The following is a 65,860-nucleotide window of genomic DNA, read 5'->3' on the forward strand; positions in this document are numbered from 1 at the left end:
CGAGCCCTGCCGTGCCGTGCCGTGCCGAGCCGAGCCGAGCCGTGCCGAGCCCTGCCGTGCCGTGCCGTGCCGAGCCGAGCCGGGCGGTGCCGGGCGGTGCCGTGCCGTGTGGCCGGGCCGTGCCGCGCGTTCCGCTCCGTGCCCCCCCCGGGACCCCAGACCCGGCTCGGCCCCGGCGCCGGGCGGGGCTCGGGGGCGGTGCCGCGCGGGCGGGGGCGGCGGTGACGTCAGGCGCTGTCCGCGGTGCTGAGGGAAGATGGCGGCGCGCTAGAGCCGGGCGGCGGCCAGGGCCCCCCGCGCCCCCCGCGCCCCCCGGCACCCGCACCGCCGCCATGTCGCTGCTCTGCGTCGGAGGTACCGGGGCGCGGGGCACGGGGCGCGGGCCGGGCGGGGGGCGCGTCCCGCGCGGGGACGGAGCGGAGCCCGGGGCGGAGAGGGGGGAGCGCGGGGCTGCGGGGCCGGCGGGGCTGAGGGGAGTGCGGGCGGGAGGGGGCGGTGAGGCGGGGGGGCCGTGGGAACGGCTCCATTCACGAGCGCCCGGCGCGTGGATTTATGAATGAACCGGCGGGGGCGCGCGCGCGGCGCGGGAGCCAGGAGCGGGGGTGGGGGAGGGGCGGGGGTGTGGGCGCGCCCTGCCCGCGCAGGGATCCCCGGAACCCCCCGGGATCCCCGGAACCCGCCGGGATCCCCCCGAACGCTGGTCCTGACCCCAAACCCCCGCCGGGAGGGACGGGGCTCCCTCCGCGCCTCCCGCCGCCCCATGGGGACGGCAGGGGAGGGACGGGGCTCCCCCCGGAACCCTCCCGGGCTCCCCTCCCGCTGTGGGAAGGGGCTCCCCCCGGAACTCCCGGGTTTCCTTCATATCCTCCCAGCGCCATGGGGCGGGAAGCTGCCCCCATAACTTCCCACTGCCGGGGAGGGAGGGGGCTCCCCTATAAACCCCCCCGGGCTCCCTCCGTGGCCCTCCCCCGCCGTGGGGAGGGGGCTCCCCTCTCGCCGCCCACGCCAGCCTCTCCAGATTGCCGCCCCCTCGGAGCCCCCTTCTTCCCATCCTGCCCCCTTCGTGTCTCTTCCCACACCCCCCTCAAGCGCAGACCTCACCGTGCTCACCCCCCCAGACACCCCTGCCCATACACCCACCCCCCCACCATCGCATCTCTCCCCATATACCCCCCTGCCCCAACCCCCCAGGACCCCACCCCTCACGCCTATCCTCAGGCACCCCCATCCTGCAGATGCAGCCCTCTGCATTCCCAACCACCCCCTCATCAAAAACATCCCATCTGTGCCCCCAACACCCCACATCCATCCCCACCCCCCCGCCAATTACACCCTGAAGCATCCCCGACCCCCAAAATCCCTCCACTCCCAAAATCATCCACCCTCATCTATGTATCTCTACATTCTCTCAATCCCCCTAAAATCATCCATACCCATCTATGTATTTCTACATTCTCACCCCCCGAAACAGACCCCATGCACCCCAAATCCCACGCCCTCCCCACTTCCCTCTGTGCACCCCTAAATACCCCCCTCAGATTACAGCCTGAGCCCCAGAGCCCCCTGTGCCCCTGCAGGTGTTGCTCAGCCTGGCATGGGGATGCTGGTGGGAGTCGGGGCAGCTGGGGGGGTCAGGGTAGGAGCCTGGGGGCCTGGTGCTGTGTGCCCAGTTAGGGGATCTGATGCTGGTCACCCCATACTGGGATGTACTGGGGGACTGCCCAGGTAGGGGATCCCTGCACTGAACACACTGAGCCCTGCCCACCCCAGTGCACAAATGAGTCCTGCAGGCTTGGCCTCAGCCTCGCTGGTTAGTCTGGATTGAATGCTCAGTGAGGGGGGACAGAAGTCGGGGGGGGTCCCTTTACCCCCTTGTCAAGGCCCTATGACATCCTGGTGGGGACGGGGTAGCACTTGTGTGTCTTGGGGTCAGAGGATGGAGGTGGCAGAGTGACAGCTGGGACAAGGGTGGGGGCATAGAGTGTCTGGGATTCGCCCACCCCAGGAGAAATCTGGAGGAAATGGGGCTCTCCTGGTGCTGCCTGAGTTCATCAGGATGGGGGCTGTGCCCCTTCCAGCCCCTGACGTGTCCTTGTCCCTGAGGTGCTGTCACAGCCCCCTCTCTGGTGGCAGTGCCACAGCTGGCGTGCCCCTGTGTGCCCCCCCGCCATCCCCAGATTTCGAGGACTCTCCTCTGGCAGGGGAGGTGCCTCTTTACTGCCACTTAAAGGACTGTCACATGTGGTGACACCCTCGGTGGCGCTGGGGGTGGCTGCTCAGAAGCAGCTCCGAGTGGGCTGGGGCTTCCCCCAGTGCCCTGTCACCACTCGCTGCTCACGCTTCCCGTGCTATTTTGGGGGTCCCGGGGGCGGGGGTGCCACCCCAGAGCCTCCCCCCGGCTTTCCCTGCCCCTCCTGGGGGGCTTCGTGCCAGGGGCTGTCCCTGTGTGACAGGCACTGGAGTGACCTGGGAGTGTGGGGTGAGTGGGGACAGGAGGGGGTGTCTGGAGTGGCGGGAGGCAGACGGACAGATGGACAGGCGGGCGGACGGGCAGCTGGAGAGACAGATGGAGAGACGGAGGGACAGATGGATGAAGGGGATGGGAGACGTGATCACGGAGGCTGAGGGGTGGGTGGGTGGAGGGACAGAGGAAGAGGAAGGACAGAGGGGTGGATGGAAGGACAGAGGGGTGGGTGGACGGATGGAAGGATGGATGGAGGGGTGCATGGAGGGTTGGACAGAGGGTTGGATGATGGACAGACAGATGTATGGGGGGACAGACATAGGGAGGGTGTGTGGAGAGACCGGTGAGTGGACAGAGAGTGGGGTGGACAGGCAGAGGCATGGGTGGGTGAACAGAGAGGGACAGAGGGATGGACACACAGGAGATGGACAAATGGTGGGTGGTTGGAGTGGGTGGACAGACATGCAAATGGATGGATAGGCAGAAGGATGGGTGAGTGGAGAGACAGGAAAATGGACAGAGGGGTGGGTGGATGGACAGAAGGATTGGTGAGTGGAGAGACAGGAAGGACAGAGGCGTGGGTGGATGGATAGAGGGGTGGGAGGATGATGGACAGCAAGATGGATGGCAGATGGGTGGGTGGATGGCTGGAGGGATGGGTGGGTGGAGAGACTGGTAATGGACAGGCAGCAGGATGGATGTGTGGACAGGCAGAGGGGTGGACAGACAGACAGACAGGCCTGTTGGGGCATGCCAATAGCCCAGCCCAGCTTTCATGCCATTCCCAGTCCAATCTCTGCCAGCTGCCTCCTGCCTCAATTTCCCCAACTATTCAACACCCCCTGAGAGGAGTGAGATCACCCCAGCCTGGGGAGACCCCAGCTTGTTGATGTCACATAAGTGTCACACTGTCCTCAGCTCCTTGCCTGGAGACTCAGGTTGAATTTAGCCCCAGGGTGGCACCCCAGGTCTCACCACCCCTGTGCCAGCTTTGGGGACCCTTTGATGGGTGGGAGGGCAGCACATCCTGCAGATGGTGACAGCAGGACTTCTCCCTGGCAGGAGATGACAGCCAGGAAAGCCACGTGTCCCCTGGGTAATTGTTTGTTCCTGTCAGCTCGGGTATTTTTGGAGCTTTTCCTTCCTCTGCTCTCCCGTTCCTTTTTGGAAGCAGCAGCTGGTGAAGAATAGTGGGTGCCCCTGGGCCCGGGGGAAGGGGGATCCCTGTCAGCCACAGGCAGGTTCTGGCTCCAAATGCTCTGTTAGAATAGAATGATATCAATTTATAATATGTATAATATAATGTATAAATACATTCTATTTCATTTACATAATCATTACACACAGTGGTGCCAGCCATCCCCACACAGCCCCCAGGCTCCCAGCCTTGTGTCACTCGAGGATCTTTGGATCCCGGAGCTTTGTGCCAAGCCCCCAAGTGTGAATTCCCCATCTCTGTGATTCCCTGGGAACATGGCTGCCACTGACGTCGCTGCTGACCTTCCTTGAGGCAGAAAGCCACGCAGGGTGTCACCCTTTCAGTGGCACAGGGCAGGCAGCTGAGTTAGAGGGTCCCCAGTTGTTTTCCGAGGTGATGCTTTCCCTTGCCTCAGTTTCCCCGAGGTGTCTGGTGCCTCCTCCCAGCCCTGCCAGGCACGTGGCGCTGGCGGCAGCCCCGCGTCCCCTCCAGCGCTGGTGGCGGCTGATAAGCGGCTGGCGAGTGGCACGTCTCCGAAATCAAATTACCTTTGATGTCGCCAGGGCTATTTTCATCCCTGCTCGGTCACGTTGGTCCTGCACCCGCTGGCACCCGCGTCATTTACGCGTTCTCCGGGTGCTGTGTCATTCCCTCCCCGCCCGGTCCCCTCCCGACAGCTCCGAGGACACTCCCGGGCCCCGCCGCCCCCCCGGCATTGGCGGCGCCGGTACCGGCCCTGCTCGGTTCCCTTTGCCCCCCCACTGCAGCCACAGGCTGGGGACCGACCCCCACCCAACAGGGGAACAGCTGGGGGTGTCAGCCAGAGCTGGGGGGGTTCCCGTGGAACTGAGCAGGATCAGAGGGCTCCCTGCACCCCCCAATGGACGCGATGGGAACCAGCCCCACAGTGCCCCCACGGGAGAGGCAGGGCTGGGATGCAGTGTGGGAGGTGTTTTGGGGCTGTATAGGATTTTGGGGGGGCATCTCCTCTACCCCTGGGGCTGTTTTGGGTCAGGGAGGGTTACAAGCCCTGACCCACCCGGTTTCCTGCGGGAAATGTGGGTCAGTTGTTTGGGAGAGCCTTAACCCTGGTTCTGCTGGGCTGCTGCCACCCAGATGGGACTCGAGTGGGGAACAGCGTCCCCCATGTCACCGGTTTTCCTCTGGATATGGATGGTAACATCATCTGTTTCTCCAAATAAATCCCAAGTCAAAAGTGTGGGGTGAGGGGGGGTAACACCCCCTCAATAGAGGAAGGCTGGTCATTTGGGGTTGCAAGCTGTCCCAGAGTAGCGTTTTTTTGGGGGAGCATTTTCTCCCCTCCATCTCATATCTGATCCCTCACCTCACTTGGCATGGGGGATCCCAGCACTTTTCTCACCTGGCAGCTGGGGGGGCCGTGGGGGTCAACCAGGACTGGGGTCCTCCCACCCCTTTGACACCCTGGTGGGGATCCCCAGCCTTTCCCCAGGGTCTCAGCCTGATTTTCTTCCTTCCCTTTGTCCCCACAGTTAAAAAGGCCAAGTATGATGGGCCCCAAGGTGAGTGAGACCCCACCTCAGGGGAGAGAGTGGGGGGCTCTTGGGTTGGTTGGGTGTGGCAGGATCAGAGGAGGGGCTGGGGAAGGGGGTCAAGGGGACCCTTAGCTCTGGAGGCATCATTTGGCAAGTTGGGGACACACACACACAAATGGGGATACCCTGGATGGAGTGGGGGGCTCACATCCTCCCAGCCCTGGCAGATGCAGGATCTCTCCTGGGACTGGGGTGCTGAGGGAAGTGTGTGGGGGTGGCAGGGGGCAGTGTTGGGGAGTGGGGACACACTGGGGGTCACTTCACCCTCTGCTCGTTCCCACAGAGAAGTTTAACACCTACGTGACCCTGAAGGTGCAAAATGTCAAGAGCACGACCATCGCAGTGCGGGGCAACCTGCCCTCCTGGGAGCAGGACTTCATGTTGTGAGTGTCCAGGGCTGTGCAGGACTTCATGTTGTGAGTGTCCAGGGGTCCCCCGAGCTCCCCCATCCCTGCTGCTCCCCCTTGCCCCCATAAACAACACGGGCAGTCCCCCACTGCCCTGAGCCCAGATCTGAGGGGCTCACCTGAGTCCTGGCAGTCCCTGAGAGGACAGGTAGAAGCTGGGGTGGTCCCAGGAGGCTGCTGAGACCCGAGGGGGGGTTAACTTCATGGGGGTAACCTGATACCTTTCCTGTCCCCAGTGAGATCAATCGGCTGGACTTGGGCCTGACTGTGGAGGTGTGGAACAAGGGGCTCATCTGGGACACCATGGTGGGCACGGTGTGGATACCCCTCCGGACCATCAGGCAGTCCAATGAGGTAGGAGGCAGGCACAGGCATCTCCCTGCTGAACCCCAAGGGACATGTGCCACCCCCAGCTGTCCTTTGGGCCAGGCAGAGCCTTCCCCATCCTGCCTGGGGTCACACCCTGTGTGCTGGGCTTGTGGGGAAACAAAAGGAGGGTCTGGGAGCTCTCCTCACCCCATTTCTACCTGACAGGAGGGACCTGGGGAATGGCTCACACTCGACTCCCAGGTCATCATGACTGACAACGAGATTTCGGGCACCAAGGATCCGACTTTCCACCGCATCCTCCTTGACACACGCTTTGAGCTGCCGCTGGGTGGGTGCCCCATCCCCAGGCCCAGGCTGCCCTTCCTTGCCCTCAGCCCCAGGGGTGCTCATGAGCTTTGGAGCTGAGGCTGAGGGTCCAAAAGCTTGAGGGCTGTTTTTGGGAGGTCTGTGCACCAGCTGGGGTCTTTGCCCTCGCAGATATCCCTGAGGAGGAGGCCAGGTACTGGGCCAAGAAACTGGAGCAGCTCAATGCGATGCGGGACCAGGATGATGTGAGTGCTGCCAGGCCTGGGGTGAGGGGGCAGGGGCAGTGCTGCCAGCAGGAGCCCTCACCAGCCCCTCTCTCCCCAGTATGCCTTCCAGGAGGAGCAGGAAAAGCCTCTGCCTGTGCATGGCTCACAGTGCTGTAAGTGCTGCCCTGTCCCTGCCCCGCTGTGGGACACCCACACCCTCCTTTCCCACACTGAGGAATTTTAAGGGATGGGCTCCACATCTGCTTTGGGGCATTGGACCCCAGCCCAAGTGGGGTTCAACTCCACCCCATACCCAGTCCCCATCCCCACTCCTGTTGTCCTTCCTGTGTTTGCCAGTGTTTCTCTGCTGTCTCCCAGCTCCACAGTGGCTGAGCCTTCCTGTGGGTGGAGGGGAGCAATAGGAGCAATGGGGCTGATGAGGACAGTTCCACTGGGGCAAGGGGCAGCAGGCTGGTGTTGGGGGCTGCTGGATGGGGGCCCTGTGGAGGCATTTGGGGTGGCAGCTCAGTTTGTCCCAACACATGCCTCAGTTCCCCCTTCTATAACCACCCCAGGGGCATGCATGGTTCAGTGCTCCTGTGCCCACCCCCAGGCCCCGTCCCCTGTCAGTGCCACCATGCCTGGCCATAGCATTGTCCCCAGCCTGGGTCGGTGGCACCATGCCCACCTCGGGCACTGTCTCCAGTCCAGCTTGGTGTCATCATGTTCAGGCCCAGGCAGTGTCCCAGTGCCAGTGTGCCCCATGCTGGATGCTGTCCCCAGGGCAGTGTCCCCAACCCAGGGTGCCCCCTGGGGCAATGCTGGTTCCTCCCAACCAGCTGCCTCCATCTTTATTGTCTCTGCCCCTTTCTTTGTAGGCAACTGGAATTATTTTGGCTGGGGAGAACAGCAGAGTAAGTATCCTGCCCACTCCTCTCTTCCCAGCCTGGGGGTCCCCAGCACATCCCTCTTTGCCTGGCCCCAGGGCTCAGAGGACCTGGAGCTTGGGTCTAGCCTGTGGCCTTGTGCCTTGACTCTGTACTGGGTGAGGACAGTGTCACCAAGTGCCCTGTCCTGGGCAGGGCTGTCCCCATGGGCTGGTGGGGATATGGCACCATGGGGCTCTGTGCCCTTGGGGTGTCCCAGTGGCAATGAGCAGCTCAGGCTTTGCCTCTGTGGTGGAGCATTGGTGGGGCAGAGGGAGGGTCCCTGCCCCCATCCTCTTCCCCCTTCTGTATGTCCCAAATTCCCCCTCCACCTTCCCCTCATCCCCCCAGACCCTTCCTGTGCTGACAACGTCAGCTCGCCCCTCATCCTGCCCTGGGCCCACCTCCCCAGCACAGTCTCACAGCGGTGGGGATACAGTGGTGGCACTAAAGGGTCTGTGCAGGGTGGGGGGCAGATTTGGGCCATCCCCTGCCCTGCTCACTGTGGCCCCTTGCAGACGATGACCCTGACAGTACCGTGGACGACCGGGACAGTGACTACCGCAGCGAGACCAGCAACAGCATCCCCCCACCCTACTACACCACGTCCCAGCCCAACGCCTCCGTGCACCAGTACCCCATGAGGCACCAGCAGCAGAGCTCCCGCGACTCCTACACTGACTCCATGCAGAGCTACGAGATGGACTACTCGGACCAGGCTCCCATCAGGTACAGTGGCCACAGCCAGCTCACCCTGGCACCAGCTCTCTCAACCTCCCCCACAGGTGACAGAGGCCAGCGGGTCCCCAGGGGGACGCCAGGGATGGCGCTCCCAGTGCGGTGGGTGACAGAGGGAAGGATGAGGTGAGGAAGAGCAGGGTGGTGCTGGCCCCATCCAAACCTTTCCTTCTCACTGGGAAGTTTTCAAACTCTTTTGGGTCACTGCCCTCCTCTGTCCTCACTGGGCTTGGGGCCCCCCACCCCTGGCTGTCCCTGCTGGGAGCTGGGCAGCTGAGCGTGGGGTGGCTGGGGACACAGACGTGGCAGGGCCCAACCCAAAGTGCCAGCCCCATCCAGGTGGACAGAGCCTCCCTGCCAGTGTCCCCACGGCAGCAGGGGGTGGCGGGTGGCGGTGGGACCTCGCTGACCATGTTCCTCTCCTCCCCTGGCAGACGCTATGGTAGCGTAGACTCTGCCGCAAACGGACGCAGCGACGCTGAGTCCGGTTCTGAGTCGAGCAGGCGGACCAGCCGCCAGCCTTCCCTTGAGAGCAGGCGGTCCCTAGACCTATCGGATAGGTGGGTCCCTACCTGTGCGTGTGCCGTGTGCCGTCGCAGAGTGCTGTGCTCGGTCCTTGCAGCCATGGTGAGGCCAACACCAGTCCTGGCAAGGGCGGCCTTGTGCCACCCTCCCCGCCCCGAATCAGCCTCCTACAGGGACAGCTTTGGGGTGCTCAGGTGTCCTCCCCAGCTCCTCTTGCTGCTGCACCCCAGTTCATGGGGTGACGTCCCGGCATCCTGGTCCCGCTTGCTGGCACTGCCACTGTCTGGCAGCACCGCTGCCTGTTCCTTGTCGTGTCAGCGGGTGTGGGACTGGGCCCTTGGGGACTCAAATGCCACTCCCTGTTCCTGGTCACCTGCCACGGTGTGCCTGTCTGGGCAAAAGCTTCATGCAGTGATTTGGGATCCTGCGATGCGCCAAGAGTGCCTCTCCCAGCTCTGGCCAGGATCAGGATGGGGAGGTGTGGGGTTTCCAGGTGTGAGCTGTGTCTCCTGCATCCCTGTGCCCCAAGTGCTCCTTCCCAAGGTACCTGGATGGCGCCAGTACCCCTCCCAGCTGGGATCAGCCTGAGCCATCCCCCAGCACTCCCTTCTCTGCGGTGTCCCCTGGCTTCCCACAGCCTGGCTCAGCCACTCTGGGCTCTGCCCAGCCCAGCCCCTCACCTTTGTCCCCTCACGCACCCCCTGAGCCCTGGCTGCCAGTGCTGGAGATGTGGTGTCGGCCTCTTCCTTGGCATGTCCCTGTCCTGTCTGCATGTCTGCTTCTGTCAGCCTGTCCCCACGGAGCCATGGGGCTGCCCTGTCCCTGGCAGCCTCCCGGGCCACAGGGCCCCTGTGGGCCTCCCAGTGCAGGCACCTGTGAGAGAGGAGGGGGCTGGGGGGACACATGGGGTGGGGGAAGGAGTCTGGCCTGGCAGCAAGAGCAGAGAGGAGCCCCCCAGGTAGGGATGGTGTTAAGAGGAGTGAGGGGGTTAAGGGGGTGTCCTGGGGTGGGGGTGCCTGGGAGGGCTGTGCAGAGCACGGGTGACAGATCTGTGTGTCAGGGGCAGGACAGGGTGAATGGCAGCAGCAGGAGGCAGGATCTGGCTGGGGGTGCTGCTGTCCCCACCCCTGGCTGGGGTGAGCCCAGGAGACAGACACTGTCAGCCAATCCCCACTGTCAGCCCAGGCACAGGCAGGCAGCTCAGAGTGCCCCTCTTGGGGGGCTGGTTCCAGCCGATGGAGTTTCCTGGTTCTGTGCCTTCGGCTCCCGATGGGAGCTGCACATCCTCCCGGCCCTGGTGCAGGGCCTGGGGCTCTGCCTGGGGTGCCACGGACCCACGGGAGCCCTGTCCTTGTGTCCCCTCGCCCCTCAGCCCCACAGGGAGCAGCCGCTACGCCTCGTCGGCCGAGCTGAGCCAGGGCAGCTCCCAGCTGAGCGAGGACTTCGAGAACGAGAGCCTGAGGGACTCGGAGCTGGACGAGAGGGACGGGGACTCCTACCACTCCTGCCACAGCTCCGTCAGCTACCGCAAGGACTCCCCCCGCTGGGAGGAGGAGGATGATGATGATCTCTACCTGGAGGAGGAGGAGGAAGAGTTCATTGAGGACTACAGTGAGACTGAGGAAGGCTACCCCAAGGAAGAGGAGTTGGAAGAGGAGGAGGAGGAGGAGCTGCGGGAGCAGGACACCTATGAACCCCCTGAGCATGAAACGTACCCACCACCACAGAAACCCCTGCCACAGCAGCCACAGCAGCAGCAGCAACAGCAACAGGTCCTGCAGCAGCAGCAACAGCAGCAGCAACAGCAACAGCAGCAGCAACCCCAGCTGGTCCCACAGCAGAAGCCTCAGCAGCAGGAAAGGAAGGAGGAGAGGAAGGAGGAGAGGAAAGAGGAGAGGAAGGAGGAGAGGGACACCTCTGCTCCCCAGGAAGCCCCTGAGGCCCTCCAGGCCCAGCGGGCAGAGGAGGAAGTTCCCCTGCAAGAGGCAGCCCCGGAGACTGAGCCCCCAAAACCAGCGGAGAGGTAGGAGGGGAAGCTGACCTGTGGTGTCCCTGGGATGGCACTGTGCCTGCAGGCACTGAGGATGCTCTGGAGGTGGGTCAGGGATGGTGCTGGTGCTTGGCACAGGACCAGGGACCTTCTGCTGTGTCTGGAGCTTTTCCAGGTGCCTGAGCCATCGAGGTGGGGCAAGCCCACCTTGTGCCACCCAGGCAAGAGCCAGCACCCTGGGCACATGGCCTGGGCCCCTGGGCCCAGCCACCCCCTGTGCTAAGCATGGCTCAAGGTGTTCAGGAACCTGCTGGGGCTGCAGGGCTGCAGGTTTATAACCTGGGACAAACATGGGGCTGGGGGAATGGGATCTCAGGGCTGTGATTCCTCTCCTCTGGCACAGGCTCTTGGCACCCTGGGTGGAGCTTGGTCAGAAGAGGAGATTTCCTTTACAGAAGTCAGTCCTCTCCCCAGGCCTGGTAGAAGCTCATCCATGGCCTCCTGTGCTGTACAAGTGAATTAATTGGTGGTCAGGTTCCTGGTGCAGCATGTGAATAATTCATGTCTTGGGGACAGATTATTCAAATATCATTATTGATCATTTCCATTTTCAGTGAGTGTCACTGCTCCGTGCAGAGGTGAACCGCTGTGATGGGCTTTTTCAGCCTTTTATTTAGTTTAAATTACACAGCAGGAATGGAGAATCTCAAATTTAAACCAATGTGTAATGAGCTGTTAAAAAAAAAAAAGGATATTTAGGCCCAAGACCTAGCAGGAACCTGAGGGCCTCAGGTCATGTCTGCCTCAGTACCCACTGGGCAGGGGACTTAGGAGTCCTGTGCTAGGATTTGGGGACTGTGGATTAGTGCTGGGGACCATGGATTGTGCTGAGAACCCCAGATTGTGTTGAGACACCCAGATTAGTGCTGAGGGCCTCAAGTTAGCACTGATGACCCCAAATTAGCTTTTGGGACCCCAGAGTAGCACTGGGGACTGTGGATTACTGCTGGGAACCACAGGTTAATGCTGATTAGCACAGACAGAGCCCCCAGGTCTGAGCAGGTTCATCTCCTGAGTGCCCCATGGCCTCTTCCCAGAGCAGTTCTGGGTTCCTCTCTCCATGTTGCATCACACCAGCCTCTCCAGGAGACTGGTGTGTTTGAAGCATTTCTTTGTTTTTCCTCTCTGTCTTGATTTTGTAGGAGAGGAGAAAAAAACCCACAACACCCAGCACGTCCAGGCAGACACTTTTCACTGGGCTTGGAACCACTGGGGTGTTGGGTGCTCTTTACCCAGGGAAGTGGCCAGAGGACATTGTGCTGGGGAGATGGGGGGCAGAGGATGTTTAATTCACATGCTGGTGTCACCAGCTGTGCCCTCTGTGCCACTTGGGTGCCTAGGGCAGGGTTTCCTGAGGATGGGGGAGCTTCTGGCTTCTCCCCAGTGCTCTGCCCTGATTGTGGCTGCCCTTTGCAGTGGCACCTGCTGCCTTTTCAGTCCTTCCTGGTTCCAAGGGGCAGTTTTGCCATGTCTGCACTGTCTCAAGGCACATCAGGATCCCCCAGTTGCAGCCTCAGACCTGCTGGGGCTGTGGGGGCTGCTCCCCCCTCCCTGGTGCTGTGCTGGGAGGTGACAGGGGGTGTGTGTGCTTGCAGGGAGCCGGCAGAAGAGGAGGTGCAGGACCCCAAAGCACGAGCCAAAGCCAACTGGCTGAGAGCCTTCAACAAGGTCTGCATGCAGCTGCAGGAGGTGAGGACCCCCTGGCCACGGCTCAGGGCTGGGGGCACAGCCCCTTTCCACACCTGGGCAGCTTCCAGAGACATCCACAGACTCTGTGGTGCCAACAGTGGTGCCCACAACCCCACTGGCACCAAGTGGGATGCCCCAGAGGGGCCGGGAGTGCTGAGGATCCCCCGTGTGTGCTGCATGCGTGTGCTGGTGCGAGACCCCCGCCCTCTCCCCTCTGTTGAGTTGACAATATTTTGTTTTGTTTTTAGACTCCATCCTCCATCTTTTCTTTTTGTTTTGGCTCTGGATTCGCTCCCCGGGGTCTCGGTCCCCCTCCCCACCGCTTCTCTTTTCAGTTGTCCACCACCATGGCCCTTGCATCCGCGTCTCCCCTTCCTGCAGGGAAGGGGTGTAGCCTGCCTGCAGGTAAGCATGTCCACCTGGAACCTCCCAGCCACGTGTGTGCCTTCCCTGTGTGTGTGTGTGTGCTCAGGGATTGCCCATGAAGGAGGGGTAATGGTCTCTCTCTGCCCTTTTCCTCCAAAATAATCCCCTGCCTGCCGGGGTAGCTGGCACTGCTGGATGATCCCTGCACACACACCCTCTTCCATGTGCTCTGGCTTTTCCCTGCTCTTTTTTCCAACTGCTGTGGGTCCCTGAGGACCTGCTGAGCTTTTGTGATGCTTCTTCACTCCCCCAAGCCCTGAATTTTCACACAGTATAGCCATGCCCCCTGCTTTACCAGCCTCATTCCCTTTGCTGAAGCCCACCCACTTGCTCACCCAGCTCAGCCTCCTGAAGAGATTTATTCCCAGTGCTGGCTCTTTGCTGGGAAGAGCCCCCTTGGTTTTGGAGCACACCTTTCTCTGCCCACCCTGCTCATCCTTCCATGCTCCTGCAGTGCTGTGAGCGTTCACTGCCCTGGGGGCGCTGTCCCCATGCTGGTGGCTCTTGCTGTGCCCTGACACTTGTCCTTTGTTTTCCAGGCCCGCGGGGAAGGTGATGGAGAAAAATCCCTGTGGTTCAAAGGCGGGTGAGTACAAGGGGAAGCTGGGCACACTCTGCCCCCTGGGATCTCAGCCCCTCTCCTCATTAGGATGTGATTAATGAGCTCAGCATCAATGGGCTTGTGTGGGGAAGGGTTGCCAGGCTGTGGGCATTCAGGGAGGCCAGTCTTTTGGAGCTGAATTTTGGGGCTGGTCAGTGCTTTTGGAGCAGCCAGCAGACATGACATTGCTCTGTGACCCCAAGAGCTGCTGCTGAGGGGGAGAGCGAGGAGGTGAGTTGAGATGGGGATCAGGAGGGGTGGCAATTCCTGCTTCCCCCATGGAGTGGTGTCATGAGGAATCCAGAGCCTCTCACCTGGACAGGCTGGAGCTCTCAGTCCTGTCTTGCCCTCGCAGACAGCCCTGCCATGGACCTGGGCAGAACCTGGTAGGTTGCCTGAGAACCCTCAGATCACTCCAGGGGTTTCTTTCCAGCAGGGCTGTGAAGTTCCACTCCTGCCTTGGGTTCCCTTGCAGCAAAACTTGAGGCTCACCTGCACAGTGCTCCCCTTTGGGGGTCCCAGAGGGAACCCCAGCTCTCCAGCCTCACACTGCAAAGCCAAAGCTGACTAAGCCAAATGGGCAGTTTTTCTCCTGGGTTTCATTTCATGGTTAAGCTCCATGTGGGGAAAAATCACAGTTTTTTACCAAAATCCCTTTCCCCTTAGTTTTTAGTTCAGTGATCCCTACCCTGGCTGGAGTGGTGGTGGGAATGGGGATCCCATGGGTGGGTCCCTGGCCACTCAGGGGTTGCTTTGCAGTCATATTCTCCAAGTCCTAGATATTAAGAAGAAATCCTTTCCTGTGAGAGTGGTGAAGCCCTGGCACAGATTGTTCAGAGCAGCTGTGGCTGCCCCACCCCTGGAAGTATCCGAGGCCAGGTTGGCAACCTGATCTAGTGGAAGGTGTCCCTGCCCTTAGCAGGGCATGGAACGAGATGTGCTTTAAGGTCCCTTCCAACCCAAACCATTCCGTGGTTCTCTGAAGTGCTGAGTGACCGTGGGGCAACAGCAGGGGGCCCCTTCCTGCCTCAGTTTCCCCTTGCCCGCTGACTCTCCTCTCTCTTGCAGGCCTGGTGGTGGGCTGATCATTATAGACAGCATGCCGGACATTCGCAAGCGAAAACCCATCCCCCTAGTTAGCGATTTGGTGAGGTTCCTCCCAAGGCACGCCCCCACAGCTGCCAGCTTTGCTCCTGCTGCCCCACCGGACTGCGCCGCCCGTGCCCCGCTCCCCAGCTGCCTCTAACATGGCTTGTGTTCTCTGTTTTCTTTCCTGTGGCCTGGCTGGGCCTTCCCTGCGGCAGGGGGGCGGCTGTAAGGTTTCTGCGCTGCATTAACAGCATGCCCGACATTAAGCCTGGACGCAAATCTCTCCCTCTAGTCAGCGATCTGGTGAGCGCGGTGCGAGGGGTTAAAGAGACAGCGCCCTGGGGCTGCCGGCCAGCCCCCTGCCCCCAGCCCTGCCGAGGGGGGCGTCCCACACTGCCCGGGGGGCTCCTGGCCCTCCCTGCAGTGGGGAGCTGGGCTCTCCCTACCCGAGGGTGCTTCTCTTTAACGGAGCTCTGGTCCCTACCCCAAGCATCAGCCTAAGGTTTCCCAGGGCTGTATCTGGTTTCCCATTTTTTACTGGTGCTGTATTCCTGCCCCTTCGTGTCCCAGCTGCCGTGCCAAGCTGTCCCTGCAGCTTGGACCACACTGGTGCTGGACAGACAGACAGACTCCCGTACCAGGGGAGGGCTGGCAATGGCTTTTCCAAGTTGCCCAGACCCTGTGCTCCTGTCCCCACTGTCCCAGTGTGTGGGGCTGGAGACCCCCGATGTGTGGGCCCCCCATGATGGGGTCCCCTCCAGTCCCTGGGCTCAATTGCACAGGGTCACTCTGCTGGTCCCCTCCCGCTCCTGATGACAAGAAACAGCAATTTTGGAAACAAAGATACCCTTGTCCCCCAGAATTAGGTGCCCTTCTCCTCCTTCCCCCTCTCTTTACACCTTGTCAGCTCCACTGTGTGCCCTCCCTGGGGTGCCACCCTCCTGTTCCCAACCTGTCTCCCCACATTCCCCCACCCCCTTGCCGTCCCCAACTTGGTGCCCCACCCCAGCCCTCTTGGGCAGCTGCTGATGCTTCTGCACTGTGCTGTGTTGGTGTTTTGGGGGTGGGGGGTGATGGGGTGGGCAATGTGTGGGGTTTGGGGGTCTGCTGCCTTTCCCTGCTGGGATTTGCAGGCTGCAACCAGTGCTGTGGCTTGGGGACACAGTGCCCCCACCACAGACTGCTCAGTGCTGGATGAGGGGGTGTTCCCCCAACTCCCACTGGTTCTGGCAGGGAAGGGGCTCTCCTGGGAAGTGTTTGCACTAATGGCTTTTTATTCCCCCCTCGCTGGCCCTGGCTGCCCACAGGCCATGGTAAGTGCCCCCTTCAGGAGTCTCAGACACATGGTGAGAGGCTCTGCCCCACTGGAGCTGAACTGGGAATGTCATAGGCTGCTGAACTGGGAATGTCATAGGCTGCTGCCCTGGTTCCAGTCCCACTGCACAGCAGTGCTGGCAGTAATGGGAGCTGGGCTGTCCCCGCTGCTCTCCATGCAGCCAGGGTCCTTCCCTGTCTGGGTTTGGGGTCTGTCCTGGGTGTTTCACAGCCTCTGGGGCTGTAGGAGGGAGCTCTCGTGGTCTGCTGGATCTGACCCTCTTTCTTTCCCACAGTCCCTGGTCCAGTCCAGGAAAGCAGGAATCACATCTGCGCTGGCCTCAAGCACCTTGAACAATGAGGAGCTGGTAGGTGCTGGGGTGGGCTGGGTTGGGGATGGTGGGAGGGGGAAACTGAGCCTGGGGGGCTGGGCCAGCAGTGGAGATGCAGAGTCTGTACCCCACCAGCACCCTCTGGTGATGCCTGAGCATCTGGGATGCTCATGGCAGCACCTGGGGATAGAATCATGGGATCATTAGGGTTGGAAAGGACCTATAAGATCATCAAGTCTGATTGTCAACCCAGCACCACCACCATTAAATCAACGTCCCCAAGTGCATCCTCTGCCCTGATTCAGCGTTTCTCCCCCTCTCTCCCCTGTCCCTGCACAGAAAAACCATGTTTACAAGAAGACCCTGCAAGCCTTAGTGTACCCCATCTCCTGCACAACGCCCCACAACTTCGAGGTGTGGACGGCCACCACCCCCACGTACTGCTACGAGTGTGAGGGGCTGCTGTGGGGCATTGCCCGCCAGGGCATGCGCTGCGCCGAGTGCGGCGTCAAGTGCCACGAGAAGTGCCAGGACCTGCTCAACGCTGACTGCCTGCAGAGTAAGGACCTGGGGCCCACAGCCTTGTCCCTTCTCACCTTGCAGAGGAAGGAGGGAGCAGCTCCAGGGAGCTCCGCTCCTGACTTGGGCATGGGAGAAGTGATGGGCAGAGCAGACTCATCCTGGGCAGGGGGTAGATCCCTCCAGGTTTGGATTAATTCATGCATGGAATCGTAGAATCGTGGAATTGTTAAGGCTGGAAAAGACCTTTAATATTATCAGGTGCAACCACCAGCTCAGCACCCTTGTGGCCACCACTAAACAGTGTCCTCAAGTGCCACAGCCACATGTTTTTTGCACACTTCCAGGCGTGACTCCACCACTGCCTGGGCAGCCTGGCCCAGGGCTGGACAACACTTTTGGGGAAGAAGTTTCCCCTGATGAACCTTCCCTGGTGCAACTTGAGGCCATTTCCTCCTGTCCCTGTCCCCAAGCCCACCACGCCAACCTGTGAGATCTCTTGTCTCTCTCCTGGGCACCACCAGCCCCCCAGCCCATCTCACCCATGCCTGTCCTCTCCCAGGAGCAGCAGAGAAGAGCTCCAAGCATGGAGCAGAGGACCGGACCCAGAACATCATCATGGTGCTCAAGGACCGCATGAAGATCCGGGAGCGCAACAAACCAGAGATATTTGAGTTGATCCAGGAGGTGTTTGGGGTCAACAAGACCACGCACACACAGCAGATGAAGGCGGTCAAGCAGAGTGTCCTGGATGGCACCTCCAAATGGTCAGCCAAGATCAGCATCACAGGTAGGCAGCTGGTTAACCTTGGGGACCATGGGAATGTCCCCATTGCCCAACCCCTCATTCTGCCAGGCAGCTTCAGCCCCTGGGGAGACACAGGTTCCTGTTTTGGGGATTTTCATGTGGCTGTGGCACTGACTTCTCTCTGTCTGTTCTCTCTGCCATGCTGTGCTGTGCTGTGCTGTGCTGCAGTGGTGTGTGCCCAGGGCCTGCAAGCAAAGGATAAGACAGGTTCCAGTGATCCTTATGTCACTGTCCAGGTTGGAAAGACCAAAAAAAGGACTAAAACTATCTACGGCAATCTCAACCCAGTCTGGGAGGAGAATTTCCATTTGTAAGTTCACCCCTGGTCTCCCCATTCCCCTCTCTGGCCACTCGTGCTTGTGCCAGGCTGTGCTGGCTCTTGCCATGTCCCAGTAGGATGAGGGGAGCCAGCTGGGCTTCATCCTGCTCCCATTGAGGTGCTGGGGTCCCTTGGGGTTGTGTTTTATGCCATGAGGGTGTGACTCCAGGGGCTGATCCAGGCTGTGCTGGGGCTGCCTGGGTGTGGCACAGAGCCCGCTGGGAGGGGATCGGTGCCCCTGCATCTGCTCTCTTGCCCAGTTCCTGCTTTGTGCTAGTCCCTTTTGTTTAGGGAAGCAGTGATGGGGAGTAGCTGGAAGGGTTTCACTGCTCATGCTGGGGCTTTTGTCACCTCTCCAGCGAGTGCCACAACTCCTCTGACCGCATCAAGGTCCGTGTTTGGGACGAGGACGATGACATCAAGTCCCGCGTCAAGCAGCGCTTCAAGAGGGAATCTGACGACTTCCTGGGCCAGACCATCATCGAGGTCCGGACCCTGAGCGGGGAGATGGACGTCTGGTACAACCTCGGTGAGCAGCACAGCCTGGGACCCTGGCCCTGGGCTCAGGGGGTGCCACGTCCTGCTCAGCCTGGGACCCGCTGCCCTGGACTCCAAGGGGGAAGTGCTGCCAGCCATAGGCTGAAGGTTATTGCAGCAGGGTCTGCTCTTAGAAATATTTAATATCAAAAGCCATCAGGCTAAAGTGTTCTCCCAGTCATTTTGAGAACCCTCTACCCAGGAGGTTCTAGAACACCAGCCTCCTGTAGAAGGGAAACTGAGGCACAGAAAGGCCATGTCTCTAGCAGCTGGAAATGTGGCCAAATCCCACCCCAGCCTGGCTGCACACCCTTCTGGGTGTCCCTTCAGCCCTGGCCCTGTGCCAGAGGACTGTGCTCCTCTTTGGGGCTGGCAGTGAGCAGGGTTGCCCCAGGGAAGCCTCACACCTTGTCCCTCTCCCTGCACCCACAGACAAGCGCACAGACAAGTCTGCAGTGTCGGGAGCCATCCGGCTGCACATCAGTGTGGAGATCAAGGGTGAGGAGAAGGTGGCTCCCTACCATGTTCAGTACACCTGCCTGCATGAGGTGAGCAGCCCAGACAGGCACAGGGGGCACAGCCCCCTCCCCAGCAGTGCCACCCTGCCACCACCTGCCCTGGGGAGCTGATGGGACTCATTTGTACCTCCAGAACCTGTTCCACTTTGTGACGGATTTGCAAAACAACGGGGTGGTGAAGATCCCCGACGCCAAGGGGGACGATGCGTGGAAGGTTTACTTTGATGAGACAGCGCAGGAGATCGTGGATGAGTTTGCCATGCGCTATGGGGTGGAGTCCATCTACCAGGCCATGACGTGAGTCCTGTACCCCCATCTGGTTCAGAGGGGCTGCACCCACCCCCCAGGTGGAGGGTTACTGTCCCCATCTTCCTCTCCTGCTGCCATTGGCACTCACCTCCCTGCCTTGAGTGCAGACTGGCCCCAAACCTGTGCACCCATCCTTCCCCTTCTCAGCACGCTCTGGCACAGCCTCATCTCAAGTCCTGTGTCCAGTTTGGGCTCCAAAGATCAAAAGGATCCAAAGCTGTTGGAGAGTGGCCAAAGGAGGGACACGGAGCTGGGGAAGGGCTGAGGAGCAGCTGAGGGCACTTGGCTGGTTCAGCTGGAGCCCAGGAGACTGAGGGGAGGCTCCTGGGGGCTGCAGCTCCTGCCCAGGGCAGGCACAGGGGCAGGGGCTGAGCTCTGCTCTGGGACAGGGACAGGAGCCCAGCAAGGGCTGGAGCTGGGCCAGGCCTTGGCATGGAGCTCAGGGCAAGGTTCTTCCCCCCGAGGCTGCTGGGCACTGCCCAGGCTCCCCAGGGAATGGTGCCAAGGCTGCCAGAGCTCCAGGAGCTCCCAGGGCTGCTCAGGGTGGCTGTGCAGGCACAGGGGCTGCACTGATGATCCCTGTGGCTCCCTTCCAATTTGGGATGCTCTGGGATTCAGTGACTTATGCACCCCAAACCCTGCATCCCCTCCCATGGCCCTAAACCCTCCACTGCCACCTCTTTCCATAGGCATTTTGCCTGCCTCTCCTCCAAGTACATGTGCCCCGGGGTGCCGGCGGTGATGAGCACCCTGCTGGCCAACATCAACGCCTACTACGCTCACACCACGGCCTCCAGCAATGCCAACGCCTCCGACCGCTTCGCCGCCTCCAATTTCGGGGTAAGTCCCATGGTACGTAAACGCTCTTTTCTTCTTCTCTCCTTTCTTTGGGAGGGGGTGGGGGGCTCAGGAAGCAAAACGAGCTGTGCAAAACACCCCACTCCAAACTGCAGCCAGGCAGCAGTGGGGTCAGCCCCTGCTTGCCCCAAAAGTCATCCTGCTCCTGTACTTCAGGAAGGAAAAAAGCCACCACCTTCCCAGGAGAAGGGCTAAATTTGCTCCCCTATTTATTATGGGAGCCTGAGCAAATTGGGTGGCAGCATGCCAGGAGGAGGGGGCACCTTGGTGGCAAAATCAGAAGCATGTGGCCATGACCCACCCCTGCACTTCCTGGGGGGTCTTGCACAGCCTCGTGTGCTTTGGGGGACCCCAGCCTGCTGCAAACTCAGCCAGTTGTGCCAGCACCAGTGGGTGCCAAGTGGGGCGAGTTTGTGGCAGGGCTGGGTGCCCCTCGGGGACGTGGGCGAGGAGGGGCTGAGCCCTCACCTCGGCTCCCCCAGTGCCATCCCAGAAGCAGGAAATGGTGGCTCTGGGTGTGCATGGGGCGAGCCAGGGTCAGTGCCCAGCCCCGGGTGCAGCAAGGTGCTGGGTAGCCAGGGACACAGCCAGGGCCGAGCACAGCTCCGGATCACACAGCTTTGGCTCCCCACCCCGTTCCTGTTGCAGGGGTAGCCAGAGCTGAGAGAGCTGTGCCTCCGGATCACGCAGCAGGAGGAAACCAAAATCCAGCCTTTTCTCTAACATGGAGGATTTTAAAAACTTGTCTCTTTCTCTTTTTTAGAGAGCCTAAGGTTGGGTGCTAAAGTGCCCGGCCGTGTCGCTTTACCCCCGAGTAGCCGCCGTGTCCAGTGTTAGAGTGCTGCAGCTGCTCCCGGGTGTTGGGGACGCACGGCCCGGCCCAGGGCCCGCCTGGGCCATCCCCACCAGCGCCGGAGGTTTGCGGTGCCAGCACAGGCTGTGGCCATGGCTGAGCCGTGGACTCACTGCCCCTCCCACCCCTGTGCTCCTGTCCAGGACTCAGACGCTGCTCAGGACTCTGCAGAGCCCTGCGGGTCAGCCCTGACCCGTACAGCCAGTGCTGAGGGGGGAGCCCAGGGCTCTCATGGCAGGCACACATGGCTGTCCAAAGCCTCTCCACCAGCAGGAATGCAAAGGGAAATGCTCCCCAACAACGTTTTGGGGCCAATATTGGGAAGAAATTCTTCCCTGTGAGGGAGTGAGGACTGAGGTTGACCTGAGAGCAGCTGTGGCTGTCTCATCCCTGAAAGTGTTCAAGACTAGATTGGACAGGGCTTGGAGCAACCTGGGATAGTGGAAGGTGTCCTTGCCCATGGCAGAGAGTGGAACAAGGTGGTCCTTAAGGTCCCTTCCAACCCAAACCAGTCTGGGATTCTGTGATGAGTTGCTTTGCCATCAGCTGTGACCCCTGCTCCAATCCACAACCCAAGATGAGATTTGCATCCTTCTTCCCTGTGCTCCCTGGGTGGGAGCTGGGCTGAGCTGAACTACAGCTCCTCAGCCCCAGTGGAGACCCCCCATACGGGGTGTTCCCTGCCCATGTCCCTTGATGCAGCCCAGTGGGGTGAGTGAGGGGTCATGGAAATGTCCAACTCCTGGGGCCACCCTCAAGATGGGCAACCACTGCACATCTTTCCCCTGCCCTTTTTCCTGAGCTCTTGGAAAGCCCCAATCGAGGGGCTACTGATCCTGCAGCCCTTCTCTCAACTCTTGTCCTGAGCACAGACTCAGAGGTGTTGCAGTGGGCAAGGCAAACAGAGCAGCCCCTCAGCCTCCCAGCAATGACGGGACAGGTGGTGTCACCTCTCCATCCTGAACCTCACCTGGCGTGGCCACATGTGCCCCAGGAGCTGCTGAGGGCTGTGAGTGAGCCCCAGCCACCAGCAAGGAGATGCTCTTCTCTGCAGGCATGTCCTGCCCATTCAGGGCTCACAAAGAAGGAAGGCAAGGAAGGCAGGAAGGCAGGAAGGCAGGAAGGCAGGAAGGAAGGCAGGAAGGCAGGAAGGCAGGAAGGAAGGCAGGAAGGAAGGCAGGAAGGAAGGCAGGAAGGAAGGAAGGAAGGAAGGAAGGAAGGAAGGAAGGAAGGAAGGAAGGAAGGAAGGAAGGAAGGAAGGAAGGAAGGAAGGAAGGAAGGAAGGAAGGAAGGAAGGAAGGAAGGAAGGAAGGAAGGAAGGAAGGAAGGAAGGAAGGAAGGAAGGAAGGAAGGAAGGAAGGAAGGAAGGAAGGAAGGAAGGAAGGAAGGAAGGAAGGAAGGAAGGAAGGAAGGAAGGAAGGAAGGAAGGAAGGAAGGAAGGAAGGAAGGAAGGAAGGAAGGAAGGAAGGAAGGAAGGAAGGAAGGAAGGAAGGAGAGGGCTGAGCGAGGGCTGAGCTGAGAGCAGAGAGAGACAAGGGTGGGGGGTCGGTCTGTGCCTCCTTTCCCCTGCTCACCTGCCCCCGGGGTGTTTCTCCACAGAAAGATCGCTTTGTCAAGCTCCTGGACCAGCTGCACAACTCCCTGCGCATCGACCTCTCCATGTACCGGGTAAGGTGCCTGCCCTGCCTCAGTGTCCCCACTGAGGGGAGCAGCAGGTGGCTGCTCCCTCACCCTCACTTGTGAATTTTGAGGGCAACTCCCCTCTTTCCTTTCCAGAACAACTTCCCTGCCAGCAGCCCCGAACGGCTGCAGGACCTGAAGTCCACAGTGGATTTGCTGACCAGCATTACCTTCTTTCGGATGAAGGTACTGCTGGAGCCCTGCTCACCCTGTCCCTCAGGGGATCTGACTCTCTTTGGCCCTGGTTCTCTGCAGGTTGGGGTTGTGCTGGCCTGTGGTGCTCCTGGGTGGGTGTCTGGCGGTGCTCCAAACACCATGCCCGCTCTGCACACCAGGTCCAGGAGCTGCAGAGCCCCCCACGAGCCAGCCAGGTGGTGAAGGACTGTGTGAAGGCCTGTCTCAACTCCACCTACGAGTACATCTTCAACAACTGCCACGAGCTCTACAGCCGCGAGTACCAGACAGACCCGGTGCGTGGGCAGGGGGGATGCTGGGCACTGACCTCCCCACCCTATGCCCTTCTCCTTTTCCTCATGCTCCTGCTCCCTCTCCAGAGTGCTCAGTCCTGTGCAGAATGATCCCCAGGCCTTGGAGTTTGAGCTGTGGGGTTGAGATCAGGACAGACAAGAGGGGGTTGCATGGGGCCTCCAGGGTATTCCCTCCTGCTCCCTTGTTAGCCCCGACACAAAGTTGATCCCTGCACTGGGGTGACCAAATTTTCCACTGTGTCCCTGCCCCTCCAGACTAAGAAAGGCGAGGTGCCCCCTGAGGAGCAGGGCCCCAGCATCAAAAACCTGGATTTCTGGTCAAAGCTCATCACCCTGATTGTCTCCATTATTGAGGAAGACAAGAACTCCTACACACCCTGCCTGAATCAGTGAGTAGGTGCTGGGGAAGGGGACACACTGCTGTGCCCACAGAGGGTGCCCACGTGGAGGCAGTAGCATCTCGAGGCCTTTGGAAGTGGTTATAACATCCATTCTACAGATGGGAAAGCTGAGGCTGCTGGGAGGTGTGTGAGGGATGTCTGTCCACATGGAGGGCTCATCCACCCTGTGTTCATAGCCTTGAGCTGTGCTGGGGAGGTTCAGGTTGAGCATCAGGAAAAATTCTTGGAAAGGGTGGTCAGGCATTGGCTGGGGCTGCCCAGGGAAGTTTGGAGTCCCTACCCCTGGAGGTGTCCAAGGAAGGCTTGGATCTGGCACTCAGTGCTTTGGGCTGGGTGGTAAGGGGGGGGGATCATTCACAGGCTGGACTCAATGGCCTTGGAGGTCTTTTGCACCCTAAAGAATTCAAACAATTCTGTGATTTGCACTCTCCCCTCGCCCCAGGTTCCCCCAGGAACTGAACGTGGGGAAGATCAGCGCTGAGGTGATGTGGAACCTCTTTGCTCAGGACATGAAGTACGCCATGGAGGGTGAGTCCCACCTGCCCCCCTGAGCCAGAGAGGGGGGAACCAGGCAGGAGCTGTCCTCACCTCACACCTCCCCTGTTCCCTGGGCAAACCCATTTCATCTCCTCATGAACATCATGCATAGCTTACCCCCCCCAGAAGCACTTCCACCTTTTTACCCTGGAGCGGCCCCTGTGGAGCCACACCCCAGATTTGGGACTCAGAGTGAGCCCCAGGCCCTTTTCCCGTGCAGAGCACGAGAAGCACCGCCTGTGCAAGAGCGCAGACTACATGAACCTGCACTTCAAGGTGAAGTGGCTGTACAACGAGTACGTCACCGAGCTGCCCTCCTTCAAGAGCCGCGTGCCCGAGTACCCCGCGTGAGTGCAGCCCTGGGCCGGGCAGGGGACTGCCACCACCAGGGCTGCTGGCCTCACCACGGCTGGGTCTTTCTTCCAGCTGGTTCGAGCCCTTTGTCATCCAGTGGCTGGATGAGAATGAAGAGGTGTCACGGGATTTCCTGCACGGAGCACTGGAGCGGGACAAGAAGGATGGGGTATGAGCAGGACTAGGGGAGCAGTCTCAGAGGAGAGGGGCCAAAATTGTCTCTTGATGCCCAGTGTGTCCTGACTGGGGCCAAAATCTCCCCCTCACATCCTGCTGACACCTCATCTCACTCCTACAGTTCCAGCAGACCTCGGAGCACGCGCTCTTCTCCTGCTCCGTGGTGGACGTTTTCTCCCAGCTCAACCAGAGCTTTGAGATCATCAAGAAGCTGGAGTGCCCCGACCCCCAGATTGTGGGACACTACATGCGACGGTTTGCCAAGGTGGGCACCAGCCCTGGGACCCCAGTGCCAGCCCTGGCTGGGGCTCCTGGGCTCCCTGTGCCCCCTCCATCCAGCTGTGGGCAGGCAATATGCTACCAACACACCCTGGAACACTCCCAGCTCTGCTAGCACAGGATATTTGTTAATTAATTATGAGATAATTGATAAGTTATTTGCCTGATTAATATAGATTAATTAAAACTGGCTTGCTGCAATGTAGGAGGGAGTTGCATGCAAGCTTGGTGGCTGTTGCCTTCACAGCTGTGCTGAAGCAGCCCATGGAGACCATTTGTGCTGGATCTGGCTTCCAGTGGCTGTACCCATGTGGCTCCTGGTGCATGAACGTGAGCCAGGTGTGCCCAGCTGGGCAAGGAGGCCAATGGCACCTGGGCTGTACTAGCAATGGTGTGGCCAGCAGGACCAGGGCAGTGACTGCCCCCCTGTGCTGGGCACTGCTGAGGCCCCATCTTGAATCCTGGGGTCAGTTTGGGGCCTCTCGTGACAAGAAGGACATTGAGAGGCTGGAGCATGTCCAGAGAAAGGAACAGAGCTGGGGAAGGGGTTGGAGCTCCAGGAGAGGCTGAGGGAGCTGGAGAGGCTCAACCTGGAGCAAAGGAGGCTCAGGGGGGCCCTTGTGGCTCTGCACAGCTCCTGACAGGAGGGGGACAGCTGGGGGGGTTGGGCTCTGCTCCCAGGGAACAGGGACAGGAGGAGAGGAAATGGCTGCAAGTTGTGCCAGGGGGGTTGGATGTTGGTAAAATTTCTTCACTGAAAGGTTTGTCCAGCCCTGGTGCAGGCTGCCCAGGGCAGCAGTGAAGTCCCCACCCCTGGAAGTGTTTAAAAAACATGTGGATGTGGCACTTGAGGATATGGTTTAGTGGTGAACATGGTGGTGGTGCTGAGGTGATGGTTGGACTTGAATTTATAGGGCTTTTCCAACCTTAATGATTCCATGATTCTGTGATCCATGAGGCCAGGTGGTCTGGGGCTCCCCATATATATCCAGATATGAGGTTGTTTCAGGGCTGTTGGATTCATGGTTTCCTTCTCTCCCTCCTTACCCTTTGTTGCTGCTGTCTGGGTGTCTCCCTTGGTGCCCTGTTTGGCTGCAGACCATCAGCAATGTGCTGCTCCAGTATGCCGAGATCATCTCCAAGGATTTTGCCTCCTACTGCTCCAAGGAGAAGGAGAAAGTGGTGATGTATCTCCCTTTTGCTGTCCCCACATGTCACCTCAAGCCCAGGGTGGGTTGGTCCCTTCCTGATGGCAGTTTCTGACACACTGCCAGGGTGGCTTCTGTGCCATTCCCGTCCTCATGTCCCCCAGTGAAAGATGGGAGGGTTCTGGGGCTGTGGGCAGCTGTCCCAGCCATATGTATTGGTGCTGACCCCCCTCTCCATCCCACCCCTCCAGCCCTGCATCCTGATGAACAACATCCAGCAGCTCCGTGTCCAGCTTGAGAAGATGTTTGAAGCCATGGGTGGGAAGGACGTGAGTATGGGGGGGTTCCAGGAGAGAGCCCTGTGGGGGTTGGATCATTCCCTTCCCCCCTGAGGTAGTCCCATGCCCAGTTCCCCAGTGCTGGGAGCAGACCCCTTCCTCACTCCTGTGTGGGATCACACTGTCCCACCCTATGGCACTCTGCTCTCCCACCATATCAGACTGGGAAGGGCTTCACCCTGCCCAGGGATACATTTGGGATGCAGAAACTTCCCTGAGGGCTGGTTCAGGAGCCCTGTCAGCTTCAACAACCTGTTCCTCTTGCAGCTGGATACAGAAGCCAGTGATATCCTCAAGGAACTGCAGGTGAAACTTAACAACGTCCTGGATGATCTGAGCCGAGTGTTTGCCACCAGGTACAGCTGGGGGGGAGGGCAGGGGCAGTGGGCAGAGGAGCTCTGGGGGTCCAGAAGCTGTGTCTGAGGGCTCTGGGGGAATATGCTGAGCTGCCTGCATGTTGTGGTCCCCAGTTTCCAGCCACACATCGAGGAGTGTGTGAAGCAGATGGGCGACATCCTGAGCCAGGTGAAGGGCACCGGCAACGTCCCCGCCAGCACCTGCAGCAGCGTGGCGCAGGACGCCGACAACGTCCTGCAGCCCATCATGGACCTGCTGGACAGCAAGTGAGTGTGGGGGCAGCTGGAACCCCCACCCTGCCCCTCCTGGCCTCGCCAGGCAGTGTGGGGGCCTGCAGAGTCAGGGTGGCACGGAGGGGTGACACGTGGCATCTCCTCCCGCAGCCTGACGCTCTTTGCCAAGATCTGCGAGAAGACGGTGCTGAAGCGGGTGCTGAAGGAGCTCTGGAAGCTGGTGATGAACACCATGGAGAAGACCATCGTCCTGCCCCCGCTCACAGACCAGACGGTGAGTGATGGGCAGAGGGACCAGGGACCCTGGGACACAGGTGACTGACTGGGGCCAGTGTGGGACATGGCTGGCCAGGTGCCCTCATGGCATGTGAGAGGATAGGAAAGGATGGAAGAGAGATAGGTCATCCTTGCTCCAGAACCTTCTTGGTTGGCTTTGGCAAAGGACCTTCCTGCCACCTCCCTTGTGGCATCAAGAGGGGACACTGGCCCTTTCTTATCCATCCTTCCCTCAGAGCTGGGACAGCATCCCATGCCATGCTGATCCACACTGGCTGTGGGTGTGCTCCCTGTGCCAGGAGGTGAATCCAGGGGCTCCTGGAGTGTGGGGAGACTCTGCCTGTTTGCCTTGCTGAGAGGCTGGGGTTTCATGAGGGTGGGGGGACATATTCCCCAGCAGGGCTGAGCTGTTCCTTGCTCCTGGGGTGTTTGGGAAAGCAGAGCAAACCCAGGGAATGGTCCCTCTGTGAGGCTCCATATCACATTGCTGTTTGCCTGCCCCCCTGCACCTGAAGCTTCCTGAGGTGGTTCCTTTGAAGTCAGGCAGGAAAGGCTGACACTGAGGGCTCTCAACCAGCCACAACACCTGTCACTCTTTGGTGGCTTTTGTCACAGTTACAAAGCTGGGCTCAGGCTCCTCCTTGGAGTTCCTGGAGCTGTCAGCCTTTATGTCTGGGACTGTGGAGCTCCTGTGCTGTGTCTGTGAGGGACAGCACAGTGGTGACATGTCAGCCCTCAGTGGTGCCACCTCACTGTCACCGTGTCACAGCCCTGAGCCTGCCTCAGGTCAGCCCCATGTCACTTCTGACCAGGCTCACACAGCCTTGGCCAAAGGTGGCCAAATCTTATAGGGATGGTGGTGCCACCGAGTCCCCGTCCCCATCCCAGTCCCCATCCCAGTCTCTTTGCAGCCGGGCTGTGGGGACAGTGGGGTCTGTGCTAGGGCAGAGGAGTGGGCAGGGACATGTGGCTGTGGTGGGTGATTTTCCTGAGGGCACACAGTCCCTGGAGAAAGCTGTGCTGGGACTGGTCCCTCGGGCAGGGGACATCCTGCCCAGGTGTCCCTGGTGCCAGCCCAGAGGGTGGCCAGACAGGTTTGGGGGTCCATGTCAGAGCCAAGTGTTGACTGGGGTCCCTGGAACTGAGCCCCCCTGGGGCAAAGCTCCCCCCCAGAGTCAGGAGGGACTGGGCAGTGAGGCTGGGGCTCCTGGGGGGCTGCGAGGCCCGCGGGGCAGTGCCAGGGCAGTGACACTCAGTGGCACTCAGTGGCACTCTGTGCCGTGGCCCTGCCGGGGGTGGGGGGCAGCCAGGGCTGGCGCTGGGGAGGATGGAGGAGGCGGGGGCCGGCACTCACGTCACGGTTGTTCTCTCCAATTGCTCCTCTCGCCTCTCAATGGCAGATGATTGTAAGTACGGCAGCTCCCTGTCTGTCTGTCTGTCTGTCCGCTCTGTGTCGGTCCTGGCCTCGCCGGTTCTTGTCTTGTGTGGCTGCCCGTGCCCTGCCCACACCCTCCTTCGGCTCCTGGTCCGGCTCCTGGTCCCCGCCCCTGCCTGGCCCTGGCTCCTGGCCGGCACATGCCAGCCCCTCCGGGATGTGGTGGGTGGAGAGGCCTTGGGCAGGTTGGCAGTGCCGGGATGTGGGGAGGGACAGGGGGGAGTGATGGGGTGGGAGGGGACGGTGACGGCAGTGCCATCAGTGCCATGTCATCGGGGACTGCCACACCTGGCCTCCGTGCTGAGGGGAGCAGCACCGCGGGAGGCACGAGCCTGCAGTCAGGGCTGCTCGTCCTTCCCCTCGTGCCTCAGTTTCCCCTCGAGGCCCTGGCTGGGGTCTGGCTGTGGTGGGGGTGAGGGCAGAGGTTTTCCCAGCCAGGAGGAGGAGGAGGAGGAGGAGGAGGAGTCTCGGGGACGCGGCGGTCCCTGGCCTGGTGCTCGGTGTTGGGGCAGGCTGCTGGCACGAGTCGTGAGGCTCCTCCTGGTCGGGACGTGACCCTGGGAACCCGGACTGCTGGTTCCCTTCTCGGCATCGCTGCTGGGTCCTTGCATGGCTTTGACTGAGCAGTTTCCTTCTGTCCTCTTCTGACCAGTCTGTGGCTGTGGGTTTATGCCCCTGGGGGCAAGGAAGGGCAATTTACCCCCCCAGTCCTGTCCCCACCCTTGTTGTGACCCAGGCACCTGTGCAGGAAGAGCAGTGGGAGCCAGCTGCTGAGTGCTGGTGCCAATCCCTGCAGGGACAAACACTCCTCTGCTGTCCCCCAACACTTTTTGTGTCCAACAGCAGCATTTGAGAAGCCTTGGGGGCAGCCTGTGGCTGAGTGTCCCCTCAGATCTCATGGGGACCTCATGGGGACCTCATGGGCACCTCGTAGGAGCCCCATGTCCCATCTTTGCTGAGGCTCTGGGGGACAGAGCAGTGTCAGCTCTCTTGTTCACCCATCACTCTGTGCCAGGGCCAGAACCCCTCCTGGGAGCCCTATTTGGCCATACCTGCGCTGCTTGTTCCTTCTGAGGCTTCCCAGCCAGCTGACTCTGTGCTCCCCTCTCCTGACCCCAACAGTCTGTGCTGAGAGCTGAGTTCATCCCCCCCAATGGCACTGTGGCTCATTTCACACAGTTCCTCTTGCCTGGGCCAGTGTGGGGCTGGCACCGGGCCCAGCCCTGCACAAACCAGAGCTCTGCGTGCCAAAGCCAAATCCCAGCACTCCCTCCCTGCTCCCTCCCCAGTGCTGGGAGCACCTGCCAGAGCTGAAGCAGGATGTGTGGGGGCACCAGAGCCTGCCCACACACAGCTGGATCCTGGATTCCAGCAAGGATCATCCCTCACGGATTCAGCATCTCTGTATCCCAGCAGTGTCCCAGGGTGAGGACAAGTTCTCCAGCAGTGCAACATCCTGCTTTCCAGTGGGGATCCAGCACCCTGATGACTCCAGGCCCTCACTGAGTATCCTGGTGGGGACCAGTCCCCCACTGGCTGTCCTTCAGGAGCTCGTCATGTCTCTGCCACCTGTGCCCCTGTGTCCTGTCCCATGCTGTCCCCCCACCCCACACTCAACCTCTGACATTGCTTCTACAGGGCACGCTCTTGAGAAAACATGGCAAGGGGACAGAGAAGGTAAATAGCTGTGGGCTCCGTGTGTGTCACACCCTGGGGCCACACTCGTGGTCTCACACCTGCCTGCTGTGCAGGTCCAGGCTTGTCCGTGCTTCCTCTGTCGTGCTGTCTGGATGTGCTGTTGCCTGCGTGGTGTTGTGGTGAGGTGTGCTGTGCTGTGTGCTGGGGACAGCCCCAGTTCTGTGTGTCCCTGGGGTAGGGAGTGGGGGCTCTGTGGTGTTCAGTCCCCTGGGGCAGATGTGGGGTGTCACCCATCCCCGTGGGGAGCACTGCCCCACAGCCCTCAGCACCAGCTGCCTGGTGGGACAGCAAGGGGTGAGACCCTGTGCATGGGAGACCCTCCACACACCCCCTTCCTTCCCACTGTGGGGTGCTCAGGAAGAGGGGGGCCCTCGTGCTGGGCCTTTGGGGCTGCTGGGATCCCCTGGATCTCTGAGCCTGATCCCCCTTCCTTGCTGAGCCCTAGCCCTGCTCCAAGGGCTTGCTCCAGCACATGGGCTCTTGCCCTGTCTGGGGGCTCCTCACCACAGGGTGGGGGCCCAGCAGTGACCCCAGCCTGCTCCCCAGACCCTGGTTCTTGGGAAGAGCCATGCCAGCATCCATCTGGGCAATGCCTGCGGCTCCCCCTCCTCTCCTGGGGGACACTGGCTCCTGCCCAGTGTGCTGAGTGTGCTGGGTGAGCTGATTCCCTCTGGTCTCCCAGCCCCAAATGGAGTGGGGAGCAAACCTCAGAAGAGACCTGGCACACTCATCTCAGCTTCACCAGCACAGGCAGGGGCTGAGCCTTTGCAGCTGTGAACTGGAGCCCAACCAGCGGCACCAGCAGAGAGCTGGGAGAGCCAGAGGAGAGCACAGGGCCAGAGCCCTCCTGGCCAGGGGATGGGGGGGCCTGGAGCTGCGGCCAAATGCTGCTGGGGCCACCAGTAACTGTCCCTTGCTGTTCTCTTCCAGAGCAGGGTGAAGCTGCCCAGTCACACTGAAGTAAGGACATGGCTCTTCTGCTCCCCACTTGGCACTGCTCTCTCCCCTTCCCTCCCCGCTGTCCCTTGTCCCTCGTGCTCTGGGTTGGGAGCTCCCAGCTCAGTACAGTGTCCTGTCGTGCTCTGTTTTGGGGACAGCAGTGTCCCCTGCTCCCAGCCTGTCCACTGACTGGGGGAGATGGGAACAGTGAGGGTGGAATTAATGGGACAGGACTGGGTGGGCAGAGGGGTGGGCACAAGGGGTTAATGGGGGCATACCAAATGTGGGCCAGGAGGGGGCAGAGCCCTGTAGAAGGTACTGGTTAATGGGAGAGGTGCTGAGGTTCCTGTGTTGGGAGGGACTGGAACTACTGGTGCTGGGAGAGGGAAGATAGTAGGGGTCTCTGGGCCCCAGTTTATCCATTGCATTTGCACACTGGAGGCGCTGAGGAGGAGAGCTTGTGCTCAGCCCAGTCAGAGGTGCCAGCCCAGGGCAGTGAGCAGGATCTGCCCATCCAGGGGGCTGCTGTGCCCACAGGCCCCATGGAATGGCCCCATGGCCCCTGCCATGGTGGGGGCACAGGTCAGGCAGGGGCAGCCCGGGTCTCCCACCTGGGGGAAGGGGCTGGGAGCCTCCCTGGGACTGCTGGGGCTGGGCTGGGCTCTGTGTGGCCGGGGGCTGTTTGGTGGCTGTGGGATCCAGGGCACATCCCCCCGTGCCCGCTGTCCCTCGCTGTCGCGCTCTGCTCCCACCGTGCCCGAGTGATCCCTGCTGTGCCAGGCCCTGCTGGATGCAGGAGCAGGTGCTTGGAGCACAGGAAGCAGGATGGGACTCCTGGGCTGAGCTGCTTGTGCTGAGCAGAGCCAAGGGTGACACCAGGGTGGCGTCCTGCCCTGGGGTCCCCAAGCCTGCAGCCTCACAGCTGTGCTGAGGACTTGGGGCTGCCAGCCTGGTACCTGTGTCACCTTCCTGGCTGCTGTCCCCTGGAGCCTGGAGGAACCCCTGGATCTGCAGGAAGCTTCTGGCATGATGTGCCCAGCCTGGCCATGCCACCCCCAGCCCAGCTGCTCACCGGGGCTGTCCCTGTTTCTTTGCTCTCTGCAGGGCACACAGATGATTTTCAACGCGGCCAAGGAGCTGGGGCAGCTTTCCAAGCTGAAGGTGAGGCCTGGGGGGCTGGGGTGCTCTCTGTTCCAGGGTGAGTGCCAGTGCCACTGCTGCCAGGACCCCATCACCGCCCCCTTGCTAGCTGGGCTGGGCTGGGCTGGGCTGGGCTGGGGGCAGCGGGGTCCTGGTGCTGTGCTGAGAGCAGGATCTGTGTCCCCCAGGACCACATGGTGCGTGAGGAAGCCAAGAGCCTGACCCCAAAGCAGTGTGCCGTGGTGGAGCTGGCGCTGGATACCATCAAGGTGAGGGCACTCTGGGGCATTTGGGGTGCCCACAAGGCTCTGACCCTGAGGCCCAGACATGGGGAGAACCAGGGGGACCCTCACAGAGCTGCTGAGCATCCTGAGGCCTTTCTCTCTCCAGCAATACTTCCATGCTGGCGGCGTGGGGCTGAAGAAAACGTTCCTGGAGAAGAGCCCTGACCTGCAGTCGCTGCGCTACGCCCTGTCCCTCTACACCCAGGCCACAGACCTGCTCATCAAAACCTTCGTGCAGACCCAGTCGTCACAGGGTAGGACACGCTGCCCTCGTCCTCCCCAGGCTGCCCCGTGGCCAGGACCCACCTTGGCTCTGTCCCAGTGGGCTGGGGGTCCCAGCCAGGCTCACGGTGGGGAAGAGAAGGGTGGGGAAGGAAAGGGCTTTTTCCTCCTGTGCCTTGCAGGTGAAGAGGGGCCGTGGTGCCCAGCAGCAGCAGCCTGGCACTCCCCAGGTCCTCACCAGCAAGAACAGTGGGTCCCCAGTGCCAGGGCATTACTGGACTGGCATGGAAATGGGGCCTGTGGGTGGGGGGAAGGTCACCCTCTGTCCAGGTGTCACAGTGTTTGTCCCCTCTGGGTGGCCCCAGGCACCCAGCACTGACAGGGTCCATGGGATCTGGATGCTGTGCCAGGGCCTGTCCTGGGCGTGCTGGGTGCCCAGGCCCCTGAGCTGGGCTCAGGTGTGCTGGGGTGCAGTGCAGGATGCTGGGCACCTTCCAGGGCAGGATCAGCCCTCAGCTCTAAATGCTGCCCTTGAGTCTGTCCCTTGGCTGCTGGAGGAGGGCCCTGAGATACTCGGTGGTGGTCACAGGCCACCCTAGGGTGCCCCAGCCAGGCTTGTCTGCGTCCTGGGGAGTGGGACGTGCGTTTGCTGTCCGTGAGTCTCCTTCAAGGGACGTCTGTCCTGTCTGTGCCTCCTGTGCCAGCCATGTTGGGGGCGTGGGGTTGGGTGTGGTGGGTGCCAGCACCCCTGGGTGTACCCTGTCCCCAGGAGCCCACACTCGGAGCTGGGGGTGCCTGGCACTCCTGTGTTGCTGCAGTGTTGTCCGGGTGCTTGGCCGTCAGTCTGTCTGCGAGATCTGATCTCTCTTTCTCTTTGTTTCCCCCCCCCCCCCACTGTTCCTGTTCCCCACACGTCATCTCCTTCCTCCTCTCTTCCTCATCTCCTCTCCTTCATCTCTTCCCTCCTCCCTTCTTTCGCATCTCCTCCCTCTTCTCTTTGTTGTCATCTCCTTCCTCTTTCATCTCCTTCCTCCTCTCTTTGTGTACTCTGTGCCGTGTCTCTGTCTCTTTCTCTCTCCTTCCCACTAGTTCATGGTGGGAAAGGGATTAGGTTTACCCTTAGTGAAGAGGTTTATCCTGAGAAGGGTACGTGTGCTACGCCCGCCCCTGCACCTGCCTTGCCGCTGGCCTGGGCTAGTAACAGTCCCAGCACCGGGCTGGGCTGGGCTGGCCTGGGGACCCCAGAATGAGCCAACTGCCTCTCCCAGGGCTGCTTTGGGGGCACTTTGCAGGAACTGTGCTCAGCCATACTGACCACCCCCAGAGCGGGTCGGGGGCTGTCCCTGTGGGAATGGGGGTGTCTGCCCACACGCTCTGGGCACCCCACATTGTCCCCAGCACTGGCGCACCCACCCTGACCTCCCCGTGGGACAGTGGCCATGCCACGTCCTGTGCCCGTCCTGCCCACCCTGCTGCCCTAAGGACCATTGCTAGCCCTGCTCCGGCGCGCTCTGCCTGCCCTGGGGCGCAGGGAATGAGCCCCCGCGGGCCCTGCTTGGCCTCCATCCCACCCTGCTGGGGCCGGGGCTGCCCCCCCGCTTGGCCTTCCATGCCCAGCCCCTCCCGCCGCCATCGGCTCCATCCCGGCTCAGCATGCGGGGGCGGGGCCGGGGATGGAGGGGAATGTGCCATCACCAGCCCTGGCACCCTCAGTGGCACGGGGACATGTCCTCCTTCCACTGCTCTTCCCACTCTGAGAGCTGCCCACTGAGCCCTGTTGGATCTCCCATCAGGCCCACAGAGCCTGTCCCTCTGCCTTGCACCCCGTCCTTCACCCACGGGTGCATGCACAGCTCTGGGGTGGCGTGGGGTGGGCTGAGCTCAGGGACCCCTGGGCTTGGTGTGGTCCCCGGGATGGAGGGGTATGAGGAGGTGGGTCAGCCTTGAGACACTGTAGGGCTGTGGCTGCCCTGGCTGGGTCCCTCCTGCCCAGGGCTGTGCCCATGGCACTGTCACCCCTCTGTGGCCAGAGCACGGGGAGCTGGGCCACTGTCCTCTGCCCCACCCTGGACAGGCCCCTCAGCCCTGCCTCAGCAAGGGGGGGTTCACAGGGGTGGGATGGCAGCGTGCTGCTGGGGGTGTCCTGCCATGTCCATCACAGCTGCTGCACCCACGCTGCTGTGCCCACAGCCCTTTGGGACACACCCTAATGCCCACCCCTTGCCACCCCACGGTGGGTGACCTGCCTCCTCAGAGGGGTTAGTGTTGGGCAGGGCATGTCAGGAACATTGGGAAAACAGCACTTCCATCTTGTCCCTCTGTCTGTCCCAGGCTCTGGCGTGGATGACCCCGTTGGGGAGGTGTCCATCCACGTGGAGCTCCTGACCCACCCCAGCAGTGGTGAGCACAAAGTCACCGTCAAAGGTGGGTCCTGCTGGCCAGGTGCCAGGGTCTGGCAGGTGACAGTGCTCCCTGAGCCTCACCTGTCCCCTCCTTGCAGTGGTGGCTGCCAATGACCTCAAGTGGCAGACCTCAGGCATCTTCCGGCCCTTCATCGAGGTCAACATCATCGGGCCCCACCTCAGTGACAAGAAGAGGAAATTTGCCACCAAATCCAAGAACAACAGCTGGGCCCCCAAGTACAACGAGAGCTTCCAGTTGTGAGTGGCACCACGGGCTGGGGATGTGGGGACAGGCTGGGGGACACATCCCCAGCACGTGGGGACCTCCTGGAGTCTGCCAGGGAGTTTGTTCATCCCCAATGGGGTGTTTTAGGCATTTCTCTTTGGTTGAAGCAGGGAGAGGGGAGCAGGAGTAAAAAGGAAAAGGCTTTTCTAGGGGTGGGGGTGGGGACAGCAGCCATGTAGGGGCTGTTAGATGGCCGGGCTAGGGCTCGAGTGTGACCCCATCTGCCAACACTGCCCGTCCCTTGCCCCCCTCAGCACGCTGGGCACAGAGACGGGCCCCGAGTGCTACGAGCTGCAGGTGTGTGTGAAGGATTACTGCTTCGCCCGGGAGGACCGCACCGTGGGCATCGCCGTGCTGCAGCTGCGGGACATCCTGCAGCGCCCCGGCTGCGCCTGCTGGCTGCCCCTGGGCCGCCGCATCCACATGGACGACACCGGGCTCACCGTGCTCCGCATCCTCTCGCAGCGCAACAACGACGAGGTGGCCAAGGAGTTCGTCAAGCTCAAGTCGGACACGCGCTCGGCCGAGGAGGGCAGCAGTTAAAGTCCTTGGTCCCCCAGCCCTCGCCCCCCGCTCCCGGCCCCTGACAGGATCCTCCAGCCGTGTATAAGCCATAGGAGTGGCCACAGAGGAGTTGCTGTCCCGGCACTGGGGAGGGGGCGCTGTGGCTGCAGGGACAGACCCTCCCCTCCCTCCCCGGCCAGCACGGCTGGCGGACAGCGCTGCCGAGCACAGCCGGGCCCCGGCACAGCCCGCAGGAAGGTGCTGCTGTGGGGGCTGCAGCGAGGGGCTGGAGGCCCAGCCTGGCTCAGGGGAGCACTCTGCCCTTCCCCAGCCTGTGTGAGATGGAGGAGCCCCAGTGGCTCCTCTCTGAACCTCCAGTGTCCCACCCAGCTCCAGCCCTCACCGAGTGACACAAGGAAAGGGCTGTGGGGGGTGTGTGTGTGTCTTGTGCCATATGTGGGTGTTGGTGAGTGGCTGGCACAGCGCGATGGCCCCTTGTCCCCATCCCTGAGCGTGCTGGTGTGTCCTGAGGGCAGGGCAGCTGCCAGCCCTGAGCACATCCGTGTACATATGTAAATACCTGTACATACAGGGCAGCCGGACAGGCTGTGTCCTGCCCCTGGAAGGGCTATTGGGGCTGTTGGCTTGGTGGGTGCAGCCCCCACGGGCCCTGCACAGGGTCCCCTCCCTGGCTGGCAGCAGCATCACCAGGGTCGGGAGCAGCAGGGAGCAGCCCCCGGCCCATATCCTGTCTTCCCTGCCTTGCTGCCACCGTGGGCTCCCCCAGTGCCCCCCACAAGGTGCCAGGGCTTGGGGGGGCAGGGGCTGAGGGGCCTGGGCAGAGGGACTCGTTCCTCTTTGCTCTGGCCACGGGGACCAGCATCCCTGAGCAGTGCAGCCCATGGGATCTCCTTGGCGCAAGCAAAACCCTTCCCACCCCAGCCCCTCCAGTCCCCCAGTAAGCACCAGTTCTGTGCCCCCAGTTCCCCAGTGAGCACCATTTCTGTGTGCTGTGGTGTGCATGTCTCGTGCGAGTGCCTGGGAGGCCTGGGTGTGTGGTGTTGGGGTGGCCACCCCAGCTGAGTCCGGGGCACACAGAGGCCTCATGACCCCACAAATCAGTACAGCTCTCTCAGCCCCCTCCCATCCCAAAACAGGGTACCCCAAATGCTCCTTTGTCTCGAGGGTTTGCCGGGACCAGAGGGTTTCACTTTGCTCTCTCGTTTCTGTTCAATGTTTACACCCTTTTCTAGCGGCTGCTCCTGCACGGCCGGGCTGGGGCTCGGCCCCGCAGCCCCACCGTGGTGCCCTGGCCCTGAGCCCCCTCCCCAGAGCGTCCTGTTCGGCATGTGATTGAACTGACCAATCCTGCTCCTGTAGCACAGTGTCACCGATGCCTGTGTGTCTGTCCCGCCCACCGCGGCGGCTCCCATGGATGCATGACAGTGAGATGTTTTGCACTATTTTGAATTTTTTGGGCTCTGTAAAAATATTTTATTATAACTGACATTAAAAAGCACACCCTTCACTGTGGCTCCTGTGGGGAGTTGGGAGGGGATGGGCCCCTGGGGGCATTGCTCAGTGCAGCACTTCCTCCTTAAAGGGCACCTGGGGACATTCCCACCTCATCCAGCACTTCCCCTTTAAAGGGAAGACCAGGGACATCCAACCCGAAGGTTAACCAGCTCCAAGGTTAACGAGCTCCAAGGATAACCAGCTCCAAGGTACCAGCTCAAGGACCCAGGGATGATCCCCGTTGCCACTCAGCCTCCCTGAGGACACCTTTGTCAAACCAAGGATAGGTATTAAATGGAATTGCAGGACCACAGAATTCTGGAATATCCTGAGCTGGAAGGGACCCACAGGGATCATTGATCCCAGCCCCTGTGCCTGCACAGCCACCCCAAGAACCCCACCCTGAGCAGCCCTGGGAGCTCCTGGAGCTCTGGCAGCCTTGGCACCATTCCCTGGGGAGCCTGGGCAGTGCCCAGCAGCCTCGGGGGGAAGAACCTTGCCCTGAGCTCCATGCCAAGGCCTGGCCCAGCTCCAGCCCTTGCTGGGCTCCTGTCCCTGTCCCAGAGCAGAGCTCAGCCCCTGCCCCTGTGCCTGCCCTGGGCAGGAGCTGCAGAGCTGGGACAGGTGAGTCCTGGCAGGTTGCACAATGCTGATGATTCCCAGGCATGGCAGCGACCAGGGACAGCCAGCACAGCCTCATGGAGGGCAAAGCCATCCCTGGCTGGTCTCGTGGCCTTCCCTGATGGGGTGACTCCATCAGCAGATAAAGGGTGAGGTGTTGGTGGCACCTGCCCAGACTTCTGTGAGGCTTTTGACACAGTCCAGCAAAATACTTTCCCCAGTAAATTGGATTGCTGTGGATTTGATGAATGCAGGGCCCTGGTGACCTGCAGAGAGAGCTGGGGCTGTTCCTGGGCTCTGGCTGAGTCCTGCTTCACCTTTGAGAATTGTGGGGCAGCCACCAGGCTTTGCTAGGATCATGGAATGGCTTAGGCTGAAAAGGACTTTAAAGCTCAAATCTAACCCCATCCTTGTTCTTGGGCTCTTGTCTTTTTTCCAGTGATCCTTGATGGATACACCCCTTGAGGTTTTCTACATTAATTACCTTTAGTCATCACAATTTCACATGGGGCTCCTGTGCCTAGGTGAAAAGAGAGCAGAGGTTCCCTGGGAGCCAGGGTAACGCAGGCTGTGCAGCCCAGGGAGGTGCATGGGGAGCAGAGATGGAGCTGCAGCCCCTGCAGGAGCCTGAGCAGAGCAGGGGATGTGCCCTGAGGGAGCTCTGAGCTGTGCAGAGCCTGTGCAGGGGCTGGAACAGCTCCTGCAGAACCTCAGGGATCCATCCATGGTGGAGGCTCCTGGAGGGCTGGGCCCATGGGAGGAACCCCAGGCTAGAGCAGGGGGAGAGGAAGAGGAGGAGGAGGAAGGAGCAGCAGAGACAAGGGGTGATGGTCTGAGCACAACCCCCACTGCCCATCCCCCTGCACAGCTGTGGGAGAGGAGGTGGAGAATTTGGGGTGGAAGTTGAGCCTGCAGAGAAGGGAGAGCTGGAGGGAAGACGCTTTATGATTTATTTCCCATGATCCTCAAAGGAGCTGATTAACAGCAATTGAAACAGTATAATAATTTATGCACCAGCTGCCCAGTGTAAGCAGGATAATAAATAAAGTCCATGAGAGAGCTGCCCTCAAACCCTGTTCAGGAAGTCCAAGTGAAGCTCTGAGTGAGCCTGGTGGCCTCTTGGTCTGTGAGCTCTGGGATGCAATGCTGGGCACTGGAAAACCCAAACCCACCCCAAGTGGGAAAATGGAATCCCTCCCAGCCAGCAGGACCTGGTGTAAGCAAACTCCTTTAAGCCTGGAGAAGAAAAGGCTCCAGGGAGGTCTCAGAGCCCCCCTCAGTGCCTAAAGGGGCTCCAGGAGAGCTGGAGAGGCACTTTGGGCCTGCAGGGACAGCACAAGGTGAAATGGCTTCCCAGGGGCAGCACTGGCTGTTGCTGGTCCATCTTCCCACCACCAAATCTCACCTCAGTCACAGAGTGGGAAATAGTCGGGTTCTTGAATTTAAATTCAAGTTCTTCTGAGGGACTTGAGGAGCTCTCATGACACTTCATCCTACAACCTTCATGCACCTCTCAGTCCTAAGGCTCCCAAAGCCATCATAACTCAAGGCCAGGGCACAGCATTTTCATGGGATTATTTCATCTGCTCCTGAAATAAATCCTGTTTATGAGGAAAGGGGAGGCTTGTCTTCAGGAGATACTGCAATTCCTCAGAGGAATGCCTTGAGAGAGGATGCTGTGGGACAGTGTCTGACTGGAGCTGCACAGGTGATTCAGGGAGGAGCGTACAGTTCTTTACTCCTGCTCAAGAGAAGCCCAACTGTGATTAACTGCACCAAACCTTTCTAGAAATGCTCCTGTTCCAGCTGGTGCCATTACTCCTGCCAGCACTCCTGACCCTGACAGGCTGAGCAGTTCAAGTCTGATGTCATCAGCTAAGCCAGGTCGTTCAAATAAATCCAGGTAGGTCTGTCCCAGGCCTGCTGACCACCCCTTCTCTGGGGGCTAAAGAGCTCCTCACACCTCCCTCCCTCCTTGAACTCCTTCCCAGCGCCCTGCAAACAGCCTCAAGGCCACAGTTACATGCAAAGACCTCTTTTAGCTTCAAAGGAGTTAAAGGTGGCCAAACAACCCAGTGAAAACTCAAAAGGTGCTGAACCCCGACCCTCACGGCCTCCCCAAGCTTCAGAGGGCTCAGAGCCCTCCAAATGGGGCAGTGGCAGCAGCCCAGGGGCAGCCCAGGCCGGGGGTCTCAGGGGTGTGGAGCTCCCCAGGCAGTGGGGCGGTGGGGAGGGGCAGCTCACAGGGAGGATGAGCCTGGTGCCCCAGGAGCTGCTCAGCTCCCTCCCCACCGGGTCCTGCGGCCTTTGAGGGGACAATGGTGAGAGAGATGGGGACAATGGTGACAGGGGGACAATGGTGACATGGGGACAGCCCCAGGGTGGAGCAGCCCCTCCTCACTCCCTGCTGAGGGGGGGGGGGGGGCTGATGTGTGGTGTTACATTTTAGTTAAATGGTGTGCTCTGTCTCACCCCTCGAAAATGTACAAGCCTGTGATCCTCCCCTGCAGTATCATGGATCTGTAATCCCAAAGCTGATTCTGTGCCCACCTTGAATCTCCTGTTAAGCTGTGGGGGGAGACCACAGAGTCTCTCTTGGCCCCTTTTCCCCCCAGGCTCTCCCTCTCTCCCCCTCAGAAACCCTGCTGCTCCCGGGGCTGGGACCCCCAATAAACCCTCATCTAATCAGCACCCCCAGAAGCCGTGTGGAGTCTCCTTGCCTGCCTGCTGCTACCAGTGAACAGACAGCTTGGGGAGCCCCCCAAAGGAACAGCAACACTCACCTGCTACTCCAGCCCCACGGCCGGGGTGTGCCCAGGGATGTGCACAGCCCGGAGCAGGGGGTGAGAACAGGGACAGGGACGGGCTGGGCACACCCTGCCGGGTCTGGGTACAACCCCAGCTCAGGAAGGGGCTGCCTGGAGTTCCCTGCCAGCCCTGTGGAAGAACCTCATCCCACAGCTTCTCCTGGTCCTGCTCAGGTGGGGAGTCCTGCACCAGGCTCCTACAGCAGCGGCTGTCTGTGCTGCTGGTGCAGCTCTGTGGGGACAGACAGCACACGCGGGGACAGACAGAGCTCTGTGGGGACAGACAGCACACGCGGGGACAGACAGAGCTCTGTGGGGACAGACAGAGCTCTGTGGGGACAGCCACGCCGTGACCCCTTGGGAGGGGCTGTGCAGACACACCCAGCCTGCAGGACCTGCCCACACCCAGGGGGATGAGGGGGTCAGAGCCCCCTTTTACCTTCCAGACCTGTGAGTGCTCCCAGGTGTGCTGGATCAGGGCTCTCCTTCCCCAGCTGCAGCCATCTCAGAAGGGGGGCACAGCCTGAGCCCTGCCCAGTGAGCCCCCCCAGGGACCTCCAGTGTGCCCAGGAGAGCAGGAGCAGCCCCCAACAGACCTGCCCAGGCTCCATGACCTCCTGGCCCAGGCAGCTGTGCCTGTCCAGCTGTGCCAGCTGTGCCAGCTGCTGGACCTGGGCATCACAGGCCCTGTCCTCCTGCAGCTGCTGCATCTCCTCCCACAGCCCCTGCAGCTCCTCAGCCCCAGGAGCTGCTCCTGCTCCTGCTGCTCCTCCTGGGCCTGAGGACAGGGGCAGGGCTGGTGCTGTTTGGTTTTCCTCTTTTTTCTTTCCTGTTATCTGTATTTGTCACACATTGTTATATCTGTAACTCTGTTGCCTATTGCATTTCTGACTCCTTTTCCCAGTACTTTTCCATGGCCTTTCCCTAAGCAGAAAGACAAAACAAATTCCAGAGTTCTGAGCCCCCCTGTGCTATCTTGGTCCTTCCTGGGAACCAAGGCTGGGAACAACTCTCTGAGATACATTTCATGGACAAAGCACAGCTGGGACCAAGGCAGGGGGCTCCAGAGGAGGGTTTGACCTGGGGAGAAATGGAATCACCACTTGTCCTCCTAATTGGTGCTTTTTATCAATTATGCTAATTTCCTAAACCCTATAAATATGTATTCATCCCTGTGGGGTTGGGCTTTTGTCGACAACTTTCCATGACTGCCTCTGAAGGCCTTTATGATGGAATAAAGAAAATAAAGATCTGCTCTTATGTTACCTCCTTACTAAAATGATCTCGAGTTTCATTTCCAGGTTGGGAAAAAGGCAACAGAGCATCAGGCAGGGCTGGGAACAGGGGCAGGGACAGATCCCTGTGTGTCACATCACTGAGAGCCCCATGGACTCAGTGGCTGCCCCTCTGTAATGAGAGCCCATTTCCCACCATCTCTTTGGAGCTCCGAGCCTTGGGCTCCCCACACACAGAGCTCAGGCCTGGGAGAGCAGCCCCCCCTGACCTGCCACCCCCAGGGGCTGTAAAACCATGGCAAAGGGTCCCTTCCCCACCCCAGGCTGATCCCCACAGCAGGATTGGCCTGCCCTGTTCCCTCCAAGCCCCAGACAGGATCACAGCACCCCCCTCATCTTCCAGAGACACCCCCAGAACTGGAGCAGTGACAGAGCAGAGAAACCCAGATGGTGAAAAGGGACACTGCCAGTACAGCAGAGTGGAATGTGTCACACCAGGACTGTCCCTGGCACACAGGGATGCACAGGAACCTGTCCTTGGCACACAGGGACACACAGAAACTGTCCCTGGGACACAGGGACACATCAGAACTGTCCTTGGCACACAGGGACACACAGAAACTGTCCCTGGGACACAGGGACACACCAGGACTGTCCCTGGCACACAGGGATACACAGGGATGCACAGGAACCTGTCCTTGGCACACATGGACACACCAGGACTGTCCCTGGCACACAGGGACACAGAGGAACCTGTCCCTGGCACACAGGGACACACCAGAACTGTCCCTGGCACATGGCACTGCTGCCCCACCCATCCCAATGCCCCAGAGGAGCACAGAGATCCAGGAGCACAGGCACAGCTTCTCCTGGGGACCCACATCAGGCCACCAGCTCCAGGGTACAGGGCCAGAGGTGCTCAGCACAAACCCCTGCAGCTGCATCACCTTCACCCCCATGCCCTGGTGCAGTGCTGGACCACGAGAGGGGCCTGGGCCACCCCAGCCCTGTGCTGCCACAGCACCTGTGGGGACAGAGACACCACTGGCACCCCCAGAGGGCACCCAGCCACCCCCAGCCCTGCTGGGCTCCCACCTCTGGGTGATGGCCCTGGGCAAAGCCGGGATGGTGACAGTGGCCTGGCACAGGGACAGGGATAGGGACAGGCCTGGCACAGGGGCAGGGACAGGGACAGGCCTGGCACAGGAACAGGGACAGGGACACGCCTGGCACAAGGGCAGGGACAGGCCTGGCACAGGGGCAGGGACAGGGACAGGCCTGGCACAAAGGCAGGGACAGGGACAGGGACACGCCTGGCACAAGGGCAGGGACAGGCCTGGCACAGGGGCAAGGACAGGGACAGGCCTGGCACAAAGGCAGGGACAGGGACAGGCCTGGCACAGGGACAGGGACAGGGACAGGCCTGGCACAAGGGCAGGGACAGGCCTGGCACAGGGGCACGGACAGGGACAGGCCTGGCACAAGGGCAGGGACAGGGACAGGCCTGGCACAGGCACAGGAACAGGGACAGGCCTGGCACAGGGGCAGGCTCTGGGCCATCCCCAGGGTCTTCTGCAGCACCACAGCAGCCCTGGGCCTCTGCAGCATCCTCAGAAAGCTGCAGGGAGCTGGGCAGGGAGAAATGCAGGGAATAGGGCAGGGAGAAAGGCAGGGAATAGGGCAGGGAGCACGGAACCAAGAGAAGGAACTGGGAGCTGGGCAGGAGGTGGCAGAGCCTGGAGGGGGAACAGAGCTGAGCAAGGAGTGGCAGAGCCCAGAGAAGGGACAGCAAGGGCTGAAAGAAAGGGCAGAGAGCAGGGCCAGGGGGGTTTCCCTGGGCAGAGGGAGGACAAAGCCCTGGGCACAGCCTGCTCCCCATCCCACAGGGCCACCCAGGGCTGGCAGCACTGCCATCTGTCCCCAGCCCTGCCCTGCTCCCCTGCAGCCGGGTGCTCCTCCAGCACCTTGGAAAAGCCAGGTGTGTGCTAAGGAATGCAGGAGCCTCTCTTGGAATAGAGAATGTAAACTCTTTCTCTCCAAATTTATATATGTTTGAAAATAAGGGGCTCTCAGGCAAAGATATGGGAATAGGAATAACAGTTCTTTACTAGGAAAATTAAAAATACAAATGCAATAGCACAAAAAAGAAAACAAACCCTGCCAGAGTCAGAGCATGCCCTGTCCCCCTGTGTGTCAGGTGGTGGCACAGCCCCATCCCATGGGGGCTCAGCCCTCCTGCAGTGCCAGCTGTGGCTCTGCTGGAGCAGGGATCCTGCACAACGGGGGAGTTTTCCTCTGCAGCTCCAGGGCTGCTGCAGATGGGCCTGGGCTCCCTCTGGCCATGCAGGGCAGCAGAAGCTGCTCCTCTGGGAATGCACTGGGCAAAGGCTGCTGTGCTGTGCCAGGCTCACATTGGATCCAGGTAGGAATGCTTGGCTCCTGCCCTGGGCGCAGCATCTCCCCATGGGATGCTGGAATTGGATCAGCCCTGCAGGGACACTCAGTGGCCATGGACAGCAGAGATCTCCTGGAGGGAGGGTTGGTGTGGGAGAGATAAAGAAAAAACTGCCCCAAGAACAGCAGAGAACTGCCCCAGCTCTGACAGGTGGGAATAGAATGCACAGCCCCAGCCCCTTGTAACCCAGGACACCTGGCCAGTCCACAAAATCACCTTGGGCTTCCCACACCTGTGCTTGGTGTGGTCCTGCAGCACAGGGAGAGGCAGTGCCAGGACAGGGCACCCCCAGGCTCCCCCAGGAGGGATCCTTCCCACCCAGCCTCCCTAGAGGCAGAGCCCAGCCCCAGCTCACCCAGTTCTGTGCCTCTCTGGGCACCAGCACAGGGGGAGAGCCCCTGCAGGGGATGCTCTGCTGCCCCAGCTGCACCCCCAGAGCAGGAGCTGCAAGTGAAGCTCTCCCAGGGGCAGTGCTCAGGTTCATGCTGGTGCCCTTCAGCTCCCCTCTGCTCACCACAGGCCTGAGCCTCTCCCACAACTCTGGAACATCCTTTGTGGGGCAGAGGGGGGTCAGAGGTGTCACAGCTGCAGAGGGGAAGCACCAGGGTGCTCTGGGGTAGGGGATACCTGGAGGGTGTCCTGAGCTGCTGATCTGGATGGTCCCCAGGACCCCACAAGCTCAGAGCTGCTCCACTTGCCTGGAGCCAAAGCTGGGGCACAGAGGGGCTGATCCAGAGCAGATCCTGGCCAGTTTGGCACACCCCAAACCATGCAGGGCAAGAGAGACAGAGTGTGCAGGGGCTGCAGTGCCCCAGCAGTTCCCATCCCATCCCTGCAGCCAGGCTCACACAAGGGGCTCTTCCCACTGTGGGGTTGATGCCATGGCTGTAGGGGTGGTGCTGCCCAACCACTCCATCAGCCCCTCAGGGAGGCTCTGAGCTGCAGGGGACAAGGCAGGGGGGCTGAGGGCCAGCAGGAACCCCCGGGGCTCAAGGGGGTCCCCAAGGCACACAGAGCTCCTGGTGGAGGGGGGGCTTCCTGCTCTGCTGGCTCCTGGCAGGGACCTGTGGCCAGAGCAGCCTGCCCCTCTCCCCGGGGTTAAAGGAGCAGCAACCACGGGCTCAAGGAGTTCTGTTGGAGCTGGTGCTGCATTCAGAGGCCAGAATAAAGCTCTGGATCCAAGCCCTCCAGCAGAACCGACTCCTTTCCTTCACCTTCACCATCACCTTAAAGCTTCTCCACAGAGGGAAACCTGAGCTCCTGCAGGCCTGGACTGGTCTCTAGTGCCCAGCTGCAGCATCCAGCCGGCCAAAGAAGTCTCTGAGGTGAAACCACCACAGCTGCCACCTTTTGGTCAAGCACCAAGGGCCAGACAAGCCAGGCACATCCTGTCCAGCTATAGTGGGATTATTCCAATAGTCCCCCCTCAGTGGCTCACAGCAAAAGGACAGCCCTGGGGACAGCCCTGAGGACACATCTGGGGACAGCCCTGGGGACAGCCCAGGGGACAGCCCTGGGGACACACCTGGGGACAGCCCTAGGGACACATCTGGGGACAGCTTGGGGACACACCTGGGGACAGCCCTGGGGACAGCCCTGGGGACACACCTTGGCCATACCCGCCAGGTTAAAGTGCTCCTGGAGGTTCTTGTTGGTGCAGCAGATGCAGAACTGCTCAAAGCTGTTGCACTCACACGTCTCAAACCTGTGGGCAGCAGAGACCAGAGTGAGGCAGCTCCCAGGCAGAGCCACCCCAGCTGTCCCCAGTGCAGGGACAGGCACAGCTGTGTCCCAGCTGCAGCAGGACAGGGACCCCAAATCCTTCCAGGCAGCCCAGGAGAGGGGAGCTGCTCCTGCCCACAATGTCCAGGATGCCAGTGGAGGTGTGGAGACCCTTCAGTGACCCCAGGGCAGGGCTGACCTCCTGTTGAGGAGGAGTGATGAGATGGTGGCTCTCACAGTGAAGGGTGAACACTCTGTGTGTGTTAAGAGAAGTTTTGTAGCTGTAGGGTTGTGTTACTGCACTGTGTCCTCCCCCTCACTGTTATCATGGGATGGCCTTGGGCACACAGGGGCATTTGGGAAGGTTGGCTCGTTACTATGGCAACACCTGACCCCCAGTCAAGGTGTAGGAAAGTGATCTGCACCCCTGGACTCTCGGGTTTTTGGTTGTTGATTGCTGCCCCAGAGATGTGCAGGATGTCTCTGCTTCGGCCTGCGTGGCTGAAGAAAGAGTCAGAGCTCTTCAGTTTTCAGTCTTGAAGTTGTTTATTAATTCTTATCTATAAAATTTTCTTTCTGCCCAGCCGAGATCTGCTCAGCAGGGCAGTCACAGGCACTCTGACCACCCCTGAGGGGGTGTTGTCTTTTTATACTACAAACTACGTATAACATATTTACACTTAATTCCCAATACCTATCACCCATGTTAGACAGTGCACTTCTACTCTAAACCAATCCCAAAGTGCCAACATCGCTGCAGAAAATGGAGAACAAGAAGCAGAAGAAAGGCTGGACACGCCCAAGTTCCTCCATCTTGTCCCCATAACCCCCATACCAAAAATCCTAAAATCTACATTTTCACCCTATGATAATTTTATTATTATACTGTTCAAACCTCTGTGACTTTCAGATCCTCATACAAAGCTGGCAACTTGCTCCAGGGGTCACAATCAAACCCACAGGTGCTCTGGGCTGTGCCAGGGTCTCTGAGCCCCCCAGCAGCTCTGAACACCTGGAGGCATGCACTGAGTTCTGACACTGGACAGCGAGGAAGGAGCTGACTGACAAGACTTTAGAGGAGCTACAAGTACAAAAGGCAGAGCCTCCATCTTCAGGAGGAGCACGTGGCTGATGGTCACAGGGGCTCCCAGCATTATTTTTCCTTATTTAGTCCTTTTGTTGTGTTTTTCTGATAAGGTTTAATAAACCTTTATAATTTTTCAAAGTGAGCAGTCGTTTCTCACCCTCCTCACCATCCAGCTGAAGATCTGTCCATGCATGTCCTTGGCCAGGGCACCCCAGGCATGCAGCACCTGCTGCCTGGACAGTGGTGCCACCAAGGTCAGTGACCACCTTGGGGTGACACAGCCAGCCTGGGACACCTCCAGCAGGGCACAGAGCCGCCCCAGGGGCTCTGCCTGGCTGCAAAGGGACAGCCCTGGTCACTGAGGCCTGGCCTGGCTGCAGCTCTGGGGACAGCTTGGGGTGGCATCAAGTCCTCTCCCCCCTCCATGGCACAGCTGTCCCCAGGCTGGTGCTGCCCTCTGCTCAGTGTGTCCCAAGGGCAGGATGGCAGCAGGATCCTGAGCAGCTCCAGCTCCAGCTCAGTGACACCTGTGGGCAGATGAGGGCTCCCTCTGATTCCTCAGGTTTGAGCTTTTCTATTATTCAGGTTCTGTGCTGCCTTAGTGTGTGGGTCTGAGCTTCAGATGAGGGGATGGTGAGCTCTGCACAGAGCAGGGAGACAAAACAATTCCTGCTCCAGCTGGGGACCAAGGACAAATGATCCAAATCTCAGCCCAAGAGCACAAACAACATGGGCTGACGAGAGAAAAACAAGGATGGGACTGCATGGGCTGGGGCTGGAATTGGACAATGAACTGCAAGATGCAAATGGAGCAGATCTTATAAAAGTGAGAGACCTCGTGCCCAGTCATGCATTTTGTGACCATTTTGGTTCATCTTGGGTGCAGCCCTGGCTGGGCTCTTGTGCTGCCCAGGGTGGATCCATGGAGGCCTTTTAATAAATTCCTGCTTTATTCTTTAGCTCTGTCCAGTCTCTGCTCCAGCTCAGCCCTCTCAGGCCCTCCCTCATTTCTGGCCACAGCAGCCCCAGGACAGAGCCAGGCCCCACCCTGTGCCTGCTCTTGGTCCTTGGTGGGCAGAGCTGGAGCAGCTCCAGCCCCAGGGCAGAGGGTGAGCAGCACAAGCAGCAGCACAGGTGGGTGCTCAGGTGGCACCAGACTCTTCTCACCTGTGCTGAGCTCCCTGCAAGGTGCCACAGGCTGAGCACCAGCCCAGAGGTGACCCAGGGGACACCCAGGCCACCCCAGCCCCAGAGCTGCAGGGTGTGGAGCCCCCAGGTCAGAAAGAGGCCCCCAGAGCCACGGGAAGGGGTGAAGCCCCTGAGCCCCTCAGAGCCATGGGGTCTGACCCTCCTGCTGCTGCTGCCAGTGCTCCTTTTTCCCTGGCCCTAAAAATACAAACCGGACACAACCAGAGTGATCTCAGGGTACCTTTGTATGAGGAACCTCAGGTGCACAAACTCATCAGGTAGAAAAGGCTGAAGATGCTCACTGGGCCTGACCTGTGGACAGTTTTTATGGATTCAGCAATTAGCATTTCTGACAAGAACCCTCCAATTAGAAACCCCCTGGTGAAGTAATTCCCCAGTTCCAGCACCTTGGGGGTTCCCTCCCTTAGGATAAGATCCCTGTTTAGGTTTCAACCTTGGTTTCTAAGTAAAACCAAGATAGCCAAACCAACAGGTGCTGGGTTTTTTTGTTTCTTTTCTGCCTGGGTTAGGGTAGGGATTGGAAGTGTTTGAGATGCTGCTTTGTGTTTGGACTTGGATGTTTATAAGTTCTTATCTATATTACAGTCTTATAAGTTGTGAATTCTACAGTATTTCATGAACAAGCTATAAAATGGCTCTGTATTTATTTCTGCAAGGTCTTTTAAGGAAAAACTATCGAATTAAGAAATAACACTAAATTATTTTTACTTTTTTACTTTTACTTTTAATCTAATAACTTTTAATCTAATAACTAATCATCTATGTGGACTTTTCTGTCTAATTACACAATACCACCCAAACCCATGAAAAAGAAGGACTGACCAGTTATCTTATTTCTATTTCTATTATATTATATTATATTATATTATATTATATTATATTATATTATATTATATTATATTATATTATATTATATTATATTATATTATATTATATTATATTATATTATATTATTTTCTTAGTTCTATATATATTACTATGTTCTAAAACCTTAAGTTTTCTATCACGTGATATTACACACTTCCATTCAAACTATATCCTCATAATCTTAGTTCTAGCATTGAATTTTGGGAGCCTTCTCCATGGCCTCAGGTCAATGCAGTGTTCTCTTGAAGTTCTGTGCCTTTCAACACAGAAAATCTGAAATTCTCAGCAGCCAGGGTTCCAGCACACAGGAATCCTGGAAGTTTTGTCTTTCTACCTGGGAAAAGTGTGAAATTAAGCTACAATATGAAGCTACAGAGCAACAACTGTATGTGCAACAGGCACAGAGAATTTATAAAAGCAAAAAAAGGGTAAACCCCAAAGGGCATCACTCCCGCTGCCCGGCCTGCCGCCCATTAATTAGCCGTTAATTGATGCTAATTGGAGGGGGAGGGGATTATGTTCCCTGCCCTGGGGGTGCTGGGGCTGGACCCCCCCAGGCCCCTCCCAGCTCGGGCACCTCGGTACCCCTGATTCGGGACACCCCAAGGTCCCCATAGGAGGCACCCCAAGAGCTCACTCGGGGTGTTCAAAGAAGCCTCACCAGGCATCCCCAGCTCGGGACACCCCAAACTCTGTCCCTCCCACCTGGGACACCCCAGGATCCCCTCGAGGCCACCAAAGACCTCTCCTGTTTGGGATCCCCCAAATCTGTCCCCACTGAAGGGCACCCAGGTCCCTCCAGGGGTGCAGGGCACCCCAAGGCCTCCAGAGTCTCCCCTCATGGCAGGGACTCCAGCTCACCCTGGCCCTGCTGGGGCTCCAGCACCTCTGGGTGTCCCACTGCCCCTGGGTGCCACTGTCTGTGCCCACTGCCCCTGGGTGCCACTCTCCAGGGTGTCACTGTGTGCAGATCCGTGGGTTTGCCGCGGCCTCTGTGTCCCCTCAGCCCTGGGTGCTGCTGGCCTCAGGTCCCTGCTGTCCCCACACGGGGCCTGAGGGGCCTGGCCAGCCCTGCAGGGCCAGAGTGAAACCCTGGTGCCACACGGAGGGTGGGTACAGCTGGGACAGTGACAATGAGGTGGCCAAGTGAGTGAGGGATAACGAGCACGGAGAAAGGTTTGGGTTGGGAGGGACCTCAGAGCCCATCCAGTGCCACCCCTGCCATGGCAGGGACACCTCCCACTGTCCCAGGCTGCTCCCAGCCCTGTCCAGCCTGGCCTTGGGCACTGCCAGGGATGCAGGGGCAGCCCCAGCTGCTCTGGGCACCCTGTGCCAGGGCCTGCCCACCCTGCCAGGGAACAATTCCTGATTGCCAAGATCCCATCCAGCCCTGCCCTCTGGCACTGGGAGCCATTGCCTGGCTCCTGTCCCTGCAGGCCTTGTCCCCAGTCCCTCTGCAGCTCTCCTGGAGCCCCTTCAGGCCCTGCCAGGGGCTCTGGAGTGTCCCTGGAGCCTTCTCTTGTCCAGGTGAGCAGCCCCAGCTGTGCCAGGCTGGCTCCAGAGCAGAGGGGCTCCAGCCCTTGCAGCATCTCCGTGCCTCCTCTGGCCTGGCTCCAGCAGCTCCACGTCCTCCTGCTGCTGGTGCCCAGGGCTGGGGCAGCTCTGCAGGTGGGGTCTCACCTGAGCACAGGGGCACAGGGGCAGAATCCCCCCCTCCCCTGCTGCCCACGGATGGATTTTGGGATTGGGAGCAGGAATATCTGTGAGGATAAGGAGAAGGCCAGCGCCAGAGCAGGATCACCCAGCCTGGGCAGGGACAAACCCACCTGTGGGAGGCAGCAAATGTCCCCACTGCTCCTGCCCCCAGGCTGGCACCTTCTCCCTGGGCGCAAGGAAATGGGAACAGGTACCAAGAGGCTCCAGGCAGGGAGACACTGGATAGCACAAGGATTCATATATAGTAAAAAGTCTTTATTAAGAAGGCTTTGAAGTCAAAAAATAAAACTCTTGATACAATTTTCATAACCGTCAAGTCAGCTCAGCAAATATATAATCAGTACTTTAGCCATGTAAGGTTAAAGGTCCATTATTTTCTTTTTAAAATAAAATATATTTTAGTTTTTAAAATTTATTCAATAAAGTACATATTTTCCTATAAATTCCCTACATATACATAAAGAGGTAAAAAATAAAAAAATAAAACAAAACCAAAGAAACCTAAAAAAAAAAAAAAGAAAAAAGAAAAGCCCCAAAAAAGCCGCCAAACTAACCCCAAAATAAAATGGAGATAGAAATCTGTCTGGTTTTTGTGACATGGTGTGTTAACTGTGCCCCCTCCATTCCACAGCTTTCTGACCTCACATCACACATTTCTGGGCAGTTTTCACATTGGCAAAATACAAGATAGACCTGCATTACAAAAAAAAAAAAAAAAAAAAAATATATTTATAGAACCACTGAGAATCATCCAAAAAAAAAAAAAAACCTACATACAAAAGAACCACAAAAAAATTATTATAATAATAATAGAATGATTTTAAAAAAATAAAAGACAACCCTTGCGTGTCCTAAAATAAAAAGTGCAACCGGACCTTTTCTTTCTGGTTATTTCAGTTTGCAAACGGAATACTGGTATTTGGGAAGGACTGGTGGAGAACAGCCGGGCTCCCTCCCCAGCCCCACAGCCAGGTGAAGAGTTAAAGCTATTCTGTAAACATCGGAGTTTCCTCCTCGCGGAATTCACGCCCCTCTTTCCTCATCCTCATCATCCTCATCTTCTTCTTCTTCTTCTTCTTCGGCCCCTTGGCCCCCACCCTCCCGACCCCCCTCTCGGCCTCCCCCCGCCCCGCCATGCCCGCCGTGCCCTCTGCGCCTCCGGCCGCCGCCTCTCCCCCCTCCCACCCCTGCGCCCATCGCATCTGGTATTAAATAAAAAGCTCGATTTCAACAGTAGAAAGTCCTTAAAACGCCGTGGTGTTGGGGTGGAGGGGGGTCCCGGGCGAGCCCCCGCGCTAGGAGAAGATGTGGATGGCTTGGGTGGCGGGCACGTGGCACGCGGGGCACTGCGGCTGCGCCCGGCCGCAGATGCGCAGGGCGCACTCCATGCAGAACAGGTTGTGGCCGCAGGGCACCAGCGCGGCCATCACCTCGCTCTCCAGGCACACCATGCACTCCCGCGAGCTCTTGCGGTGCCCGTCCGAGCTGCTCGAGTCGGTGGGCGAGCCCGAGGCGGCCGAGATGCTGCCGGGCAGCGAGGAGGAGGAGGAGTAGCCGGTGCTGTTGGAGAAGGAGGAGAGCGAGCCCTGCGCGGGCAGCCAGGCCAGGGCGCCGGCGGGGTCGCTGGGGATGCGCCGCGCCGAGGGGTGCTCCAGCCCCGCCGCCCCGCTCTCGGGCAGCGTGGGCGAGTGGCGCGGCGTGGCCGGGCCGCTGTTGCGTCTCTGCGAGCTGTTGATGGAGGAGCAGCTGCTGAAGGCCTGCAGGGGGTTGCCCGAGCGCTCGAAGGGCGACCAGATGGTGGTGGTGGGCGTGGTGAGGTCGAGGGCCAAGAAGTCGAAGCCGAAGTCGCACTCGTCGGAGCCCAGCGGGGCCGGGGGCTCGCTGAAGGTGCTGTAGGGGCTGGTGGGGCTGGCGGCCGCCACGCGCCCGCTGTAGAAGGACTCGGTGGAGCCGCTGCCCAGGGAGCTCAGGCTGTCGTTGCGCAGCGCGGCCGGGGGGCGCTGGGCTGGGTGCGGGGCCTTGGCCCACGGGGCGGCCGCGCCGCCCTGCAGCTCCAGGCAGACGTCGGTGCCGTTGGAGTGGAAGTCGTTGTCGGCGTTGACGTCGATGAAGGAGCCTGTCCTCATGGTGATGTGCGCCTCGATCTCCTCGCGCGCCCGGTCCACGTTCTCGGGCATGCCCGTCACCTCGAACACGGGCTCCTTGTCCCGGCTGGGCGTCACGATGTACGTGTGCGTCTGCTGCTGGATGCGCTTGATGGTGGCGCCCTTGGGTCCCACCACCAGCCCCACCACGCGGTAGGGGACCCTCACCTGGATGGTGGTCTGGCCAGGCAGGTTGGGGGGTCCCTGCAAGGCCCCCGTCAGCCCGTTGACTTTGTTGCGCGTGGCCCGGATCATGGAGAAGTGCTCGGCGGCCGAGAGGATCTCGCGCTTGGCCATCTCCACGTCCTCCTTCCTGCCGGTGACGATGAACACGGGCTCCTCGCCCCTGACCGGTGTCTTGATGTACGTGTTGGTCTTGGCACGCAGGGCTTTGATTTTGCAGCCTGCAGGGTGAGGAGAAGGGGGAAAAATGACACATCAATGCTGGGGCTCACAGTGACCCTCTGCTCACCCAGGGTGGGGACACAATGGACCAGCAGGAACCAGCAGGAACCAGCAGGAACCAGCAAGAACCAGCAGGAACCAGGAGGAACCAGCAGGAACCAGCAAGAACCAGCAGGAACCAGCAGGAACCAGCAAGAACCAGAAGGAACCAGCAGGAACCAGAAGGAACCAGCAGGCCCCTCTGGCTCTGCACCTGCAGCATGGACACCCTTGGAGATAGGGGTCCCTCCCGCCACCAAGGCAGATGGGGGCTCATGGCTCAGTGCTGGGGGGCTGCTCTGGCTTCTCCCAGCTCCTGGCACTGTTCTGACCCTCAGGGGTTGGGGATCAGCTGGATGCAGCCTGCAGCCCTGCTCCAGAGGGCTGGGACAGGCGTGGGCAGAGGTGCCAGGGCAGGCAACCATGGGGCACCATCAGGGCCACTGAGCAGGTGAGAAGCTGCATTCACTCCAGAGGTGTTTAAGGAGGTACAAAGAGAATAAAGATGTCAAGATGGAAAGAAAAGGCTGTTTGGATCCTGCAGGTCCACTGACACCTCTGGGCCAGCAGTTGAACCTGAGGAACAGCCCTGGATGCACTCCTGGAGGGACAGGGGAGCTGGACCCTGCCCAGGTGGGGGACACAGCCACCCCCTCCCCTCCCTGTCCCATGGGAGGGATCCCCCATGCCTGGGCTGGGGCAGGGGTGCTCCCAGGGCTCTCCCTGTTCTGGAAAGTCCTGCTTCCCCTGCAGGAGGAACGTGATTCAGCAGGCAGAGCTGCCCACGGCTGCCTGTGGGATTGCGAGATGGGGCTGCAGCTCTGCCTTGGCCCCGTGCAGCGCTGGGCACAGCCCTGGCCATGGCCCTGTCCCGGCCCAGCCGGGCTCTGGCCGTGGGTCCTGGCAGCATCGTCCAGCCAAAGGCTCCTGCCCTCCCCTGGGGCTGCAGAAGGCTCCAGTTCTCCTCCAGGGCCCCTCTGCTCTGCCCCACTGAGCTGCAGTCTGTGGCTGCCAGCCCAGCCCCACTCCCTGCACCTCCAGCCCTAATTGCATCCACTCTCAATTAAGTCCTTGCGAACCAGGCACAGCTTAACCAAGGTGAGCTCAGTGACCACTGCCACACAGCAGTGAGGGACCCCTCTGTCCCCTGCCAGCCCTGAGCTTTGCAGGGCACCCAGCACAAAGCTGGGATGGAGGAGTCTCCCCTGGAGCCCTGGGTGGGTCCCTGGCCATGGCAGAGGCTGCTGCAGATCCCTGTGGATGAACAGCTCGGCTCCTCCGGGCACAGCCAGGCAGCTGCAAGGGCCTGGCTGGCTCAGGGCACTCCTTCCTTCCCCTCCTCCTCTTCCCAGACGCTCCCTGAGGAAGGGCAGGGCTGCTCTTCCAGCTGTGAGGCTGGAGAAGGAAAGGCCTGGAAGGCTGAAGGGCCTCAGCACATGAAAGATGCAGAGCTGCTGGAGAGAGGCCAGAGATGCTGCAAGGGCTGGAGCCCCTCTGCTCTGGAGCCAGCCTGGCACAGCTGGGGGGGCTCACCTGGACAAGAGAAGGCTCCAGGGACACCCCAGAGCCCCTGGCAGGGCCTGAAGGGGCTCCAGGAGAGCTGCAGAGGGACTGGGGACAAGGCCTGCAGGGACAGGAGCCAGGCAATGGCTCCCAGTGCCAGAGGGCAGGGCTGGATGGGATCTTGGCAATCAGGAATTGTTCCCTGGCAGGGTGGGCAGTTGGGTTTCTGTAGCAGTGAGGTTACAGGGGTGGTTTCTGTGAGCCAGAAGCTCCCCCTGTCTCCACAGAGCCAACTCCAGCCACCTCCAGGATGGATGTGGCGCTGGCCAAGGCCCAACCCAGCAAAGATGGTAGGGACACCTTGGGATCATGGGTTTAAGACGGAAGAAAGGTCTTGAGCAGCTGTAATTGGGTGTAGAGCAGAGCAGGGTTAGAACCTGCTAGAAGCAGCTCTGCAGACACCCAGGGCAGGGCAGGAGGAGGGCCAGGAGCTGAGATGCCCCTGTGGCCTCCAGGGAAAACCATGGTGAAGGCCATGGAAGTCCTCGGGGGTGTAGATGCACCTGCAGCCCCAGGAGGAGCCCACAGGGAGCAGGGACAGGCTCAGGGAAGGCTGTGAGCCTGAGGGAGGCCTGAGCTGGAGCAGGGTCCTGGCAGGGACTGCAGACCCCTGGAGAGAGGAGCCCACGCTGGAGCAGCTCTGCTGGAAGCACTTGGGACCCTGAGGGGACCCAGCTGGGACAGGGTGGAGACCTGGGAGGGACCTGTGTCCCCTGGGGGGGACCTGTGTCCCTGTGTCCCCTGCGAGGGACCCCACACTGGGGCAGGGCTCCAACTCCTCTCCCTGAGCAGCAGCAGGAACAATCTGGGATGAAGTGACTGTGATCCCCATTCCCACCTCCCTGCACTGCTGGAGGGCAGAGGGAGAACCCAGGAAGGAGGGAGGGGGAAGGAGAAGGTATTTTAAAGATTTATTTTATTTCTCATGGTCCTGCTCTGATTTTGTTAATAATAAATTCAATTAGTACCCCCAAGCTGAGTCTGTTTTGCCCTTGTCCATATTGGCTGAGGGATCTCTCCCTGCCCTTATCTCAAGCCATGAACCCTTTGCTGTATTTTCTCTCCCCTGTCCACAGAGGATGGAGTGGGGGATGCAGTGATGGAGCAGCTTTGGGGGGTGCCCAGAACCAGCCAGAGTCAACCCAGTGCAGTGAAAGAGACTGCCCAGAGCAGCTGGGGCTGCCCCTGCATCCCTGGCAGTGCCCAAGGCCAGGCTGGACAGGGCTAGGAGCAGCTGGGACAGTGGGAGGTGTCCCTGCCATGGCAGGGGTGGCACTGGAGGAGCTTTAACATCCCCTCCAACCCAAACCATTCTGGGATTCTGTGACTGAGCCAGGGCTGGAATGGCAGCAGGAGTTGAGGCAGGTCTGTCCCAAGCAGGTGAATCAGCCCAGGCTCTCCAGCAGAGCAGAGGGGGAGCAGGAGCTGTGCTGCAATCCCAGCACTAAACCTTGGGGATGACAAGAAGTAAAAAACTGTCACAGTCAGTCAGTGGTGTCACACTGCCTGGTGTCACAGCCAGGCTCTCTGGCACCACCAAGCCCTGGCAGGTGGATTTATGGCTGGGCACACAGAGCAGCAATGGCCCAGGGACTGGGGCAGGGCAGAACCATCGAAGGTGACATTTACTGAAGCCATTGCAATGTGCCAGCTCCTACAGGGCTGTCCTGGGAGAGGCACCTGCAACTCCCACGTCCCCTCCCAGATTTATCCTGGTGCCTGCTGCAGGATCTGCCCCTGCTCCACTGCTGGGCAAAGCAGGACAAGCCCAGGGCAGAGGGAGGAGGCTCTGCTCTGCCTCCCACGGGCACCAGCCTCATGCCCAAGGTCCCAAATTCATCCTTTGCAGCATCACAGAACCATGGAATATCTCAGCTTGGAAAGGACCCTCAGGGATCATTGATCCCAGCCCCTGTCCCTGCACAGGCACCCCAAGAACCCCACCCTGAGCAGCCCTGGGAGCTCCTGGAGCTGTGGCAGCCTTGGCACCATTCCCTGGGGAGCCTGGGCAGTGCCCAGCCCCTTCCCTGAGTTCCATCCCAACCCTCAGCAAGTGGCAGCTCCAGAAGCTGCACTCAAACCCACTCAGGAGCCACATCCCACAGGGACACGGCCCAGTGAGGCTCCTCCTCACCCCACTGCATCCCACCAGCAGCACCAGAGGGACCCAAACCATGCCCTGGCAGCACCAAAGAGAGGAAGAGTTTGTCTGGCTGCTCCTGTGAGCTGTTCACAGGGACAAAGCCAGCAACCTTGGACAGAAATCAAAGGGTGCCTGGCTTGGCCAGTTCCACCCTCCTCAAACCAGCAGCACAGGAAAAATGCCCCCAGACCATAGCTGCTGGATGCTGCCAGGAGGGCACCAAACACAGCTGGGGGGGAAGCTGGGTGTCCCAGGGGAGGGGAGGGGAGCAGGTGGCAGGTCTGGGAGGGTGGGGGTGTGGGGTCACCCCTGGCTGCCCCAGAAGCACGGCAGGAAAGGCTGGGGAGAGAGGCACTGCCTGGGGCTGTGCTGGCACCAGCACCAGGAACTGCCTGAGAGCATCTCCAGCAGTGGGACACAGCAAGGGACCAATGTGTCCTGCCCTGTCCCCAGGCCCAAACTCCTCCTGAGACAACCCCTGGCTGCAGGGACTCCCCAAAGGTCCCAAAGCTGGAGCAGGCAGGATGGGCAGTGCCCAGGCTGCCTCCAGGGCAGTGTTTAACACTGGCACAGAGAGCCATGGCTCTGGGACAGCAGGGACAGGTGACACCAGCTCCCAGCAGGACAGCCCTGCCCTGCAGCACACCTGAACCCCTGAGGTGGCTGAGCCAGGGATGCTCCTGCTCAGGAGGGGGGGTGGCACCTCATGGCTGAGCCCCCAGAGCCAGATGGACTTGAACTGCAAACTGGGCTTCAACTGCAGCTGGGGAACCATGGAATGGGTTGGGCTGGAAAGGACCTCAGAGCTGATCTTGTTCCACCCCCTGCCATGGCAGGGACACCTCCCACTGTCCCGGACTGCTCCCAGCCCTGTCCAGCCTGGCCTGGGGCACTGCCAGGGATGCAGGGGCAGCCCCAGCTGCTCTGGGCACCCTGTGCCAGGGCCTGCCCACCCTGCCAGGGAACAATTCCTGATTGCCAAGATCCCATCCAGCCCTGCCCTCTGGCACTGGGAGCCATTGCCTGGCTCCTGTCCCTGCAGGCCTTGTCCCCAGTCCCTCTGCAGCTCTCCTGGAGCCCCTTCAGGCCCTGCCAGGGGCTCTGGGGTGTCCCTGGAGCCTTCTCTTGTCCAGGTGAGCAGCCCCAGCTGTGCCAGGCTGGCTCCAGAGCAGAGGGGCTCCAGCCCTTGCAGCATCTCCGTGCCTCCTCTGGCCTGGCTCCAGCAGCTCCACATCTTTCTTGTATTGGAATGATCTGGACCAGCCCAAGACATTTCAGATGAGCCTCTGCAAAGCTCCACCCCAGCACGCTGTGACTCCATCCTGGATGGCCACATCCCTGTGAAGCTGCTGCAGGACCAGGGCCATGCCCGAGGGGGCTGTGGAAAGGACCTGGAGCTCCCAGGCCAGGCAGTGGCAGAGCTCAGCCCAGAGCAGCAGGTGGCACCCACACATTGCCCTGGCCAAGGGCTGCACAGCAGAACCAAGTGCCAGACTGGGCTGCAAGTCTCCACCTAAGTGGCTTTAAAGATCCAAATAAAACCAGCCCAAAACCAGAGGACACAGGGGACAGACCCAGGGATGCTTCAGCCCCAGCAGCTGCAGCAGAAACACCACCACACTGTGAACACCAGAGCCTGGCTGAGGGTGGCTCAGCTGCTGTGAAACCTCTGAGTCCCTGAGGGCACAAACTCATCCTGACACCCAATGGCCACACTCAGCTGCCAGCAAACCCCAGCATTCCAGAGGTGTCCAAGTGTCATTGCAGAGGTGCCACCCCCCTCCAAGTGCCAGTCCCCTGTGCCACCACACCCAGCTGTGCCTGCAGGGACAGCCCCGATGGGGGTGAGCAGGACACTCCTCCCAAACTCTGCCTCAACTCCATGTCCTCCTCCTCTTTCACCCTCTCCCCATCCCACACAGCTCCCATTTCTCTCCACTCTGCAGAACTGCCCTGGCTGAAGCCATCCCAGCTGCCCTTGGATGGGACATTGGTAATTTCTGACAAGAAACAGAATCCAGGGAATTCTCCCCTGGGAAAACGTGGTGATGGAGGCAGGAAAGGCAGCAGCTCTCCCTGGACATCCTCACTTGGCATCACCACAGCAAACCTGGCTCTCTGTGAGAAGCCCCAGGCAGATCAGGGCTGAGAGCACGGCAAGAGCCCATGAGAAGCAGCACAGGGCTGGGAAGGGCCTCTCCATCCTCTGTCCTCCAGTGATGGATCCCACACAGCTCATCCACACCCTGACCCCAGCACAGCCCAGGCAGCCTCTGCTCCCACATCAGGATCCTCCTGCCATGAGGACAGGGCCACCTCATCCCCTTCCCGACCACATCTCTGTGTCACCAAGGTCTGTGCTGGCAGTGCCCAGCTCTGAGTGATAAAACCCAAAAAGCACCAGCAGAGCTTTTCTGGAGCAGCCTCTGATGGCACCAGGCAGGAGGATGGTGTCTGTCACAGGCTCAGGAACTCTCTGGTGCCTCACCCATGGCTCTTCCTCTTCCCCAGCTCTGCAGCATCTCCTGGCCTCTGATCCAGAGTTCTGGAGCTCCTGGTCCCCTTGGTCCCCAGTGGATGGCACAGGACAGGACAGGCGTGGAGGAGAAAAGGCTGCACCCCCAGCACAGCTCCTGTCCCCTTGCTGAGTGCTCCTTCCCAGCTCTGCACACAGCCACGAGCTCAGCCCTGCTGCAGGAAGCCAGCACATCACACCTTGGCTCCTTCTCCAGACACTGAGCAGAGGGGCAGGGAGGCTGCTGGGCTCCTCTCCTTGGGACACAGTGTGCAGCCAGTGCCAGCTCTCAGATGCACAGGCACATCCTTCAGCAGCCACATCCATCTGTGTGACCAAGCTCAGGGGCTCCCAGCTCTGCTGGGACCCAGCTGGAGGAGGCAGCCAGGGAGATGTGCCAGGTGCCTCCAGGGACAAGGCCCTGGCAGGAGACAACAGAGAGCAGCAGCCCAAACGAGAGAGGCTCTGAAATGAGAGGATTCCTTGCACCCCTGTGAGCCATGGCAGGGTTACAGGTGCCCAGGCTGGCCCAGAGGGGCCCATGGCCACCCTGGGCATCTCTCAGCACTGGTATGCCAGCCACACTCCAGCAGTGAGGAGAGGTGCCATGTGCCATCCTCCCCTGGATTTACCCTTCGAGCATTCCAGCATCTTCTATAAACATCAACTTTCCTTCTGTAGAGCTGTGACAGTCCCCAGGTGTCACAATGGGGAGAGGAGCTGTGGCTCCATCCCATGGCAGGCACCTGGTGTGGGAGGGCAGAGCAGCCACTGCTGGAAATGCCTCTCCAAAGCTGGCACAGCAGGAATCCAGAGCAGCACAGAGCCCAGGTGCCAGCCAGGGCAGGTCTAACCCTGCCCCGTGCTCCTGGTGACTCCAGTGATCCCCACAGCTCTCTCTGCTGGATGGCAAGAGGAGCCCACCTGCTCCAGTCGGTGCCACAGCACTTTTTGGAGATGATCCCTCCCACAGCAGGAGTCATGAGCAGGCTGGGAGGCGAAGGCACAGCCAGGGAATCCCACCCCAGCTATGTGGGCAGGGGGGAGAGGAGCCTCAGGTCCCAGCTGGAACAGGAGCCCCAGATCTTGGCTGGCAGATGCTGCTCTGTGGTGGCACCGATGCCAATCCAGACACAAACACTCCTCCAGCCCAGGGAAGAAAACACCAATTTGATTTAAAGAACAAAGATTTACCTGATGGGCTGCTGCTGCTGCTCCTTTGTGAAAGGGTTAAATTAGGGCATCTGAAGGAGAGAAACTGAAGAAGAGAAGTAGGAGAAGTTGTGTCCAAGTGCCTGTGTCCCATCTCAGCCTGCACAGGACAGGACATCCATGTGCTGGTCCTGGCTGCCAGGACCTCCCTGTCCCCACTTGCCACAGCAGCCAGGTCTGGGCAACGCAGGACAGGTCCCAAAGAGCCCCAAAGTGAGATCCTGAGCCTTGTCCCAACTCCAGCCCCTTCCAGGGCACCCAAAATGCACATCTTCATCCCTTCCCATGCTCCAGGCATGGCAGCACCACAAATTTCTGCTCCCTGGGTCACGACCAGGCTGGGCAGTGAGGGAAAGACAACAATGACAGGGACATGGTCCGGGTGACCCAACCCAGCCCTGCAGTGTCACCAGCAGGGCACATTTTGTCACCACAATGATGATGGTCCAGCCAAACACCCCAAGGCTCAGCTCTACAGCCAGACCTCACTGCCACAGGGCTCCCAAAACCGAGGGAGACTCGCAGGGGGGCCCTGGGAACCAGAAGGTCTGGAGGGGGAGCAGCACAGGGTGAGTGAGAAGGGCTCTGCTTCCTCCCTGAGGAATAAACTCGATATTGCTCAGGCTACACCTGAGCATCCCTGCTGTAATCCAGCTGCCAGTGGCACGGAGAGCAGCTGGAGCACAAAGCCACTGCTGCCAGCCCCGTGCCGCCCACTGCCCACCCACAGTGGGACCAAGGGTGCTGAGCGCCCCTCCTCAGCAAAAACCCAGTGCAAGGCCCCCAGACTGTGGGGTCCCGCAGCATCCCGGCAGGCCGAGAGCAGGAGAGGGGCAGGAAACACAAAGGGAAACCCCGGAGAGGGGAGAGGGCTGTTCCTGCCCAGGGGCTGGGGCTGCAGCAGGGAGCTCCAGCTCACAGCCGGCCCCAGGTCACCTCCAGCCTCCAGCCCCCCTCCTCAAGCCAGTATCATCATTTCTTCGGCAGTATTTTTTTCATAAGTTTCACAAGCCCGTGAAGCTTAGCGAGCACCCGAACTCCACCGAGGTGTTTGGGCAGGTATCTGTGTGTGCCTGTGTGTGCAGGTATCTGGCTGTGCCGCGAACTCCTCGGGGTGCTGGAGGGGCAGCACCGGGGTCTCACAGCATCGAAACACCCAGGACAAGGAAGGCACGGACCGGCAGCTCCTGGGCCAAAAGCGGCCATTCCCGGCAGCACCGGCGGGCTCCCAGCAGAGCCCAGCCCCGGCACAGCTTCTGTTCCACCAAATCCAGGTCTCATCCAGCCCGGGAGGAGGAGGAGGAGGAGGATCCCCGGGAGCAGGGCGCGGTGCCACGCTCCGCTCCCCGGCTCTGCCCCGGCTCTCTCCGGGCCCGGCGGGGTCCGGCAGCCCGGAGGGACCCCCGGCCGGGGCGGCGGGACCGCGGAGGGGGGCACGGAAAGTTGGGAGGCCGGGAAGCGGGGCCGGCTGGGAGGCAGCGCAGGCCAATGGGAAGCGCAGAGCATGATGTCACCGCGCTCATCACAGCATGGCTCTGGCTAACAAAGAGAACAATGAGCCTGCCCAGCTCCCCGCTTCCCCTCTGGAAAAAAAGCCCCCCGACCCCCGGCCCGCAGCCCCCCGGGCACGGAGCGCTGGGAGCCGCCGGGCGAGGGCAGGGCTGGGCTGCCAGACCCCACAAGGGCAAAACAGCCCGGAGGTCACGCTCCTCGCCAGGGGATTCCTGCCGGGATCCCTGCGGGCAGCAGCTCCCTTCCTTTTCCCTTTTTTTCCCTTAAATCTTCAGCCCTGGGTCTTTTCTTTTTGATTTTTCCAGGTGAAAGTTTGGTTTATTCGGTACGTCCTGGAGACAAAGCCCACTCCAGGGCACACCCACCCGGCGGGGGCTGGGGCGTCCCTTTGTGACAGGTGGGTGCGAGGGGCTCCAGGGCCGCCTGCGGAGCTCCGGCCACCGCAAACGAGCGGGTTAATGACCATTTATATCGGATTTATCAGCAGGATTTGTAAACGAAGTCTGAGATAAGGGGCACCGTTTACACGCCGGGTCTGAGATACGGAGCTGGAGGGGAGGGGGTAGAGGCACAACTACAATGAAAGCAAAGCTCTCGCCTCGCTCCGTGTCCTGGCAGCTCCCACGGCCTCGCGTGGCTCCCGGGAACTTTCCGTGGGCGGCCGGCGTTATCCCAGCAGGGCCGATGGAGTTTAATTTCCAGTTTAATTGCCATTTCCAGGCAGTTCGCTGGGACCGGCGCGGAGCGCGGCTCCCGGGACCCGCGGCCGACTTTCGGGGCCGCGGCTCTGTCGCCGTTAAGTTTCCGCCTCCGCAGGGAGACAAAGCCCCGAGACTGCCCCAAATCGCGGCGGGCGGCGCGAGGGAGGGAGGAGGGTGCCCGTGTCCCGCCGTGTCCCCACGCCGCGTTACCTTGCCGGCCCACGATCTCGGCGACGTGCTCGGAGCTGGGCACGGGCACGCACTCGGTCATGTTCACGCTCTTCTTCCTGCTCGCCGGCGGCTCGGGCAGCAGCGCGGGCGGCCCCAGCGGCGGGGCCAGGCTGCCGAAGGCGCCCGCGGCCGGGGCGGGGGCCGGCACCGGGGAGCCGCCGCCGCCGCGCTCCCGCTCCCTTAGGCCGCCCGGCCCCGCGCCCCCCGCCGGCTCCTCCGCGCCCTCCAGCCCGAGCAGCGAGAGCTGGTCCAGGGCGAACCTCAGCGCGGCGGCTTCGCCCTGCGCCGGCGGCCCCGGCGGCCCCTCCCGCTCCCGGCCGGGCTCGGGCTCCGGCGGCGGGTCCTGCCCGGCGGGCGGCGGCGGGCTGAGCAGGGTGAGGCAGCGCGGCGGGCCGCGGGCCGGCTGCCCGGGCTCGGGCTGGTACATGGAGCCGGGCATGGCGCGGAGCGGGCGCGGAGCGCAGCGGGCCGGGGCCGGGGCGGTGCCGCTGCCCGGGGCCGCCGCCGCCGCCTCCCTGCGCCCCCCGCCCCGCCCGGCGATGGGCCCGCCCGCGCCCGCCGCGCGCATGCGCGAAACGGCCCCGCCCTCCGGCCCGGGGCCCTCCCCGCCGGGGCCACGCCCACCGGGCCACGCCCTTCTGTGCCCCGCCCACCCTGGAGCCGCGACCCGGGCGAGGGTCCGGGAATTTGGGGGGGATCCCGGAATTTGGGGGGTTCCGAGCAGCCCGGAGAGTCCGAGAGTTCGGGGGGGCTCCGAGCGTGGGGGGAAGGGGACCCTGAGCACCCCAGGGGAGGGGAGCGGTCCAAGCATGGCTGGGGCGTTCTGAGCACCCCAGGGGAGCTCCGAACATCCCGGGAAGGATGTGAGAGTGCCCGAAGGGGTCTCCTAAAATTGCAGGAGGTACTGAGCATCCCAGAGACACCCCAGCATCGCAGATGGTTCCGAGCATCCCGGGAGCGTCCGGGCATCCGAAGGGGACCCCGACGATCACGGAGGGCGGGTGTCGATCATCCCGAGGGGTTCGAGCAGCCCCGGGGTCACGAACATTCCCGGCGCACGGCACCGCCGCCCTCCCCCATCCGCAGCTCAGACTCCGCTGTTCCCATCGCGGAGCGGGGCTCGGTGCCTGAAAAGCGCCGCCGACACCGAGGGAGGCGGGAGGCACCGGGCGGGGACAGCCCGGCAGTGCCACCGCTGCGAGAGCACCGAGCGGGGCGGTGGGAACCGCCCGGCACCGCACGGAGCGGAGCGGCGGCAGCACCCCCGGTACCGGGCAGCCGCAGCTCCTCCCGGTACCGGGCAGCCGCTCCCCCTGCCCCTCCCAGCACTCGGGACAGAGCCGTGGCACAGCCCCGCACCAGGACCGCTGGGTTCCCAGGACCGCTGGGTTCCTCCTTCTCGTCGAGTCACTAAACTTAGGAAAACATCAAATCTGTCTTTCCCCCTGGATCTTCAGCTTCTGTTTCACGGGGTTATTCTGCAGGGTCCCAGAGCACTCCGGCGTGGAAGGGACTGCCCGGTTCCAAGCCCCGGTTCTGCTGCTCACTCTCAGCAGCATCGCCAGGTTCTGCCTGACAGAGCCACGAACCCCTCAGCAGCCTGGAGACCCCGAGCCCAGGGATCCCCATCACCCTCCCCACCAGGTCACCACAGCAGGTCCTTGCTGCCATGGGTGTCTCCCCATGGGTCACTGCCAAGCAGCTGCCTCCAAACCCTTTGTCCCTGCTGGGCCGGGGCTTTACAGGGCCCTTCCACAGCCAGGACTTGAGAAAACCTTCCCTGAGCATGCTGGCCCAGCACACTCCTTCCCTGGAAAAACAGAGACCAATTCCCAGCTCCCCCAAGACCCCACGTGCCCAGACATTCCCACTCCACACTCAAGTTTCATTTTCTCCATTTACACAGAATTGTCTTTCCCAATCACTGTCTTTGGGATTAATTCAACCGTTTGGCTTGGGATTGCTTTTAATTGCAGGAGCCATCAGTGTCTGGGCTAGAAACCCCCCCTTCAATCCACCCACTCTGTTCCCATTTCAGATCCCAGGAAACATTAACTCTTGCTTCTCCATGGCCACAAAACAAGCCA

The 65,860-nt window shown here is 60.4% G+C and overlaps 2 protein-coding genes across 3 annotated transcripts; one reads left to right on the forward strand and one right to left on the reverse strand.

Annotated features, from left to right (window-relative positions):
* The first annotated feature begins 251 nt into the window (after positions 1-251).
* Positions 252-37,602, forward strand: UNC13A (unc-13 homolog A). The gene is made up of 44 exons (XM_036399224.1): positions 252-354; positions 5,174-5,203; positions 5,520-5,619; positions 5,880-5,997; positions 6,178-6,301; positions 6,451-6,524; positions 6,604-6,658; positions 7,364-7,399; positions 7,930-8,140; positions 10,047-10,697; positions 12,320-12,413; positions 13,379-13,425; positions 14,509-14,587; positions 15,837-15,842; positions 16,140-16,211; positions 16,515-16,734; positions 17,257-17,484; positions 17,671-17,812; positions 18,181-18,350; positions 18,791-18,906; positions 19,010-19,173; positions 19,875-20,025; positions 22,496-22,564; positions 22,673-22,762; positions 22,912-23,046; positions 23,320-23,453; positions 23,908-23,993; positions 24,223-24,349; positions 24,429-24,525; positions 24,655-24,798; positions 25,911-25,994; positions 26,212-26,289; positions 26,566-26,654; positions 26,769-26,921; positions 27,039-27,162; positions 28,565-28,570; positions 30,238-30,276; positions 31,228-31,257; positions 32,341-32,397; positions 32,565-32,645; positions 32,767-32,914; positions 35,214-35,306; positions 35,383-35,542; positions 35,825-37,602. The coding sequence occupies exons 1-44, from the start codon at positions 333-335 to the stop codon at positions 36,111-36,113; spliced, it is 5,223 nt and encodes a 1,740-aa protein (XP_036255117.1). The 5' UTR covers positions 252-332; the 3' UTR covers positions 36,114-37,602.
* Positions 37,603-52,509: 14,907 nt separating this feature from the next.
* Positions 52,510-64,237, reverse strand: MEX3D (mex-3 RNA binding family member D). Of its 2 annotated transcripts, none has more exons than XM_036399614.2 (2): positions 63,753-64,237; positions 52,510-53,856 (listed from the first exon to the last, which is right to left on the reverse strand). In XM_036399614.2, exons 1-2 carry the CDS (start codon positions 64,210-64,212, stop codon positions 52,604-52,606), a joined length of 1,713 nt encoding a protein of 570 aa, XP_036255507.2. In that variant the 5' UTR covers positions 64,213-64,237; the 3' UTR covers positions 52,510-52,603. The 2 variants fall into 2 exon arrangements, with proteins under 2 accessions (XP_036255507.2, XP_036255506.1); XM_036399613.2 differs by lacking the exon at positions 63,753-64,237 and adding an exon at positions 61,312-62,724.
* Positions 64,238-65,860: the final 1,623 nt, after the last annotated feature.

Source organism: Molothrus ater, chromosome 26 (assembly GCF_012460135.2).
Source record: "Molothrus ater isolate BHLD 08-10-18 breed brown headed cowbird chromosome 26, BPBGC_Mater_1.1, whole genome shotgun sequence".
Taxonomy (NCBI): Eukaryota; Metazoa; Chordata; class Aves; order Passeriformes; family Icteridae; genus Molothrus; species Molothrus ater.

Excerpts from the sequence above, each read along its gene's own strand:
- UNC13A (XM_036399224.1), top strand. The coding sequence starts at position 333 with ATGTCGCTGCTCTGCGTCGGAG. Across the intron at positions 13,426-14,508 it reads TCCCTGTGGTTCAAAGGCGG|GCCTGGTGGTGGGCTGATCA; the intron begins GTGAGTACAAGG and ends TCTCTCTTGCAG. Across the intron at positions 20,026-22,495 it reads TCGCCGCCTCCAATTTCGGG|AAAGATCGCTTTGTCAAGCT; the intron begins GTAAGTCCCATG and ends GTTTCTCCACAG.
- MEX3D (XM_036399614.2), bottom strand. The coding sequence starts at position 64,212 with ATGCCCGGCTCCATGTACCAGCCCGAGCCCGGGCAGCCGGCCCGCGGC. Across the intron at positions 53,857-63,752 it reads CGAGATCGTGGGCCGGCAAG|GCTGCAAAATCAAAGCCCTG; the intron begins GTAACGCGGCGT and ends CTCACCCTGCAG.